The sequence below is a fragment of the Lissotriton helveticus genome, chromosome 4_1 (assembly GCF_964261635.1).
Source record: "Lissotriton helveticus chromosome 4_1, aLisHel1.1, whole genome shotgun sequence".
NCBI classification, from domain to species: Eukaryota; Metazoa; Chordata; class Amphibia; order Caudata; family Salamandridae; genus Lissotriton; species Lissotriton helveticus.
In genome coordinates, this window is record NC_136063.1 from 2,131,536,546 (window position 1) to 2,131,608,634 (window position 72,089).

Here is a 72,089-nt window from a genome sequence, read left to right on the forward strand (position 1 = left end):
ATTGCATTTAAGGAATCTCAAATCGAGATTCCTTAAATGCAATGCATTAAAGTAAAAAAATTAGCGATTTCGCTAATAGGGGGTGCAAATTACCATGAAGTTGAACTACATGGCAATTTGCAAAACTTTGAAAAATGCACTAAAGTGCATTTTTCAAAGTTCCATTTTACACACAAACATGCCCTTAGGGCATGTGTGTGTGCAAGATGTACCCATATGCAGATTTCAGGGGTGCAGCAGGGTGTCCTTTTGACACCCTGGCACCCTTGAAATTGCAATCTCAATTTGGGATTCTCTAATTGAGAATCGCAAATTGAGATTGTCTTCCCATTCATTCCTATGGGCCTCTAGGCCCATAGGAATGAATGGGGAGGTATTCCTAAATTGCGACTCGCAATTTGCAAGTCGCAATTAAGGAATTTTAAGAAATCGCTATTTTTTAAGCGAGTTCTTCATGCATAGCCTTTTGCTATTCCTTATTAGCGAATCCTTATTTTTTGCTAATAAGGAATCGCAAAGTGGATGCTTGATGAATCTATGGGTTAGTCTTACACAGTTAAGGAAAATGCTTTGGCCATATTGCTGTCTTAATGTCAACATGCTGCATGGCCTGCAGTTAAATGTCAATTTCCATTCCATTGTATTTTCCCACTTGCCATAACATTCAAATGGAAAGGTTACCGCTGTCCATTAAAGCCCTCCTATAGAAAATTAAATATAGATGCTCGACTCTACTGTATCTTGTGTGGGGGAGTTGTTGATTCAGCACCGAATCTGCAGTGAAGACCAACATAAGCATACAAATAGCGGCGGTAAAAAACACCCTTCACCTCGCGGCACTTTAATTAACAGTGATTGACGGACATGTTTCCGGATTTACACTGTTTCCAGCCTCTGGCTTAGTACAGCAAACAGCACGGCAAGGGAGGGGGCTGGGGCGCTCGGGCACTGAAAGTGGAAGAGCGCCAGCTAATGAGAAGCAGATGTTAAAACATCTGCACCTACATCATCTCCAAAGATGCCAAGCCCCGTCTCATGTTGCAGGGCAGTTTGTGGTACATATGGTGGCCGCTGCAAAAACAGAAAGCACTGGCAAAGCCAATAGGCATGATTTGTTTTAGGTGTAAGTGTTATTTGTTGTAATTGATCTGTGTTGTAATGTGATACGTTTGGGTGCACGAACTGAAAATATTCACAAAAGCACACATGTGACTACAGAAAGTGCCCAGACACACACGTAGGGTCACATGCAGACATGGGTGGATGAATGGATCAAGTCATGGCAGTGTGGGTGTATACAGGGATTAACAGATGTCGGGTGGTTAGCTGTGTTTATGGGTGTAATTGCATAGCTGGATTGATGCAGGTGTGGCTGAATAGACGAATATTGGTTATTGGCTAATGGATGATTGTGAGAGTGTGTTGACGTGCTTGTAGCAATTTGTCGGCCATTGAGGAAAGGTATAGCTTTAATAAAGGAAACAAACCAAAATAGAATTCTAAAGTTGTCATGATACAGTAGTCCCTGTGCCACAATAGTACACACATTGGCAAAGTCAGGTCCAACAATGGCAGGAAGGGGGCGTGGCAGGTGCCCATGCTCCAATGAGGAGAGAAACAGAGCAGAGGGAAAGATGGAGAGAGAGGAAAAGAGCCAGAGAGCAGGGGCTGGACGGTGACCCAAAGGGAGAGAAAGAGAGAAAGGACAACATATCAGAGGAAAGGAAGCATGGACATCCATTACGTGTCAAAAATCAACTGCCTCAAATGCCACAGAAAAATGCTAAAGGAAATACATTTCCTCAGTGTCTGAAATAGAAGACTGCATATTGCATTTCCACTCGAAAACCGTAATACACCAAGAGGGGCGGGATAGAAACAAGGAAACAGGAAGGGATTGAATGATGAGAAGGGAATTGGAATGGACAAAAACAACCTTCAGACATGAGCAGGGGGCAGGCCTGAAGCTCTCTCTAACGGTATGCTAATGTATTGGTTAAAATGCTGTCTGTGACAGGCAGCTAAGGCTGTTTGGAGCGAGACCACACAAACAACACTGAAAAGCCAATAATCTTAGTTTTTGTACATATATTTTGACAAGCAATTGAAAAGAGGAAGGACATATGTTTTATCCAACGGATTAGGTACTAGTAAAATCTAATACCTGGTATAAACTCTGTTTGTTGGTACAGTAAATAAAGATTTACGTGAATGGTATGTTACCTGTGAGTTAAAGGCCGTCTACACAAGTAAATCATTATACTTGGAGTGTCCTCATCTTAGAATCACTTCCCATGCAGTGGTGTCAGGCAGGGATGGGATGCTTTGTTGCTTATGTTTTTTTCTTCTTTTATTGTACAATGATTGCACCATATCAAAAACTGCAACAAAAAATGCAATGCAAAGGTAGCATTTTAATATAAACTACCATACATTATAAGTGTAATCCACCAAGATGCTTCCCTGTTGCAGGTTCATATATGGGAAAGAGGCTGAAGGCTGACATCCTATTATTTATTGAAGTTCAAATGAGCACCTCGCTTAGGCCAGTTGGTTTAAAAGGCTAAATCAAGCATTAGCAGTAAATAAATTATACAAATTCAATCCCTATTCTATCCAAAAATGCTTTAAAGCCATTTAGCAAAAAATAAGTTGTACAGCAACACGTTAAATCCTTGCATAGCAGTTACGGGATATGCAGGATTGTATAAGGAATTACCCTATAATAGTAAAATAACAGCATTTGTACTCATTAATTTGATTTCCTTTGATCAAATCTTTCATCTTTAATCTGGAAAACTCTCGGTAAATATATTACAGCTGAGACGCGTCGTGGAGTGTTTGGAGTGTTTGGGACAGTTGGGAGCACAAAGAACTACCGGCCCCAGGAGACACCAGCGGCAGCATCAGCCCTCCCTTTCAGCCCACAGCGTGTCATAAGCAGTCCATCATTCCCGCTCCGCGGGACACGCGCGGGCGTACGCTTGGCTAAGCCCGGCAAAGGGCGGGCCGTCTGTGACCGTCTGGGGCCGGAAGAGGCCGGGCTGGGTCCACCCCTTGGTGTTTCGCCCAAAGGACTAACAAACTCCTGATAATAAGGTAACTTGATTTCATTTGAAACATTGGGGTTTTCTACCGCTAGTTTATAAAGTCTGTCTAGCAATTTATTTCGACAATGAGTAAATGGAAGGGGGTAACCGGTACACTGGATGACTTTATCATAAGGGCGGAATCGGTGCTCATCCATGAGATCAAGGCAACCGAGAGACGATTATCCTTAGACCTCGCCATGCCCCAACCATGCTTGTCAATCGGGGGCACTAAGGATCCGCTCTTTTTAGATAATTTGAGACCTACCCCCGTGCCTTTGAGTCCAGACATAGAAGTAATAAATACTTTACCCGCCACCCCCCCAATTATTCAGGACTTACTTGCCCCAGCTTGTAACACACGAGGCAAGGCAACTAGACGGCGGACGCCCACCATATTAGTACCTGGAGGAAAGAAAAACGCAGTGAAGCCCAACCAGGCAGAATCCAGGCGCAATCCAAATGATCTTAATATAGACGCCCCGAGCAGCAAAGAAGAGAGGGCCAAGAAAGGAACAAAGGAGGCTAGGACGTCAAATACGATGTCTACTCTGACTGAAGTCCCCCTTGGCAATGGTATTAATACAACTGATATGGGCATTGAAATTCTGGACACTTTAATGGAAGGCTTTGAATCGAGACTAGATGACTTAATGAAGATTTTTGCTAAAAACTCCATGTTCTATGGAAGGATATGTCTAAGATTAATGATGCAGCCGTTAATATAAATAGGGTGGGGGAAGGCATTATTGCTCTGCAACCCATGTTGTCTGGCATATCCTGTGACGCGGAATCGCACTCCACACGTACAGCCGATTCTATGATGTCATCTCAAGTTTTGCAATGCAAGTGGGGTTGGGGGAGTTCCTTCATCCCCTAGAAAAAGCGCTGCTAATAGTGACAGAAATGGCAGGTTGCCAGCAGGGAATGTCATTACAAATAGTCATAAGGGAGGCACTAACCAAAGCAGGTCCCCTAAGCAGAGTATAAAATCTACTGATGGAAGTAATGAAGTGAATAGGGAACTCAGTACATCTAGTGCCATTAACAATTTGGATGTCTTACATCTTCCACTGGTATCTGCACCGTACGTGCTGGTCCTAAGTAGTGTCCCAGCACTCAAAGAGGGACAGAGGGAGTCCTGGCCTGATCTGCAAAGAAAGTCAGTAGACTGGCTTCATAAACACAAAAATGTTGATCCAAATAGAAGGGAGGATATAATTATGGCCAGGAGAGTTGGGTGGGTAGGTTCCTCACACAAATGTATACAGGGGGATTGTATTGTTCTAAATTTTAGAAGGTCCTATCAGGTTCGTCACCTTCTATCTGTCACTGATGCAACATTCAATCCTCCCACTGACATTTGTTCACTAACTTTGGGCTATTTTTATAAGCCACCACCCACTCCAGATAGAGATCTAAGTTCAGCTATGCCCTTGTCAAATGTTTACCAAGCCCTCTCCAGTCTAGACCAGCGAGATTGACCATCAAAAACGCTAGACACTGCACACTGCAGACGATAGAATCACGCCAGCCATAGATACACCGACCGGTCTCAATCGTGCCCAAGGGTAGATAGAACCAGTAAATAGTCATAATGGTGCTAGCTTGAGTGTATTGAGCTGGAACGTGGCAGGTCTTCGTTCAAAACTTGATAACATCGACTGGGTTAACTCGATAAGGGAATATGATATCCTCATGTTCCAGGAAACTTGGGCAACCGAAGATGTATATGTCGAAGGCTTCCATTGCTTTAGCGTGCCATCCAAAACATCTAGGACGGGAAGACCATTGGGGGTTCTATTGATGAAGCAAAGCTTCGCATATTTTGCGACCTTGCCGAAGTCATGAACCTCGTTTATGTGTAACAAGGTAATAAGTGTACGTCTTACTAACGTTTATATTTAGTTTGAATAAGGATTAAGAAGCTTGCCTATGTGTATTCCTAATGATTTTAATCTGTGTCTGTAAAATATGGCCGCCGCTTGTATTTAGTTACTGCGCATGCGTCAGCCACACTCACGTGTCCTGACGGGTCTGCAGAAGTGGAGGGAAATTTATGCGCATGCGTAATTCATAGCTTTGCCTGCAACGTGGTACTGCTCGTGCCACTGCTCTTGTGTATGTTATATGTAGCTAACATTTAGACTGCATAAGTATATTTTGTAGTGATAAGTTGCAAGTTCAAAACCAAATGATGTGTTTTCATAACGTTATTTCTATGTATTAATTTGTTTTCGCTTACTTTTCATGTACCGCGGGGAATGGGGGTCTGTTTGTACCGATGAGCCATCTTGGAGGTCCCTTCTGCGCATGATCGCCTTTCCAGGGACCTGACAACTTTGGCTGATGGAACTTAGCCAGCTGGCAGTGATGGGCAAGATGCTCCTGAGAACTGACCTGAAAAACCCAGGAAAACAGAGACAATTGTCCTAGCTCGGCAACAATGTAAATTGTCACTCATATTTCTGCACAATTTCTCATGGGAACCCCAATCTCGCTAGGCGGTACCCAAATATGTAAATGTAGCATCTAAATAGACTGATATGATTGGTGTGTTACCCAAAGCCTACCTTAGGACCAATCGAAATTGGGGATTCTGACACTTTGCAACATTTGGGGGGTGGTACACTGACCCAAAAGAGTATATCTACCCTGGGTTCACCTAGGGAATTGTCCGACTTGTCTGGTTTAGCTGACCTGTCACTGACCCATCGTACTCAATAGGTGACTGAAGATACAGAGCGCTGCGGAGCACTCTGTCCGAAATTGACCATAGACTAAGGTTTTACTGAACCTTAAAGTGCTGGCGAAGCACTTTGCTGGGAGTTCGCTGACCCAATCGGGGTCTTGATCGATAGCTGCAGAGAGGGTGGAACGCAGGCGTTGCTTCCAAACTGCGGGTGTGGTCCTGTCCTGAGCGGTCCTGTCCTGAGGGTTTGCTGTCCTGTCCTGAGGTCCTGTCCTGATTCCTAATCTGAGGGTATCCTGTCCTGTCCGGGGTGTCCATTCTGCACCTGCTGTCCTTTGAGGGGTATCCTTCCTTGAGGGTTTCCTGTCCTTAACTGACCCGTGGCCAGGGTTTGGTTTCCACACCAGTCTAGGTAAATACTGCTCTAAGTTCCTTAAAACTTGCACCTTTCTATATTTCTGTCTTTTGCTCAAATAAAGAGACATCTTGCATACGTTGATTTTTCCATGCTTTTGCCGCAAACTATTGAAACGTAAAGTCATTTTGCATAATTTTTCTTGATATGTTCTCATGTTACCCTACCTTTTAGAGATCATATTTTGCATTGCAGTTTGTCATTTTCTGATATGGTCTAGAACGACCTTACTTAGATTTTCTAAAGAATTCCTGCCTTGAATGCATAGTATATTTCCTTTGCATCTCATAATTGCATTTTAATGATTACCCTGACTTTATTTCTCTATAGTTATGTACTTTTCATTATCTTGATTATCGATTGCCTTATTCTTGTAAATCTCATGCTTTCAGAAAACGAACTTTAGATAAACATTTTAAAACTTCCAGTTGTCCGTGGTCATTTACAACAGTATTGAATGTCATTTTGAAATTGCATTTGCTGCCTTTCCTTTTACAGCTAGGCCCCTGATCCATTGAAGTCATAGGTACCCGTGTCGGTGGATGGTAAGTCGGGTACACTAAGTAATAACAGTAGGGAACACACACAATTGGTAGCAGCCCGTGAAGTCGCCTGGTCAATGAATAGTGTGGATTGAAAGTATATGGGCCCTGAAGCCGGAAACGGCGAAATCATTGGCTGGGTGACCTCGCGCGCTCTATCACTATTCATGGGAATTAATGTAGCAGCTGGGGGAAGCTTTAAATTATTCTTAACCCATAGCTCAGACTATCAGGCTGTCCAGTTTGATAGAGGTATTTATCTTCATTTAATACATTTTTATAACAATGATTTTCAGTCAGTTCCAAACAAAAGTTTTATAAAGCTTTTTGATTTTATTTCTGATTTGGATAACCAAGCCATCAATGGAGACCTTCTGGGTATATCAGTAGGCGGGGATTTTAATGCAAAAATTAATGATTTAAGTCCTAATAGGGGAAAGGCTCCCTATGCACAATCCTCGTTTAGTAGAGGTAGAGAACTTGAACGGCTTACCAATTCTTATAATCTGTCTAATGTTATGGATCTGGTCGCTGGGTCACATATGACTAATCACCCAAAGTATAGGGGAAGGGGGTGTAGCTCTACAATTGATTATATTTTTGTATGCCCCCTAATTGAAAAACAGTTGACCTCTGCCGAAGTTGTACTTTCTGACTTCGGAGACCACAACCCCATTAAGGTAACAATATGCACAGCCCGTCGGCCGATTTTTCAGACCGAACGTGGGGCAGTCAATTTAGTCGTATCAACTGATAACTTAAGATTGTGCTGGAAGGGGAACGATAATCTGGATATTTTTAAGAAATTGGTAAAGGGTAATATGCCACTTATCGATTCCTGTCTTTCATTGGAATCTCCACCTGCACAGGTTATTGAGGATTTTGGGAAGATTTGCCAAACGGTTAAAACTATCCTTTCCAAACCTCGCCAGAAGATAGTGCTTACCCCCAGATGGTTCAATCATGATTGTTCCTAAGCAAATAAGAACCTCCGCAGGGCATTAACTACCACACCTAGCTGCCCTGTGAGAGTAAAGCGGGCAAGAGAAGAATATAAGGAGACTATTAAACATAGGAAGAAGGACGTTTTAAGGGAACGTTGGGACAAATTGTCTGACGCAGCAAATTTAAAAAATGGAAACACCTTTCAGCTGTAATATAGCTAGCGACGCATGGGTGGATAATTTTTCAGCTATTTATTCTGCCCCACCCCCATGCGATTTAACCCGTATTCCAGGTAACCCAACCCCAATAGATATTAGCATTTCAGAAGTTGTAGAAGCAATTAATCAAAGTTTAGGAAATAAAGCGCCTGGCCCGGACGGGCTGCCTATAGATCTTATTAAATGGAATCCGGCCTTTTGGGCCCTGCTGCTTCTGAATATTTTTAACAACTTATCATTGGCAAAGATACCTAAGACTTGGGCCAGAAGTATAATAGTCCCGATCTTCAAGAAGGGAGATAGATCTCTTCCGTGCAACTACCGACCTATCTCCTTAATAGACAACACCCTCAAAATTTTAGGTACAGTCCTTTATAACAAAATTGTGGATGGGATTGAAACAAGCAACATCTTGGACCCTTACCAGCTGGGTTTTAGGGGTAAGGTAGGAACTAAGGAACAATGCTTCTACTTAAATCTAATTATCGGTAAATATGCTATTGGCAAAAGTCCCCTGTATATATGGCTTTTATGGATTTGTCCACAGCTTTTGACCTAGTGAATAGGTCAAGGCTGTGGGTCATCCTTTTGGAAGGAGGCCTGGATGAAAGCCTGGTAAATTTTTGGGAATTTTTGCACAAAGACCTTAAGGCCCAAGTAAGAAACGGGGTGGGCGGAGAGGTTTCGGGGCCCATTGATATTGGCAGGGGGGTCAGACAAGGTTGCGTGTTGGCCCCCCTGCTTTTTATCATATATATCAACGGCCTAAATGCCTATCTGAGATTGGCCACTCATGATGTCCCATATATCAATAAAGAACCGATTCCTGTGCTGCTTTTCGCAGACGACGCGGTTCTCATTGGCCTTACTCCAAATTCACTGCGTCTTCTTATTCAAAATGTTAACAGTTATATGAAAAATTTAGACCTGCAGGTACATTTTAAGAAATCATTTTTAATGAGCAGTGGTCCGGAGAAGCATGTTATACGCCCGATTATAATAGACGGTCACAAAATGACCTCGGTAAGAACTTTTTTTTATTTGGGATTGGCCTTTGCTGCGAACAGCTCCTGAAGTGAGCATTTAGCCCACGCCAGGAGCAAGTCCTCAAAGGCCACCAATTCGATCTTAAGCTTACCTCGACCGAAGACCACTGGCGCAATTTTAGCTGTACAGAAAATGTATAAACTTCAGTGCACCCCGGTGGCAACATAAGGTGCCGAGATCTGGGTAACGGCTAACTGCTAACTGCTCAGGAATCCAGCAGGAAGAAAATAGGTTTTGCAGGAAATTATTGCACACCCCAATTTCTACCCCTCAATACATTTGTCACAAAGAGCTTAACATTAATTTTATAACTGATTGCATTCGGGCACATCCAGTATTAATGTGGATTGCAGTATGGAAAAATGAAGCTGCCACCTTGACACAGCGGATTATTAAGGTTTGTCTACACTGTGATAAGGGTCTGGAAATCCCTTGGTTAAGCGGCGTGCTGAGTAGTTTGCGCAGCATAAACATGGAAAGTATTTTCTGGGACACCACATTAGCAGCCTCAGTCGCAAAAATGGAATTGCAAAACACCCTGTACTCCCTATATAAGGATGAGCTGGAGGTGAAGGATGCCAGGAAAATAACTGTGTGCAACTACATGGCCATTGAACGTTATAGTTACCCGCTTCATAGATATTTGACCTTACCTATGAGCCATTGGGAGATGAGCTTACTGTTTCGTTTAAGAGCTGGCACAATTCGATTTGCACTTTGCTTCCCACTAGATCATAACCCAAATATGAAGTTTAACTTGTGCTCTTGTGATGGGAGAAGTGAGCAAACTATTATGCACTATATATTTTTCCGTAAACACTATATCGAATATTTTAAACATTTTTATGTCCCTTTTTTAACAAAAGAAGACCAGTTAGCCTGGAGGCTGCATACCAATCAATGTTACATTTAGAGGACGTTGATCTTATATTTCACACCAGCACTTTTCTAAAAGCTGCAATAAGGGCACGGAGAACCATGATGGAGCCTTGACATTGTTTAATATAAATCGAGAAGTGTTTCTCCTTTTAATAATTATATACACTATGATGACGGACAGTTTTGCATAAATCACTTTTGAATTTGTACATTGTATTTTTAATTTTCTGTATTTATTATGTGATTTATTTGTTTTGTGTGCTTTTATGGGTACTGCTGTACCCGAATAAAGTTGAACTGAACTGATATTACAGCTGTCAATATATCCAAGCAAATATGATTTTATTAACTGATATTGCATAAGTAACCCTACCTATGCCTCACAATTTATTGTTTAATTTAGGTTCTTATTTTAAACATGTATTTTGTTATTTATTATCTTTCACTCGAAATGTAAGGTGATATTCTAGATGAACAAAATATGTAAGCTACTTTGTTATGTCTTCTTGTTACAGTAGTACGTAAAATTTCAGAAAATATTTTGAACAAGAAAAATAACAAATACTCTGAGATGAATTCATAGCACAACGAAAGAAAAAGTAAATAACTCTAAGATCACATTGCTTGATCTGCTTGTCTGCCACAGGCATGCCTTGCTTATTTCAAGTACCAAGAGGGAGAAAGAGAGAGAATGGAAGTGGAACCTGTCGTTTTGACGAATTCTGAATGCTACACAAAAATCCAGGATTCCTCAGTTTCTTAGGCAGAGGTTAACTATCGGTTACACTGCTTGCCACATCTAGGGCAGGAAAATAAACAAGCATTGGCAAAGTCAATAGATCCAGCCTTTTGGCTTTGCCAATACTTTTTTCTGACTGTTCAGCATTTTAACAAAAAACAGTGGTGTGCCACAGAGGGTGCAACTCATGGGCCACTGCAAGTTGGGACGGGGGGGTGGAAACAACAAAAAAAAGCAGACAAAGGGAGGGGCCTGGAGCATGTTTAAAACGGACAAGGGGAGGGGGTGAGAGAAAAGGGTATACGGACAACGGGACGGGGGCGGGAGCCTGGTGAACATGGACACCGGGATTGAGGAGGGTGGTTACCTCAGGAGTCACCCCAAGTGGGGAGGGGGCGGGAACAAAGGGAATGCGGACAACGGGAGGGGGCGGGAGCACAGAAAAAAAAAATATTTGCAATGCTATAGGTCTCGCATTTAAATGCGTGACCTATGGCATTGCAAACAAGCCATTGTCCTGGCTCAATAAAGAAAAAGTACACCTACCATGTAACAACCAAATAAAGGGGCCAGTAGCCATGGGAGTATACAAATGACGACATGGCTTTACTAAGGAGGGACTAACAAGCCTATTAACGAATCCAAAGGCAGCATTTATGAAGGGCAAAGACATAAGCCAATGAAAAATGTAGGCAGGGCTTCTCCTCCGCACTCTACCCACAACAGATCGCCAGAGCAGCGCTTGCGTGCTGGCTAGGCTCAACCTAAAAACGGACTTCTGTTTCATCAATCGCATTACAATTATAACAGTATTTAGAACAAACATCAGGCGGTTGCCTTTCATATGTAAACACAGCCAAAGACAAGTTTACAAACATAAACTTTAAGTACTATAATTTGTCAGCCTGTACGATGAGATATTTTTGATATATGGAAATGTCCCTCTCAATGTGCCCCCTCCTAAAAGATGAAAAACAAAATGATAATAAAAGCATTTTATCATAATTTAATTTTGGCCTGTCTGATAGCCGACAATGTGAGGCTTCAGCGGGGTGAGGTCAGGCATGGAAGGTGGAGGAGTGGTGAGCACTTTCAAGTGTGTATGTCAGTTGGCTGGCCGCTTAGGCCATTCAATATTCGGGGTCCTCATTTGTGGGTGCATGTCTTGCGCTGCTTCATGCTCTAAAAGTTTATCTTTCGACTTCCTTTTCCCTCCCACAAGGTCATGGTTCATGGTTCATGCGTTCATCATATGAAGACTGGACTATACCAGTATTCTGTGCCTAGCACTTCCTGAGTACCTGATTAGACAGCTGCAGGTCATCCAGATTGTAGCAGCACATCTGATCCTCAAACAACCCCAATGTCGGACTGTGTCTTCTCATCTAAAATCTTTACGTTGGTTGCCAGTAATGAAGAGAATTCTATTTAAATATTTAGCTGTGTCCACCTTAAAAAGTATAAAAACAATGTTGAAATAATTTAAACAAAGTACACAATAATTTGAATATGACAATTAAAAAACATATATATATATATATATATATATATATATATATATATATATATATATATATATATATTGTTAATTGTAATATTCAAATTATTGTGTAATTAAAAAATACACAATAAAGTGTATGTATATAAAAGGGAGAAAGGCCCCAGGGGGCACAGCTAAATATTTAAATAGAATTCTCTTCTTTACTGGCAACCAAGGTAAAGATATATGAGATGAGAAGATTAATAGTTTCATCATAAAACAGTACAAATATTTGTACACACAGTTACATCGATTCAAGGCATTGTGCAAAACATAATCCAGACAGTTAGGGGTTACCAACTTCCCAATGTCAAAATGAGACATATCTTGGGCAGAGCCAGCAGAGACCTCTTTACAATTTACCATTGTCTCACGCAAGTCCCCTCTGGTGGCTCCACCGTATATGTTATATACGGGATTCGAAACGACGTGAGGCAGAGTTGAGAGTACGGGCCCCTGTGCAAGGTACGGTGTGTGATGGGTCCGATGTAGATACAGACAGATAATTTGAGAGTGACTATCATATCACGATATTACATCTGGGAATAGAATCGTCTTTTGAATGAAAACGACAAGTTCAATTTGCAAGATATAGGAGCGCATCATTATAAATTTATTCAGGAGAAGGACTTGTATTGCATCAAGTATTACATACTTGTTCCGTGGAATTTAGAAATGCCCTGAAGAAGTCCTGTTTACAGAACAAAACGCATTGGCTGTGGTTCATTTAAAAAGAAGAATAAAAAGCAATAAAGAAGGAATCTCAATTATCAGATGGACTTAATATGAACTGATTGACTACTTATAATTGGAAAGTGGTGCAACTTTAATAGAATTCACGTACAAGAATAGGTATATTCTGAAAGAGAAAGAGGAATCGCGGTAGGATTACCATTTTCATAATCGTGATTCTTCCAAATAATGAGAGCGGGATCTGTACCCATTTATCTACATTGTCTTCCAGTCTTTGTGTGGCTTTGCCATAGTTTTCCTGAATCACAATCGCTGGATCAGTGTGAAACTGAACCCACAAGTACCGCACGGTCTCTTCGGTCCAGCGCAGCGGAAACTCCATATCGGGTTCCGTGGTGACGGGGGTGAGGGGGAATATGTAGTCCAGTTTACTCATAGACTGGAATGTCCACCAAACTGGACCACCTCCCTCAATATAGGAGACAAAGTTTCTTCTGGGTCGCGGACATATAGCAGTGTGTCATCCACATAGGCAGAAATGTTAAGAGTGTACCCTGGGAAACCCAAACCTCTCCGAGAGTGATAGTCACGAATGGCACAAGTCAAGGGCTCCGCAACTATTGCATTCAAAAGCGGAGAAAAGGGGCACCCCTGCTGTGTACCGCATGTAATCAAAAATGACAGCAGGACTACGTCTCCAATCCTCACCCTGGCTGTGGGTGATGCATACAGCACTGCAACCAAATGTAAAAATATATTCCCAACTCCCATCTTTTGCAGTACAGCAAACATAAAGCCCCACTCAACAGAGATGAAAGCTTTCTCGAGAAACACGGCCGAGGCTTTGACTTTGGGACTCAGTCTCTACACCACACCAAACAGAGTTCTCGGGTTGTGAGACGGGTTACAACTAGGGACAAACCCCGCCTGTTCAAGTTGTATAATACCCGGTAACAATGGGGCCAGCCTATTGGTGAGTATTTTTGCATAGATCTTTGCGTCCACGTTGAGCAGGGATAAGGGCCTATACGAGGAGCACGTGCTTGGCGATTGTCCCGGTTTTAATAAAGTGACAATGATAGCCTCCCGCATGGAAGGTGGCACGATACCTGCCTCATCCATTCTTCATATAGCATTTTGAGGTGCGGGATCAGTATATTCAGAAATTATTTATAGAAGAACACCGTAAGACCATCCGCCCCGCGGTCTTCCCTGCCGCCATCCCGCACAACGCGCCTCATATCTCATCGGTTGATAGCGGCGCCATTAAATATCTCTATGTTCGTTCACTAACCAGGGCATTTTGATGTATGGTAAATATTCCTCTAGGGTCTCACTATCTGTCGGAATGTTTTAAGTATATAAATTCCGATAATATGCGCGGAAATGGGTTACAATATCTTCCATGGTGTCAAGTGGACTCCCACTGTCGTCAGTCATACCTACCATTGTATCTGATTCCCTCTTGGGCCTCAACAATCCTGTCAACATTGGCACCCAGACGATCCCGCTCCCCGTAAACACGAGCCGCCGCATACTTCCCCATATGTTTAATTTCCTCTTTGGCGGAAACTCCACTAATTTGAATTTAAGGGTTGCAGCACTTTGTGCATTCCCGGTCTCAGTCAGAGCCCGTTCTAGCTGTCCAATTTCCTTTTCTAAAAGATCCAACCTACCCAGAACAGAGCCTAGTACTCCTGCATGCTTTGAAATCACCACCCCTTATATAGACCTTAAATGTTTCCCAGACTGTAGCAAATGATTGTATGTAGCCAATGTAATTGGAAAAGAACTCTTCTATTGACTTTGCCAGTTCCTCTTTAAACACAGTTTCCATTAGAGAAAAGGAGGAAAGCGCCACACGAATGCAGGGATTCGAGGAGCGCAGTAGCTTAGTATTAGTCGAACCGAGGAGTGGTCAGAATATATGAGTGGGAGGTGTTCGCAGATGAGTACTCTGGTCTCCAATCCACCAGAAATGTATCAAAAGTCTATACGGGTATGAGTGTCGTGAACAGAGGAGTAGTGTGTATAACCCCGCACTGAATGAGATCTGTATCTCCAAATATCCAGGAGGTCGTCTGCATTCAAAATGTCCTGTAAGGCCACTGCTGCGGCCGCTGTGTGTCTGGGAGGGCCCTGTGACCTATCTAAGTGCGGGTCTAAGATACAATTGAAGACCCCCCCAAATCTGTGGGATACCCCTCCATTGTACCGACTTGGCTGCTAGTGACGTGTAAAAGTGGGGATTGTCGTAATTCGGGCCATACACTCCCACTCAGGACCGACTTTAGCACTGGTGGTGCCCAGTGCGACAATGTTAGTTGGCGTCCCCAATGACCACCACAGATTCTCTCACTGGCATCCTTTAATAGTGACCAAGTCTCCATAACCACTCTCTCTCAGATGCATTAAATGTGTTATATAGCACCGCTCATACCAGTAAAGGATGTCAGAGCACTTTGCATCACACACATTACACAGACAATCAATTATACTTGTGTAAATCAGTGTATAGGAAATGTTACATAAACAAAAGGACTAAAAGTGTAGGAGTCACATGTCATCCATACTGATAGGCAGCATAGTTTAGGAGTGCTTGATGTGGAGATCCCCAAACTCAGAGTGGAAAAAGAAACACCATAGTTGTGAGTTTTCATTAATAATAAGAATCCATTTCTACCCAAATTAACACTTTTGCAACTTTAGTCAATTTTCTATACTTTGCAGAGTGTATGCAGTTCTATGATGAAAGTTAATTAATACCTCACTATTCTATATTAGGACTTTAAGTTATAAATCCCAAGTAACAAAAGGATGGCTCTTTTAAAAGCAGTAACCTGCTGATCTATTTACATCAAATGCACTCGCTAATCTACTTGGTACACATTCTTTGCAGTAGGCATATTAACCCTCTTTGCTTCCTTCACATACGTCAAAAACCTCAACTACACAAAACTATGATCTCTGTCCAGGAAGAACATTTATCTTGACATTTTTTGAGGCCCCGTAATTGCAGGAGGAAAGGAATGCGGCAGCAGGTGCTTTAAAAGCATAATAAAGTTGCAAACACGGCTTCCCCAGGAAGCCAGCACCCGGTGCGGTGGCACCAGTTGCACCGCCCTAGAGCCGGCCCTGCTCCTACTAGTCAGAACTTCAGGTCGCCCTTCTTACAAAGAGCTGCTGCTTACCTGCCTTATGGGTACCTCAACAAGCCCGTCATCTCCATACTTGCCCTTCTATCGACCCATAACAGAACACCTCTAGCATGGGATGTGAGATCAGAGGAAAAACAGGTCCCTTGTAATGTGCGTTGAACATCTTTGCTACGTTCTGAAATTACCAAATCTGTATTTTAACATGCTTCTACATCTCATTTTCCAAATACCGGTCGGTAACGGCCGAAATTACCGAATTTCGGCCGTTACCGACCGGTATTTGCCTACCTACATCTGGCCCTAAGTGTCTTCAACGGGTCAGTTCTTGCAGTCATTCCTCCTGTGCTCGATCTTCGGGAAGGCTTGCTGAATCCTATGAATGCAATTGTGAAGTTGTCAGTGAACCACGTAATTTCAAGCTCTGCTCTCTATCCTTAATGGTGCTCAAGACAGCTTTAGGGTCAGTGAAAAAGTGGACTTTGCCATCAAGTTTGACTCTGAACTTCGCGGGATATAGCATACTGTAGCCTAGGTTCAGGTCCCGAAGCTTCTTTTTTGTTGGGATGAAAAGTCATCATGCCTCTTGAACTTGTAATGTAAAGTCAGGAAACAGCGATATATGGGAACCCTCATGTTGTAGCGATGCCATCTCACGGGCCCTGCGCAGGGCAGAATCTCTGTCTCTATAGTTCTGGTATTGTGCAATTATGGGACGAGGGGGCGCCCCTAGAATCAGTCTGGGTGCCAGCGAGCGTGGTGCGCGTTCTGTTACTAAAATTTCAGAGACGGTGCTCCGGCCCAAAAGTGTAACAAGAGGCTGCTCCACATACTGCTCCATATTGCCAATATTAGATGACTCAGCCACTCCTAGGATACGAACATTGTTCTGCCTTGACCTCGCTTTAAGGTCCTCGGTTTTGCTTGGAGCACACATAGGATTTTGTCCCTCTCTTTGTCCATCTCTGCGTCTGCACGCATGACATCTTCCACGTCGGAGTCCCATTGTTCTGCAGTAAAAGTTGTTCCTCAGTGTAGTAGCACAAGGTACGTGAGATATGCTGGACTTCTCGTTCGCTTAATATCCCAGTCCCACAGGGACTTACTCTTAGCAGGGGCTCAGAGCTGTTACAGGCCATGGGATCAGGTGAGGCTTTAGCACCACGGGTCACTCAGTGCTCACGCCTCTTATTTGGTTTTGACTTTGATGTGGAGACCCACTGCACACTGCAGAGCCTATTGTCATATGCGTGTAATAATCAGCACAGTCTTCATGCACATCCCTCAGATTATGGGCACGCTCCGGAAGGCCACGTATGCTCTTGAGAGCCCCCCAGTAGCCGCCTCCCATGGGTAGCTCGTGCCCCTAGAAGCAGAAATCCATGCATGTTACGGGGCGGTGCACAACGCAGGGCCCCCACAAGTCTTCACCAGTCTATGCACAGGGCAGCAGACCACCGCCGTGTTGCCAGGAAGGCTTCCTCCACAGCGGGAGCGCAAGGTATATATATGGCAGCTCTGGGCCGTATCAAGCAGTCGCAAGTCCGTGCCCTGGGGTCTCCTACAGGAATGGCCCAAGCCCAGGCCTGTAACCCTGGCCCTCACCTCACGGTCGCAGCAGTTCGGAGCGATGCGGGTGGTCGTGCCGCAGGAGTCAAGCCAGTGATGTCGCCTCCGTGTTTCCAAGGGTGCAGCATGCTCCACGGAAGAGCCGTTCTCCCAGGGTCTCCTCTTCGAGGTGGGCAGCAGAGAAGGCCGGACCCGCAGCAAGGTCTCGTCTCTCCGGTGGCAGAGTGCTTCACCACCAGCGGTTCCCACTTATCTAGTGCCGAGCCCGCCACTTCTGGGTGCGCTGAAGAGCCCTGAACAGCAGGAAGACAATGCCACCTCTCAGGTAGGGCACGGCTTGATTGTCCTTCGGATATTTACGGATTTTTTGTGGTGACCAGTGCAAGCTGCAATAACTCGTGGCCATTTCGGAGAGCAGGATAGCTCCGCCCAATAACTAACTGTTAGTCCTAACATCCTTGGCCTGCCTCTCCCTCCAAACCTTTTGCCTTCACCCCTCCTGTTTGCTTAATTACTTTTTGTTGGTTTTAGGACTCTGTGCACTGTACCATTGCTAACCAGTACTAAAGTGCCAGGGCTCAGTACTCTAAATATGGTAAAATGGACCTACACCTAATTGACACATTTAATGTACTTGTAAGTCCGTAGTAAATGGTGCTACATGTACCTGGGGCCTGGAAATTAAATGCCACTAATGGACCTGCAGCTTTCATTGTGCCATTTCGGAGAGCAGGCTAGTTCTGCCCGATAACTAACTGTTAGTCCTAACATCCTTGGCCTGCCTCTCCCTCCAAACCTTTTGCCTTCACCCCTCCTGTTTGCTGAATTACTTTTTGACGGCTTTAGGACTCTGTGCACTGTACCATTGCTAACCAGTACTAAAGTGCCAGTGCTCAGTACTCTAAATATGGTAAAATGGACCTACACCTAATTGACACAATTAATGTACTTGTAAATCCGTAGTAAACGGTGCTACATGTACCTGGGGCCTGGAAATTAAATGCTACTAATGGACCTGCAGCTTTCATTGTGCCACTCACTAAAGCAGCCCCTTAAAAGCTCACAGGCGAGGGTACATTGTATTTAAACATATGTGTTTAAGTTATACATGTCATGACAGTAAAAAAGGCAATTTTTCGCTTCAGTATGACATATCTCTCCCATTGACTAACACCGGGTTACCTTATTACATTTATTACGTTCTAACTTTAGATTGGCAGAAGATAGAGTTCTGCTATTTAGACTCAAATACATTGTATTTTAAAATCCTTTTAATTGTAAAGTCAGATTTTAAGTCACAGTTCTGAAAATACCACCTTTAGAAAGTTGGGATTTTCTTGTTCCAACCATTTGTGCTTTGTGCCACTGTCCTGGGTCACAAGAGTGTAAATAACTCTGCTGTTGAGAGGACTTAGATGTGGACATTATAGAAGTCCTTGTAGGGTAACTGTTGAGGGGCTGTACCCAGCCCCACCTACATTTCAATGAGGATGGAGAAGGAGAAGATGTGGTCCAGCGGCTAGAATGGTCGACTTCAAAGCTGGGAAATTGGGTTCGAGTCCCATCAGGGACACTTAACATCTTGTAAATCACTTTATCTCCCTGTGCCTAACAAAATGAATGTGTCTGTCTGTAAAGCAACTGGTGCTTGTTGAAAGCACTCCAATACCTTTGAGTTGAGATTGCACTATATAAAACTCCCCCCAAAAAGTAAAAATAAAAAAGAAGGTATTTTCCACTTGTGCATACAAGGGAACCTGACACCAGGCTTCTCCTCCTTTTTGTCACCCGACAGTTTGGCACCTTGACAGGGAACTGGAAGGCGTGGGGGTAGGGCACAAATTCGCCTGACACAAAGGCTGGCACCAGGTATAAATATTGACCCTTTAGAGCCACTTATCATAACAGCCCAGACTTGTAGAAGATTCAGAAGCAGGATTGCCCTGCTGCCAGAGAACTGCCCTGCTGCTCGAAGGACTTCCTTGCTGTCTGAGAAGGAAGATTGGACTAGCTTGTCTTCATCTCAGGTTCCCCAAGTGACTCGAAGGGACAGTTGGCCGATCTCTAGAGTGAAACGCAGGGACACAACAAGCTTCAGAGACCTCCCTGCAACTGCCGAGTGGACCTACTGCAACTGGTCCTCCCTGAACTTGCAACTGGACCTGCCTGAAGCTTGCTGCGGCTTAAGGCACTGACCGCACACGGAGTACAACCTACTCTTTGCGATACACCGAAGACCATCCACGGCGCTCAGCCTCCTCCTTGCATCCTCCTCCAGCGTGGGTGGAACTTTCCATGCTAGAAGGCAACATTTCAGCTGGACTAACCTCATCCCTGTAACCGACCCATGCGCCATAGTGGTCAGCCTGACCTTGTGACTTTACCTCGGTCTAGCGCGACCAGCTGAACTCGAGGGGTGCTATGTGCTTTTAGGCACTATTTTCACTAACATTTTTAAATTGAACAACTCGGATTCTACTGATTAGATTTTTGTCATTCCGGAATTTTTTTATTTTTCATTCGTTGTATTTTCACTGTATTACTGCTTGTGTGCTGCATAAATATTTTACACATTGCCTCTACGTTTAGCCTGACTGCTAGTGTGTGAAGCTACCAAAGGATTAAGCACAGGTTAATTTAATGGCTTCTTTGGTTGACCCTGGCAAGGATTGTGGTTGTTGTCTGGATGGGGCCTCTAACCCCCAACCAAAAATCCAATTTCTTACACTAACTTTGATACTTTCTCATGCCTCCAAATGATTAAGCTGTAAGTAGCTTCAGTATGGGCTGATGATGAATACTTCAAGAACGGATGAGATAACATAGCTTCGGTATTTAACTGCCGGGTACATCACTGGCATGAGTGTTTGTTTTTTAAATTTACTTTGTTCATCAGCATTTGGGAGCAGATGTACTATTTTTTGGCGTGCAACACAGTGGAACAACTGAAGTAGCTGCTCTGTGATGCATCAAAAGGAAAAGACAAAAACAGCTCCATATCTTCCATGGTATAGTGCTATTTTTCTCTCCCCACTGCTGGCACACTTTTGGTTACTATCTGCCAAGACAGACACCCTTGCACTTAATTCAAGGGTGTATGCATTCTGTCAAGCATAGTTTTTGTACCGGAACTTGACTCTTCAAGTACAAAAACTATGCTTTAATACGTTCCCCTCTTTGTAGGAGTGGTATGCAATGCAGCATACATGCAAAGCTTGAAAAGTTGAGAAAACAAAACTGTTCACAGACCTTATGCCTCCCTTGATAAGGCATCCGTTTTTGATGCAAACCCATATCACCCAATTTAAGAAGTTTTGGATCGTTGTCAAAACACATGTGTGGTCGCATGGGAATGCTCATGTGCTCCCAAATGGAACACCCCCTTAATGTGAAGAAGCGAAATATTAGGCAACCTGTCCATGCAAAACTGGATTTATTCCCAACACAATGTTTTGCTTTTGGTTTGCGTCCCTTTTGCAACACAGACTGGGCACAATGTTTTGATAAATTTTGGCTTTGATGCAAGCAGTTATTCTTATATTGAAAGAATCACTGTATAATACGTTTTCAAGGGCAACTGCCTCCAGGAGTCCCTGACCTTAAAATGTCTTAATCGAGAGCCCTCTGGAATTGAAAAAAATTAGAAGAGCTTTAAATGAATGTGAATTTTGAGGGCCCTTTGGTGTAATAATGCATCAGCTGGGAACACTCAAAGCAGCATGGCTGAAAATTGGGCGCCCTGGGCCACCACCCACCTGAACTTCCTCTTAGAAGGAGTATGGGAATGCTTTTCCACACCTTCTTCTGGGACCTGTCTATGTCTCCCTCGACCTCCCCTTCCCTCTGCTGGGAGGAACCTAAACCTGAACCACCATTCATGGAATCACTCCCAGATATCTTCTTGTGGACCTTGGTGCTGAGCCAGTGGCCCGCCTCTTTAGCAAGCTCCCTGGGGTCAGTGGGCTTACCCAGCATCTGACTTGGCACCAACCCTGCTGGCCTGCCTTCTGACTTTGCCTATTGCACCAGAAGTCGACTTGTCTTGCAGCTGCTTAGTCCCCAAAACCCAGGAGACCTGCCAGCGTTTGCCCAGGAACCAAGAACTCCTGAGGGACACCATAACTGTCTCCTGCATTCTGAGGAACAGCCAAGACCAAGAGGCCTTCAGCGTTGCCAAAAACCAGATGCCGCCAAGCACCACTGCACCCAAGCCCCCCAGCCAAGCTGGTCCGATGGTGTCAGCATGTGCCTCACTCCCTCAAGGTACTTAACCAACTGTGAAGTGACTCCTCATCAACTCCCCAACGTCACCTTCAGCCTCTGTTGGCAGGCCCCCTCAAATATGAGTGTTACTGGACAGATGAACCGGACACCCCAAATACCCTCTGCACCCGGACCCCTGTCCCAAGGAGAAGAGGACCAATGGTGTCTCTACGTCCCCCAGCATTGCAAGAAGTGAAGCCACTTGTTGATTTCACTGGACTGATCGCACAGTCCCCTCCTGCAGCCTCTTTCTGACCATTCTCCCTTAGATAGCACTGGGCACCGGGCACTGTTTGGCACCTCTGCACCCTGCGGCCCTAGTGCCGCTGGTGGTGTACTTCTGGTGCCGCCATGGACCTTGCCCACCATTCACTGTATCTTCTGGAGAAGGGTCCCGTAAGTCACTGACAAGAACTGATAAACCGCATATGATTTTTCTCCCATTGGTTAACATTGCAGAACTCAGAAATGGCATAGTGTGGACTTTTTGAACTGAACATTTTTCAGATTTAAAAATGTACTTCCCTGAATGACTTTCTTCTGATGCCTAAATATTTAAAGATACTTGCTATTTTTATAAATTGGTGTGGATCTCCTTTTTGAGTTGGGTGCCTCGATTATTGACCATTTTGTGTATTTCTAGATGTCTTGAGCTCCTCTGTGTTAAGCCTAAGGTTGCTCGACCACACTATCCCCTAATAGAGCACGTTGGGATTGCCAAAGCAAGTCCATATCCACTCACAAGGGAATCCCTGGAATCTTTATATGGTATATCAGATTTTTGATACATCACATAAAGAGACAGCTTCCTACAGATGTACTGCATTGGGTCGGGGTGGGTACATCATCTTGCCCACCTTTGCTAGGGCCAGCAGGGCATCCATCCCCACCCTAGGTATGTGCCTTCAGAGACTGGCGCCCAATCCTCTTTGGGGACCCTGTGCATCTGTAGAGCAACCTCATAGGCTTCAAACCACTTATACATGTCATCCCCCACAACAAATGTGGACCTTCTTATTTATTTATTTTAGTTTTATATAGCGCTTGCTAGACCCTTGGGTATCAGAGCGCTTTACAACATGAATGGAGTAGTAAAAAACATGGCATAGGATACAAGATGAGGTATGCATAACAAAATAAACATTTTGAGACAATACATTGGAGGGGTTAATCAAAAGGTGGCTTAGGTAGGTGAAACTGTCTGACAAAACCACCAGTCCTTGATTGTCAAGGTTAATGTTAATTAAATTTGTAAAAGCGCAAATACCCGGAGGTGTCTTAGAGCTAGGGACAACAGTAAGCATGCTCAACGTCTAATCCTGAAACAGCCCAGTAAGGAGTTAGCCTTCCTAAGTTCCATTGGAAGAGAGTTCCAGAGTTTAGAGGTGCTGTAGTGAAAACTGCGGCCACCCCAGTGTGCAGTACGGATTCTGGGTGCCAAAACTAATCTTGTACCCGCCGATCGAAGATGTCTAGTCGGTTGGTTCCATATAAAAAGGTTCTGGAGAAAAGAGAGGCCTGTATGATTCAAGGCCTTGTAGGCGAGATACAATGCCTTGAATTTAATGTGCTGAGATACGGGGAGCCAGTGCAAATTGCGGATTTCCTTGGATACTGTTTTGTGCCTGGGGATGTTGAACAATAATCATGCGGCAGAGTTTTGGACCATCTGAAGCTTCTTTAGACACTGCTTCTGAATGTTCAGATATAGCCCGTTACAGTAATCTAATTTGGACTGGATGAGAGATGTGACAACCATTTTTCTGGTGTCCGCCGGGATGTACGGAAGTTATCTTCTTTATTTTCTTTATGAGAAAATATGAAGAAGAGACAATAGTATTGGTCTGTTGACAGAGTGTTAATTTATTGTCAATCCATACACCCAAATTCGTGACTTTGACTGGTGGTTTGGGAGGTATAACCATCCCAGCCGGCCACCACAGATTGCCCCAGATTGGTTGCATATTACCAAAAATAAAGTTTTTTGGAATTAAGTTTGAGGCAATGTGCACTCAACCATCTGTTGATTGTACCCATTCAATTTTGAAACTTCTGGAAAGGAGAGGTTTGATGTTTATATGCAACTACCACAATCCGGTAGTAAGGATAGTCAACTTGGTAGTCAGAGTCAGGTTCTGTTGGCTTTGTCGGAAAAGTATTTGTCGAGGAGATGGAGTTTCAGGTTCCTTTTGAAGCAGGAGAAGGTGGGGTTGCATCTGAGTTCAATAGGGAGAGTGTTCCACAGCCTGGGTACATTACCCAAAAAGGATCGCGACTGTGGATTTCTTTTTCAGTTTCTGAGGGATGAGAAGAAGTGGATTAGAGCTTCTCAGAGTTCTGGCGCATCCTACTTTCATGAGTCTGCTGTTTAGGTAGTTGTGGGGATAGGTGTGAAGGTTTTTGTGCGTGAGACAAGCCGACTTGGAGATGCATCTACCTTCAATAGGAAGCCAGCTGAGTAATTTAAGAGTGTGATGTGTTTAAACCATTTCATGCCTGTGACGAGTCGGGCTGCCATGTTGAGTACTGACTTTATTGGGGCTAGGTGGGATTTTGGTGCGTTCCCATAGTCCAGTCAAGAGAGGACTAGGGATTGAAATATTGTCTTGAAATCATCTCGGGGGATGAAAGGTTTAATCTTGAGGTGTTTTAGGGAGTACAGTGCACTTTTAGCAGATTGTTTGATGTGATCTTTCATTGGCTAGTTTTTGTCTAGGGTAATGCCTAGTGATTTTACCAAATCGGATAGGATGAGGGAGCAATTTAGAGCAATCAGGTTCTTGAGCCAATCTTGTATTGGTAGGTGGTTATTTTTCGATGAGAACAATATTAATTCAGTCATGTCCTGGTTCAATTTTAGGTGGTTTGAGCGAAAACATGATTGTATTTTGGTTAGAGTGTCATTGAGGTGTCGGATGTCACTAGGAGATTTGATTTTGTACTAGAGTTTGTGTGTCATCTGCATGCAGGTGATATTTAACTCAAGTTTGCTTTAGTATGCTTGGGATTGGTTCCATGAAGAGATTGAAGAGGGTTGGGGTGAAGATTGAGCCTTGGGGGACACCAAGTGTTAGTCGTGAAGGCTTAGATATGAGTTAATTTTAATTTGCTGTGACCTGTGTTGAAGGTAGGAAGGGAACCATTTTAGTACTGTACCGTTAATGCAAGAGCGTCATTTTAGAGTCTCAAGTAACGCTGTATGATTTATAGTGTTGAATGCTTCAGATAGGACACTAAGGATGAGAAGACACACTTCACCTTCATTTAAGGCTTTGTGGATATCATTGGAGATGTTGAGCATGGCTGTTTCAGTGCTACAGCCCTTTCTGAAACCCGATTGAAAGGAATCAAGGAGGCTGAAATCGTCAATATGTTTGTTGAGTTGTTGTAGTATGCATTTCTCCAGGGTTTTAGCTAGGAATGGGAGATTAGCGATAGGTCTGAGGTTGTTTAGATCGTTAGGGTCAGCTCTTGTTTTTTTTTTAGAATCTGTGTGATTTTTCCAAGTTTTGGGGGAGTCAGGTACACAGCCTGAGGTGAGAGATGAGTTAATGATTTTTGGCCAAAAAGGGGCGATGATGGAAGGGAGGGGGTCAGTGGTGTGGAAAGTGGGCTTCAGGCTCACAATTATGTTGAAGACTTCAATATTGGATATGCTTTTGAATTCCGACCAGTTGGCATAATTTTTCATATGGGTGTGTGTTGGGTAATCCTTGGCATGAGCTGGATCAGTTTGGGCAGAGTCATGCATGGAGGGGAAGGTTCGAGGGGGGGGAGGTAGGTTCGCGCTTTGGAAAAATCGATCTAAGAGATACCAGCTCATTTTTGGTGATGATCGCATCGAGAGTGGCTCCTTTGATGTGGGTTAGTTCATTGCAAAGTTGTTTAAGGTCATTGATTTTGAGCAAGTTAAGGAGGTTCAGGACTGCGGTGTCTTCTGGGTTATTCCAGTGAATATTGAAATCCCCCTGGAATACGTCTTTCAATCAATCAATCAATCAGAGTACTTGTAAAGTGCGCTACTTACCCATGAGGGTCCCAAGGCGCTGAGGGGAGAGGGGTGCTGCTACTGCTCGAAGAGCCAGGTCTTGAGGAGGCTTCTGAAGGCGAGTAGGTCTTGGGTCTGCTGTATGTGGGTAGGGAGGGTGTTCCAGGTCTTGGCGGCGAGGTAGGAGAAGGATCTGCCTCCAGAGGTCATCCATTTGATGCGGGGGACAGCGGAGAGGGCGAGGTTGGTGCAGCGTAGCTGGCGGGTGGGGGTGTGGAAGCTGAGTCTGCTGTTCAGGTAGGCAGGTCCGGCGTTGTGGAGTGCTTTGTGTGCAAGGGTGAGGAGCTTGAAGGTGATCCTCTTGTCGACGGGGAGCCAGTGTAGGTTTCTCAGGTGGGGGGTGATGTGGTTGCGGCGGGGACGTTGATGATCAGTCGGGCGGAGGCGTTTTGGATGTGTTGTAGTCATCGTGGGTGTTTGGCTGGGATTCCTGCGTAGAGTACCTTGCCGCAGTCCAGTCTGCTGCTGACGAGGGCCTGTGTCACCATTCTTCTTGTTTCGGTCGGGATCCACTTGTAGATCCTGCAGAGCATGTGGAGGGTGTTGTAGCAGGTGGAGGAAACAGCGTTGACCTGATTAGACATGGAGAGGGAGGAGTCGAGGATGAAACCTAGGTTGCGTGCATGGTTGGTGGGTGATGGTGCTGTTCCCAGTGTGGTCGGCCACCAGGAGTCGTCCCAGGCTGAGGGGGTGGGTCCGAGGATGAGGACCTCCGTCTTGTCTGAGTTCAGCTTCAGACGGCTGCTCCTCATCCAGTCGGTGATAGCCTTCATTCCCTTGTGGAGGTTGGTTTTGGCAGTGTGTGGGTCCTTGCTGAGGGAGAGGATGAGCTGGGTGTCGTCGCGTAGGAGATAATGTTGAGGTTGTGATGGCGGGCCACTTGTGCGAGGGGGGCCATGTAGACATTGAACAGCGTCAGGCTGAGGTGTGAGCCCTGGGGGACACCGCAGATGATGTCGGTGGCTTCGGATTGGAAGGGTGGGAGGCAGACTCTCTGGGTTCTGCCGGCGAGGAAGAAGTGGTCCAGTCGAGAGCCTTCTCTTGGATTCTGGCTTCTAGGAGGCGTGTCGTTAGAGTGCGATGGCAGACCGTGTCGCAGGCGGCTGACAGGTCCAGGAGGATGAGGGCTGATGTTTTGCCATTGTCTAGTTGGCACCTGATGTCGTCGGTGGCGGCAATGAGGGCTGTCTCGGTGCTGTGGTTTTACCTGAACCCGGACTGGGATGGGTCCAAGATGTTGTTGTCTTCCAGGTGGCGGGCCAGTTGCATGTTGACGATTTTCTCGATCACCTTTGCCGGGAAGTGTATCAGTTAGTGAGAAACGTGTTATAGGGTCTGTTAGTTCTTCAGCGAAGTGGGCACGCTCACTTGGAGGGTGGTAGATGGTGTGGAATGTGATGGGTGTGGAGCCTTTAGTAGTAAGTTCAACACCAAGGTATTCAAGTGTCAGGTATTCTGTATTTTTTAATGTGGCAAGTTGTATTCCTTCTTTGTAAATGATGGCTAGTCCCCCACCTGTTCTAATTTGTCTGTCCTGTCTGATGATCTTGTAGCCTGGCGGGGTGAGTATACCTAGTATGGAGGAAGAGTGGTCGTTGAGCCAGGATTCGGTGAGGAAAGCTATATCATTTTTTTCACTGAGTATAACTTCAGCACTATCTGTAGTGTATAGTACTGCTGATCTGCAGTTGAGAAGCATGCATGATAAAGTACAGGGAGACTCATTGCTGGAATTTACAGTAAGGATAGTAGTGTATTGAGCCGGTAGTCTGGGGGAATGGACAGTTCTGGGGGTTCTGTTTGTGCAGAGTATTACTGGGATTGAGGAGGGAGCTGTGTTCTGGTTCATTGGTAGGTACAAATTGTTGTATTATCTGTTTTCATCATAGAGCAGGGATGGAGAGCACAGGGGAGACATTGAGCTTGGTCCTCCAAGGACGTAGGGAGATATTTGGAGTCTTGTGGGGCCATAGGGGAGTCAGTGTATGGGGGCGGTATGTAGGTACCTTGAGTGTGTCACCTGGGTGGTTTAATCGGGCACGGAATGTCTTGTCTAAGAAGGAGGATGTTAGCAGCTAGAGAGTCGATTTTTTCTTCCATTTGAATTAGTTGTTGTATAGGAGAGTCAATTGAGCTACTAGCCTTAGGTGGGGGTATTGTATGTCCAGGATCAGTGGCAGGAGAGAGTACTGGGACTAAGAGTGGGTATTGGGTGCACTGGAGAGGTCAGGTCGCTGGTGTTTCCAGGCTTAGGATTAGGAGGGAGCGAGGGTGATCTTGGGTCAGAGTCAGGTGCATGTGTGGTGCTCAGAGGGTGGTCATTGTCCTTTGAGTTAGAAGTGGCTATGGTAGTGGGGAGGGTTAGGGCATGTGGAAAGGGAAGGGTTTTGGGGTTTGAGATAATTAGAGCACACAGAGTCTGGTCTGATGTGGTCTGGAAGGGAGTGCCTAAGACTGGTTCACTAGTGGCCCGACTGTGGTGGATGTCGGATCTGCCTATCACTGGAAGAGCTTTGGGGGATTTATTAACAGAGTATTTGTTGGTTTTCTTGTCTCCAGTTGGCACTCTATGTATGCTGCCACTGTTGTTGCTGGACTTTACTTGTTTGATTCTGATTTCCAGCTCTCTGAGACTTAGCTCATGGGCCATTCTCCTTTGCTTCAGGGCCCTCTAGGCAGACGCCTTCTCCACTGCCCTTTTGTAGCAGCCTCCTCCTTAGCTGCTTTCAATTTTAGCTTACCCATTTGCAGCTTGAACCCATTCTCTCTTCTTTCCATTCCACCATCCCCTCTGAGGACAGGGTGTGGGCTGAGACGCTGCTGCTGGTCCTGTATCTGGCAGGAAACCTCACTCCGATGGATCCTCCTCTCTCCTCTGGAGCCATCATCAGGGGCTGCCATCCATCCCCTCCATCTTGTCTTCCTACTCCTCCTCAACCTCCACCTCCTCATCCTCCTTCTCTGTAGTCTGTAACTGGTGGGCTTCCCACCAGGTCCTGAGGCCTTCTGGAGCACCTGCTTCCTAGAGCCCTTGGGTGCTGGCAGCCCTCTTTCTCTGCAGATTCCCTGGAGCTCAGCCACAGTGTTACTCCAGATTATTGAGCTCAAAATCCATGCTTCCACGTAGGGTCACAGATGCAGAAAGTCAGGTGAAATCGAAGTGAATTTGGAAAAAGCAAAGGAAGCCAATCAAGGAGAAATTGGTATCAAAATATTTATAATAGGATTTTTGAGTTATAGAAATCACTGTATGACACTACAAAAAAGCAACTAATGACCGCTGAACACCAATGTGAGAAAATGGGTTATTGGGTGGGGGATGAAAGCCTTCTCAAGCAACAGCCATAACCCTTGTCGGCTTGAATCACAAAAGTCACTAAACTAACCTGTGTTTAACCCTCTGGTAGCGTGGCACAAAAGCAGTCACGCTTAGAGACAATGTGTTAAAAATAGAGTAAAATGTAATATATTATTTTACACCAAAACATCAAAAATCCAAACAGTAGAACCAGAGATATGCAATTTTAAAGATTTAAGGTAAGTATAGTTCCTAAAAGCACAGAACGGTACTTGTGATTTTCTGGTCATGCGAGACCTGATTACAGTGACCAGGGTAAAAGAATGACCTACTATGTCTAGCACAAAGAGTACAGATTGCGGTTGAGTGGCCACGAGCAGTATGAAGAACATTGTGGATGGTCGTTGCTGTAGCACGTAGAGCAGGCTGGGCCTTGTGGGCGGTCATTACTGTAGCACCAAGATCCATTCGGGCGGCATTGGACAGTCGTTTCTGGAGGTTTGCTTTGGCGGTTTCTGCATGTTGTTGATGCTGTGGTACGAAGTGCAGAACTCATGTTGCCAGTCGTAGCCCGACAGGTGACAGGTTCAACTGAGCTTCGTGTTGGTGCTCGGTGCGCTGCAAGATTTTGGTGCTAATTGACTCATTTGCAGATGCGACGAGACCGAAACTTTAGGATTTCTCTTTTTCTTTCAGGAGAAGCTCAACTGATGCTGCCACAAATGGGTCCAGGACCTGAGGGGCACGTCTTGGGGATCGGGAACTCAGCAGGGCTTAGGTGGTTTGAGTTGCCGATTCAGGCAGCAGATCAGCTGGGCATATGCTTGGAGGCCTCTGGAACTTAATATGTCTCTGTAGCTCCGAACAGGGGGTCAGTCAGCTGAACCTTGAAGTCACTTTAGGCTGATATGAAGGGTACAGGTCCAGTCTTAAGAAATCATGGTAGGCCTCAAGCAGCAGGGTGTCCTTCTTCTGCAGAGGTCCAGGAGTGAACTGAAGAGTGGGTCCGAGGTTCCCCGTTTTATACCTTATGCCCACTTTGAAGTTTCCCCCTGCAGATGAGTCCAGAATTTCCTGCCTCCCTGCCCTGGTCCCAGTCTGTTTGAGGGCACAATAAGCTGGAGTGAAATCCTTTGTGTGCAAGCATGTTAGATGGCAGCTCTTTGTTTATAGGTTGTTTCTCAAAACAATTACTGGTTGCAAAAACAAGTTGTTGCTCAAGTTGAAACAGCTTTTTGTGAGCAGGACAGCTGTCCCTAAATTCCTAACCCAAACTTCCCCTGTTAAGTATATGGAAACAATATCACCACTCAATATGGTCAAAAGCCTTCTGCATGTTAGGTGAAAGAGCAAAGTCAGCCCACTGACGATACTTAACCTGCCAAAGCAGATGTGACAACGTTTGCATGTGGGTTCTGGAAAAACACTAACAGATAAAACCTACCTGTGGATCATGAATAAGGGATGGGATAACTTCAGAAAGTCTTGTGGAATGTATTTTGGCAAGAATTGTATTGTGCATTAATTAAGTTAATGGGACAATAGCTTGTCATATGTAAGGGATTACCCATGTAGGCCATAATCAAGATAAAGGCCATGTTCAATTCAGGTCTTTAGAAGCCTTTGACTTCTGCCTCTTCAAACATAGCATAAAGCATAATTGTCAAGAGAGATTTGTCAATTTCATCAAATATACTAGGCAACCCATCTCAAATTTTATACCTGGGTACAATGCGCGAGCAAGCGAGTGAAGCAACTGATCCTGAAGAGCAAAAGGAGGGGGTGGTTCTCCCCCACAAGAAGATTTTGAACAAAATTGATTCAAATAGTGGATTTTAGACACATATTTATTACAAATTGTTGAAAAAAGAGGATACAAATATAGCATTTTAAAGCACATGTGAAGAAAACATTAGAAACAAGTAAAAAAATTTGGCCAATCAAGCTTGCATTTGCTGTTTGTGGCCTGTCCACCTCCCGCCGGCAGCAGCTTGCACATTTGCACCGCTGAACTCTGTTGCCCAGATCCCCTCCTCCCCAGACTCTGCTTTAAACATTTTTTTGGTGCAGTTTTATATAGCGCCAACATCACTCGAAGATATGGAAGTGATTTACATTAGCACCAGTTATTTTTTTGTTCAGTTTTATATAGAGCCAATTCCACCCAAAAGGGATTGAAGTGCTTTACATTAGCACCTGCAACTTTACAGAAGGACACACTCATTTTTGTAGGCATAGGGAGATTACGTAATTTGCCCAGAATCAAGGATGTTAAGATGACTCAAAATTCGAACCCCGTTTACCAGCTCCATAGTTGGCAGCTGTGGCGCTTACGCCACATCCTCCCCCAAGAGGAGCTACATCGTCTCGGTAGCCTCGACCTCAGTTCCACATTTTGTGATTAGGGCCAAATCACTTACTGTCCCAGTGGTAGCCGTCATTTGTTGTTGGTTGCCTGTCCACCTACAGTCCGTCCCTGCTTGACCTGCTGAACTCTGTTGCACAGATCCCCTCCTCCCTGACTCTGCTTTTCACATTTGTTTTGGTGCAGTTCTAGTGCACCACCTGAAGGTATTAGAACGCTTTAACATTAGCACCAGTTACTTTTTTGGTGCAGTTTAATATAGCACCAACACCATCCAAAGGTATTGGAGCACTTTACATCAGAACCAGTTACTTTTATTTGTGCAGTTTTATACAGCGCCAACACCACCCAAAGGTATTGGAGTGCTTATATTAGCACCAGTTACCCTGTAGTTGCCAGCTTTGGCCCTTACGCCACACCGTCTTCTGAAAGGACACCATATCATCTCCCTAGCCTCGGCCTCAGTTCCACATTTTGTGATTACAGAAAAATTACTTAACCCCTTCAGTGCTGATGACAAAGCCAGCTCGTCATGGCCGTTACCTGCGCTACGCGGATGACGAGCTGGCTTTGTCATAAACAAGCCATTTTTTTTTCAGCGCACAGCGGGAAAACGCGGTAGCGCGGTAGGGGTTAATCTCCCTGTTTCTAAACACAAAAAGCATTGGCAAAGCAGTAGGAGAAGTAGACCAAGGCCTAGCTAACGTGCCAGGTTCTACAATAGCATGTTCTAGATATCAGTGTGCGGCTTCTGTGGGACTGAGAACAAGAGGGCTTCACATGAGGGTGAACTGTAGCAGGCCAAAACAAAACTTCACACAAAACTCACTCACCTATATACTTATTCTCCCTAGGACTGGTGACTGGACTGCTGTAGAATAAACTATTAACCTAACCTGTAGAAGTATCTTGGATGGAGGCTGCTTGGTTCCTCCCCTAGAACCCAGCTCATCCATAATAACAAAATCAACAGGAGTTGCTGGGATTCGGTGGAAGAGGCAGAGGTCACTGACACATCCACTTCTGCATTGTCTCAGACAGCCTGCCCTGCCCCCAGCCATTGAGATTAATGGAGGACTTCTGCCTGGGCCATGTGAATAATACCCAAAGTAAAAGTCTATTCTTGGCAGTAACACACACACGTCACCCACAAGTGTGTTGACACTGCCCTGACGTATGCCTTCAGGTCGAGGAAAACCTTTCCTAGCAATGCACAGATTTACACATCTTTGTCACCAAACAGCAGGCACAGTATACTGCTGGCTGCTCTGTGTTTCTTCTCACCCTTTTGTTACTCCCCAGGGTGGCAGGGTGGCACCCTTCTCACCCCTTAATACCACCTGCATAGTTATCAGAGAAATCAGACAGCAGAAGTCCTTGAACCAGGAAATCTAATCTACTGAGAACTTCTACCATGGTTACTGGATAAAAAGAGTAGTTGTCTGTTGAGTGCAAAGGATCCTAAATATCAACGTTGCCGTGGTCTGTCATGATCATGACATTCTGAAGCATGGCTCTTTCATTGGCATTCTGCATATCTAGTGGGCTTGACCTATTCAGAATAGAATCTACAACAAAATTATAGTCACTGCCTGCTACAGTGCACCTCAGACCAAGGGACAAATGTATGAAACTCTGGTTAGGACCAATAGTTTTGAGACTATTGCAGTCCACTTTTGGACTCGTCGTTAAAGATTCTGAGTCGCGTTCTCCTGGTGAGATTAGAAACCTGGGTAGAAGACAACAATATCCTCTCACCTATCCAGTATGGGTTTTGAAGGGGCCTAGGAACTATGGAGCAGTGCGTGAACTTGGAACTTATTATCGGCAAGTACACGAAAGCTAAGGAAGGGAATCTGTTTATGTGCTTTGCCGATTTAAGTTCCGCATTCGATCTGGTGGAACACGCGCTGCTCTGGCCAATACTTCTTGCCATGGGTGCACCTGTAGAAATCATTCACCTTCTGGCCAGAATGTATAGTAATCTTTCAAGTAAGGTTAGATTTGGTACAGATGGCGAATGTACCCCCTTTTTTAAAATTGGAAGAGGAATCCGACAAGGGTGTGTGCTAGCCCCACTTTTATTCTCCCTTTTTATTAATCATGTTGATCAATTTTTACGTGAATCTAATGCCGATGCCCCGATAATTAATGGAAAGCAAATACCCGTCCTTTTATACGCGGATGACGCGGTCCTGATTTCCAGGACCGCGAAAGGACTGCAAAAGTTAATTGATAGGTTCTATATTTTTACTCAGGGTAGAAAGCTTAAAATTAACAAAGGTAAGACGATGACTATGACCTGTGGAAAGAAAATGAGGAAAAATAAGGCATTCTTTCTAGATGGGGAAAAACTTGAGGCCGTTCGGAATTTTTGTTATTTAGGCATCACCTTTTCAGGAGATGGGAGATGGGCCAATGAACAATCGTGTGTGGATCTGAAAATGATCAGAAATGTAAATTGCATTTTCAGATTTGCATCAAAACTCGGGGGTCGCAGAATTTGCGAGATGATTTCCATCTACAATTCAAGGTGTATGGCCTCTGCCTTGTATGGAGCAGGGATATGGGGCCATAACCCCCAAATTGCACTGTCCATCCAGAGGGAGGAGAACAAGTACTTAAAACGATTATTATGCCTCCCTGCTGCGGCCTCTAGCGAGATTACACACAGAGAGCTTGGCCTAAACTACGTTACAGATTTGATTGCATTGCGTCCCCTCTCCCTATGGCGATCTATATGGGCCAAGGATGAAACAAGGTTCACAAAGGAAGTAATTGTGGATTGTATTAAACTTGATCGTCATTCCAATATTCCCTGGCTCAAACATATACAATTTTGGTACAAGACCCTCTTTTCCCAGGACATTTTTAAAGATACTTTAACAGAGTCAATTTTAACAAAGCGTGACCTTAAATCCACTTACCTGGTCCATGTAAAAGGGACTAGAATGAATAAGTATGCAATGCAAATTACGTTTAACTTATATATGGAATATAATCTTAGTACAGGTCTATCCTCTTATCTTATATTTGTTAGTATTAATTCCCACCGCTTTGTTCTTGCGCGTCTGAGGCTTGGAATAGTTCACCACTTAGTGGCTTTTCCTATTGCAAAAAAACCTGGGACATGGCCGTGTCCATGTGATGGAAAATCTAAACAGAGCACTTGCCACTTTTTACTATTCTGCAATTTTTATACTGGTTTTAGAAAGTTTTACTTGAAGCAACTGTTTCTTAATTATAATATGTGCAATACAAGAGCCGCGATGCAATTGATGTTTAATCTAGCTTCTCCAGACGTGTGTTATTATGTGGCCACCTACATTTTAAAATGTATGTCATCAAGGAAATCAATTATAATATGATTTTTTATAATATCAATGTGTACTACTTTATGTGTAATTTACCGCCTGAGCTAAACTGTTTACATATGTATTTATTTGCTATGCACTTTACATTGCATATTTGCACCTGCTGAAAGTACCATATGTATACGATAGGATTGGTATTTTGCACTTTACATTAGCATTTTTGCACAAACTTTTCTCCTTTTCTCCTTTACAATAGTTGCTGTTACAATGTTTATAGTGACTATATAGCCTTTTCTTGTACTCAAATGAGATATGTTGCATAACAATATAACGAAAATGGGTTTGGTGTATAGATATTGATATAATTTATCGTTTCATCATTTTTAAACCTACATAAATGTGAATCTGAAATTGTATTTATGTATGTTGCTATATGGTTGTACTTGTACAAACCGAATAAAGCATTTTGAAGTGAAGTGACTATTGCATAATTTTGTGAACCGAACTATGTCCTAATAGATCAGTTCACAAAATTCTGAATTGAAGTGGGTCGCAATCCGACCTACCTCATCAATACGTATGAAGTAGGTCACAAAGTGAGCCTCACTATGATTGGTAGAAATCACACGGATTATGGGCTGCTGGGACCAACAGGCCACCATGTCTGTGATCAATATATATATTTTAATATAGCCTTAAAGAAAATGGGGCTCTATGTTTTTTTAAGTTTCAATCTTTTTCAAAGTTTGGAGTGTAGACAGTGGTTCCATGGACCACTGCCTCCTCTTCAACAAACTTTTTTTTTACATCTACAAAGGGGAAGGAGTACCAAGGGTTAGCATCCCCTTTGAGGTGTTGGTAGCTCTTGCTTCGTGACTGGATTTCTGTTGCCAAACATTGATAGATACATACCAATTCGATGTCTGCAAGGGAAGTACACAAAATGCCCATTCCAGATACCGAATCAGTATCCATTTACAGCCACATGCATCAAGCTAAAAACCGGTCGCAAACGGGCAGATTCTCAGAATCTGCCCCTTTGCGACCGGTATTTTTGCATTTGGGAGGCATCATCCCAAATGCAAAAATCGCAATTTAAGGAATCTCTAAATTGAGATTCCTTAAATTGCGATTGCATTTAAGGAATCGCAAATTGAGATTCCTTAAATGCAATGCATCAAAATAAAGAAATTAGCGATTTTGCTAATAGGAGTAGCAAATTACCATGAAGTTGAACTTCATGGTAATTTGCAAAAACTTTGAAAAATGCTCTTTTGTGCATTTTTCAAAGTTTTATATTGGGCACACACATTGTCAGGCTCCACCGTTCGATCCTCAGGATGGTGCAGATGTAGTTTAAGAAGCCCACCTCTAGATTGCCCCAAATCTGGCTCGTGAACCAACACAGACTTAGAGGGAATCAAGCGAGGGGCGCGGGGAGGGAAGGGGACAGCGGGGAGGGAGATCTTGTGGGAGACAAAAGAATGAAACAAACCTAAATACCACTCCACTAAGTACAGTATATACAATTATATTGTTGCCACGATTTATTCCTTCCCCTCACCTGAAAAGCAAAATACGTTGTGCTTTAACCATAGAAGAGAGAAGAGGGCAGTATAAGGCCGCTACACACACTATGGAGGCAACACAAAAGACAAGGAACACAATGTTACCCTCAGCTAACTATAGATGCATCACGCTTCAAGAATATCATTAGGGGTGTGTGCATACCATAGTAACAGTGGTGCGGAGCTTAACCTTATCACTCCGTGAGTACTGGCCCCCCCTACTCTCTCCTGTAATATATAAACAAAGAAAATGTTGAAATCTTGTATCCCAAGAACACAAAGGTCAACACGAAGAAAGGAGTTCCAACACAAGTGCACATCCAGTTGTAATCACATAGGCACGTATTACAGTTTTTGTAAGTTGACACAGTTCGTAACCAAAATGACAACCAATAGTTATGGCCTTAGCCCAGTGTGAAAGATTTCACTGGAAAGCCTTTGAAGCAAATACCTCTTTGCTTAGTAACCTTTCAATCAGCTTCTCTGCACGAGACCGAGGTTCTGGTCTCATCCAACAGAAGAGTCTGATTCGTGAACAGAGTCCCAGACCCGGTTCAACTCTGCATGATACCGTTGGAAATCACGGTCTCCTCCAACAGAGGAAGTGGTCTGGACTCGAAGATAGCCACAGTCGCAAAACACCGCTCTCTGAATACTCAGAGCGGACAAGGAAACACCGAGTGATATCACCCGTCAGGAAGCGATCTTTTGGGTTGGTGCAGGTGCACCCTTACCGCCTCTCTGTGGTTCAACGATAGAGCCGCTGGCCGGAAACCGCCAGCAACACAGGTCTCCAGAGAATTATCGGCACTCTCCTCTCCGGTCACCGCCATGATATTGCGGCCACGGAGATGACGCCGCTCACGTGGTGCGTGCCCCGCAAGGAGCCTGGGAAATGTAGTTCTGCCTGTTCCTGTAATCCGACGGCAGACAGTGATTGCCGGTGACCGAAGCATGACACACATGCCCTTAGGGCACGTGTGTGCACAACATATGTGCACAGATCAATTTCAGGGGTGCAACAGGGTGTCATTTTGACACCCTGGCACCCTTGAAATTGCATTCTCAATTTGCGATTCGCTAATTGAGAATGTCTTCCCATTCATTCCTATGGGCCTAAGGGCCCATAGGAATGAATGGGGAGGTATTCCTTAATTGCAATTCGCAAATTGCGAGTCGCAATTAAGGAATGTTTAGAAATCGCTATTTTTTAAGCGATTTCTACATGCATAGGGTTTTGCGATTCCTTAATTGTGATTCCTTAAAAATCGCAATAAAGGAATTGCAAAAGCCAACAATGATGTATGTGCCTGTTAGACTCTCATTTTAGGAGTCACAAAAACTTTTCTGACTCCTAAAATGGAATGAGTGAATTGTGAAAAGCATTCTTGAGAAAAATGCTTTGATTATCGCTCCATTTTTTTTCTGCAAATGAATATTTGGGTCTAAATTTGCACTTAGATAAAATTGCATTTTATGCACCGTTGTTGAATAATAAAACAGATACATTCTTCTTATACTAATAAAATTATCATAATCATACTCACAACTCTCGGCCTTTAACATTTCCTTTATGCATGCTCTTAATTGAAGTCTAGAGGTTTTAGACATAACAAGAGAATCAGAACTTCTAGGTATATGTGAAGACTCTAATTTATTACATGAGAACTTATCATTTTATCTCCTACAGCAGAATGGACATAGGTATTTTCAGAACTCATTTTGTTACACACTTTAGCCTGCATATATTAAGGTCAAGTGTAGTGTTCTGATCGCTATATGTGTTACCAACGTGGATGATGAAAATACCTGGTACATTTTAAGTGCACTACTTTATTAATCAGTGGTCCGATGATAATTGGCCACATGACTACCCACAGAAGGGCCAGAACAGGAACTGACCTATTTTGCTAAAACCTTATAAGTTGAGTTAATCTAGTTTTGGTAATTTTGCGCCTCTTTTGAAACCTTTACCCTCATTTGCTAGATGAATGTGGCGGTAGCTAGGATTATTAAAATGGCTAGCAATGCCATGTAAAATCTGACTTATGCTTTGGCATCTATGAACCTCAGGCCCCACGATAACTAGAAATGCCAAATCTAACAAGAAGCATGGAGATATTTTCGAACGTTTGTAGCATTTTGTACTTCAATTTAATTGATAAATGAAGCTGATCAAAGATGCGCACTAAAGTGGCTTTGTGCTTTCTTCTCTTTCAAATAACTGAGAGCTAGAAATTTTAAAAATGTAATGAAATCCTAAGAGAAATGAAGATCCATACAGAAATGTACCAACATTTTTGTGTCATCTACTGCTAGGAAAGACTTAGGAGCAATAATCCATTTGATTTAGAGTCCTTGAAGGCTCATCGGGTTAGCCTGTTGTAGAGTTCCTTAACCTACTCCTGGACATGTTTAAGCCTTAGTGCCCCAAATTCCCAGTTCATAAAATGTGCTTTTGCTATTTATAATAAATTGTATGTTGTGAACAATTTTCTAAATTTTATGAGATTAACATAGCATCCCAGGACAACTCCTGGGAAACATTTCTGGGTTGGTTTTTAGATCAAGCATTCAAAACCTCTTGTTTATATTTTAGTATATACTTATATGTGTATGTACTTTGTGGGCTCTGGAGATTAGCCCTCGGACTTGTCTGCTTTTTTCTGTTCAACTGTCGCTATTTAATTGTCTTGATTGAAAACGACCAGTAGAGGTCAGTAACATACCAGAATTGCTTTCTGCTTTGTCAACTGCCTCTATTTAACTGCCTTGATAGAAAACGACCAGTAGAGGTCAGTAAAATATCAGAATTGCTTTCTGCTGAGGGACTTTATTTTTTTATTTTTTCTGGCAACTGCCTCTATTTAACTTTCTTGATAGAAAACGACCAGCAGAGGTCAGCAAAATGCCAGAATCACTTTAGCATTCTCTAGATTCCAGGCCATAATAATTGTATTCCACGAGCACCCGTACACAATAATATTTTTTTCAAATCTTGTATTTTCAGTGATATGACCACCGAAGGCCCTGATTATATATTAAAAACAGAGCTTTGGACTATACGATTTCCAGCTGAAAGGCAATATTTCTCTCCATGTGTTTCCTTACCTGGCGTGTCACGCAGTTTGGTGCTTACTTCCCCTACATGTTAAAGAACAGTAGATGTTTCGGGCACCCAGGCTGATGTGCTGCATAGCTAAATACATATAAGATCCCAAAGGCAAGACCGATTGCATTGCAAATGCTTTTTTTGAAGACTATTCACCAACAAAGAACACACAGTGGAAAATCATGCCTATGGCACTCTGACTTTTAATATCCCATGGCACATTTCCATCTTTTTTGCCCCTCTTCCTTCACCTTTCCCGCTGGTACACTACACTTCCATCTCCATATCCACCTTGGAAACAGAATTGTTCCAGATCTATGCGAAATTAATATTGCACTCATGACAATTATGAAATTCTCAAATTTTGCACTATGCAAAATTTGTAAAACTCACAGCATTTCATGTTACGCGAATCCACTTCATTAGGAGAAGACTCCGACAGAACAGGCGCTGCATGCTCTCCTGCTTGCGAGACATTATTGTTGTAGGCTGTCCATTGCTTACCATTTTTTGGCTTTGGTGTCTCTCTTCTTTGCTATCCTCAAATTGGCCAGCGCGGGCCAAGCGATACATCTGTTCCTTTCTGTAGAGCATGGACCATGCCAGATTGATAGAGGTTAATCGAGGCCCACTCACTGCTTGCGCTGTGATTGAGCTACTGTGTCTTCTTTTCTCTCCCACCCATCCCTTCTCTGTGTTGCTACCACTCACCGCCCCTGCGCCTACCTCATATTGTTCCCTCCACCCCCTTCTTTTTAGCATGGCTGCCACAGCACTTCTGCGAAACACTTTTCAGGCACTATTACATTTCTGGTCCCAATAGTTGGCACTGAGTGCCTTGATTCCACCCACTCCTCACCCCGCCCACCGCTCGGTTGCATGACTATGTCGATTATGTTTATTGATATCATACAATACTTGCTTCATATTATTTATGAGTGATTAGCTGCACAGTTGAAATAAAAGACTGTGTACCTCATAAACAATAACACTTTTGCAGGAGAGCTCTCTTGGTCTCCAAGTTTGGGCTTACCTTTATGATTCTTCTAAAGCGCTGCATGCAGCGAGGACATGGTTTCTTCAAGGCACCTGGCTCATGTTCTTTTGTATATTTTTGGTTTCTTTGAATGAGCCCAATTTTATTTTCAGGGCTCCCTCTCCGAGAGCACAGTACTGTTTATTGGGTGGACACAGGTAGGGCTTCATTAAACCGATAGAGCAAAGTATGCTTGTGAGTGTGCGCTGTTGATACGAGCCTCACGCCTCGGTGCCCTGCAGATCTCGCTGCAGCCGGCCAGTGTCTGGTGCCAGTGGCTTCCGGGTGTGCATTCATAGCTGCTTCTTAAATGGTTATGTGGCTGGAACTGGGCAACTGCGCCAACCTCACACGTTGTAAACACACAGCTAATCCCTGGTGTTCACCTGAACAATAATGTTTAAAGTCTCATCCAAAGACGTGACTGCCATATTTCCCTTTTTTAGTAAAATCTCAGCAGTTAGACTATTTGCTCTTTCCCTACAAACACTGTACCTCCGAGTGTCGATTTTGTTTGTTGGCAGCCCTGCTCTGAAGTAGCTCCTCTTAGAGCAGTTTGCCTCCAAAGAATGGGATGGCACCTCGGAAAAAGCTGTTTTTAGGATGCTTCTTGTGTACAGAGTATGAGCAGGTGAAAACCTGTTGGTCGTAGTATTAGTTTCAAAAACAGTGCAGGATCCATACTAAACATAATGCTTGAAAAGTTTTTTCCTACACAAAAAATAAAATTTGTTGCAGGTCTGCAAAAGGTGTTAAGGCCCAGGTATTGAGCATTAACTATCAGCCAAACACCAAAAGCATTGACAAATCCGAAATATCTTCCATGGGCAAGACCTATTGGATTTGACAATGCTTGTTTTTTTGTTGCTTGTGGTTAACTGGTTAGAGCAGAAAATGGCTCACCGACAGACATTTGCCCTCATATAAAAAATCATGCAAGATAGCAACAAGCAATATTTTTATCCACTCAAAAATGACACAGTTTCCATAAAATCCGGCCTGCCTATGATAGGAATACATTTGCAAGCCTGGGAAACTCCATGCATGCACATGTGAATATCTACAGACTTTCTGATTTGATGGTGTATATCTACATCTATAGGTAGGACGATCGAACAACAACCACAAGCCTGCTAAAATGTATGCACGTGCAGATCCCATTTGCCAGCCTAAATGCCCATTGATCACAATTTTAAATCACCCTTAGAGACTGAATGTATATATGTATGTACCTAAGTTGAATTGGGCCTTAAGAGATGAGTGTGCCGTTAGATGTGTGCAGCGCCACCTTATAACCCATAGTTTATCTGTCTAGAAGTCTCCAACCTTTTCTGTAATGAGAGTTACTCATGTTCAATGAAAATCCACCCGAGCTGCTAATATTATTCAAGATGTAATAATAAGGACAGGAGACAAGGTTATTTTAGTGACCACCATATGCAAGATTACCAGCAAGGATCACTTCAGATAATCAGGCATGGTTGCCGGCATTCATTTTAAACATGCTTTGTCATAGTGGCATGCCTTTACAAGCCTTTTACACATAACAGCCATTGCACAATGCCACTAGCACTAAGTTAATGATAATATTAATTATAAGTGCTCCACAACACCATTTGATTTTTATAACTCAAATATTTGCTTTAAATATACATTGGAAATTAGACATTTTTTCCTCAAACAACTACTTATTGTTTCTGAAAATACACACATTTCCGTCTCAAATATATGCTTTACAGTTTTAGTATACATATATTAATTCAACCAAGCAAAATATTCTAATTTAGCTCAGTGAGCTGCACACAGGAGAGCTACTTACTGGTAGCTGGAGAGCTCATAGTAGCTCACAAGCTACTCGTTGGAGAAGCCTGTGCAACATCAGAACTTTTACTGTCAGCTTGAGTACAAGGTGGACTAGCAAGAAAGTATATGTGGAGGTTCTAGGGAACAACAGTGACCTTGAAACTAAGGTGAACAGGATGCATGTCAGGTGTTATCTAACTTTGCCATGTGCATAGATGTGGATTCATTAAAATGCCAAGTGGAGTGCAATAGACATTGCAGACCCTGCTAGGTCCCAGTCACCATTAAGGTGATTACCCCATGTCCTACACATAGCACCTTACAAGACTCCTCAGGTGCTAGAGAAAGAGCATGATCTTTGATCCATTAACCTCAGTGGCGGCTGCTCGGGATCCGAAGGGGAGGGCAGCGGGGGAGGGGCAGGGAGAGGATAAAAAAATAAGTACAGACATATTTTAAAAATATAGAACTTACTTGCCACTGTGATTGCCTCATTGCTCCTCACCTGATCCTGATCCTGGTACAGTCCTGTACCAGTCACACTGTGCAGGTTCCCAGATGCCGATTTCTGACACTTTTCTCATGCTGGGAACTGTATTCCCAGCATGGTAAAAGTGCTGGGATTGGTTTGAGCACCCTGGTTCGGTGCTCAGTCAGAGACTGGGAGCCTGTGGCTTTTCTTCACCCGGCTGTACAACACAGCCGGGTGGAGAAAAGCTAAGTGCGCATGATGGTTTGGCAGGCCTAAGAAGGCCGGCCAAACCATCATGCCCACTTAGTAGTGCCCATCACCCCTCCTCCTCATGGTTGTTGCACATAGAGTGCATGGCCCCACCCATCCCTACGATCGCTGCCAGCCGCAGTAAGAAGAAAAATAAAATGATAATAAAATTGGTTTGTTATCATTTTATTTTTTAAGTGTTTAACCCTGCTGCCACCTAGTGGGGCGACGATCCTCTACCATAACGGTAGACCCGCCCCTGCTTAACCTTCCAATTCTGCTGCTGCTCATATGAGCACTGAGGCAGCAAGAAAGTAGCCAGCTGTACCAAAAGAGAAGTTAGCTTACCTGTCCCTTAAAGATGCCAAGGACATGATCCCCTTTCAGACCTTTGGATTGGTAGTCCATTCATGTGAAGCTTGTGCTGCAAAATTCACAGTTTGTCAATTTATTTTGAAAAGTTTATCAGAGGGGAATATTGTTTTTAACAATTCTAAAAAAAGTTGGTCTTTCTTTTTTTTTTTTTTTGCTCAAACAATTTAATTCAAGGCAGGTATTTACCCCCCAATATAAATGTTGACTACCGATCACTGCTTGCAGGAGGGCATGGTGCTAGCACCGCAAGCAGTGCCCATGATTGCTGTGGGTAGCAAAAGTGCTAGAAACGGGGAGCTGGAGCTGTGGGAAAGGCATAATCACAAATTAAGCACTGTATAGCCCACTAGTAATGTATCGCTAGGGGGCAGATTCTCCTGTAAAACTTGGAAATTGCAACAGTCAAAGTACCCTCAGAAGAAGTGGCACTATCTAGGGTATTGTTTTGGTGAAATAGGTCACTTAACCCCTCTAATGGCATTGTCCGCTAATACATCCTGCTTTCTATAATGCTGCTTCACCAGATGCTACCATCACAGGGTACCGTCCCAACCTGGGTGATAGACTTATTATGGAATAGACCCACACAGTTCTTTGAAACTAGAATAAAGCACATTAAAAGATCTCCATGCCCCAAAGAAAATGGAATATTCAATAAAAACAGCTACTATAATTTTTTAGCAAGGGGCAAAATCACTCAAGTATATCAGAAACATGATCTCTGGAATTATGCAGCTAAAACTACATAGCTAAACATTAAGAAAAAGAAAAAAGAAACCCAATCTCCCTGTAAAAAGATGGCTACTACAAGATCCACCTGTGCCAGTGGGGATCCCTTTTTCCATCTTTCAAGAAGCAGGGGTAACGCAGAGTAAGCAGATCTCATCAACGGCTAATGATGGGATAGATCGTCCTTTTGACCAATGAGCAGTAGGCTGGGGCAACCCCTCACTCATTCCGTAGCAATAGATTTACTTATTTATTTTATTTATTTAATGCATTTTTATAAAGCGCAGACTTTACCCGAAGGTGTCAGAGTGCAGTACAATAGAACCAGTTACGTTACATGAGAGAAATGGTACAAAATAGAACCTCACAAAAATCAACAGGAGAAGTAGAGTAAAACCACATAGACAATCACAAAATATCAGACACACCAATCAAGGGTGGGGAATAAATAAGAAGATGTTACAAATTTACAATGGTGAACTAACTTCCAGGAGGGGTCTGAGAATGAGGATATCAGTTTTGAAAGTGTCTTTGAAAGAGAAGATATTTGAGGTCAGCTTTGAAAATCTGGATGGAGGTGGTGGCACGGAACAATGGCGGAAGCGAGTTTCAGATTCTCTCCGCATTACCTGAGAACGATTGAGCCATCGATCCTTCCTTTTTGAAGGAGGGGGGCTCAAGCAGATACTTTTTTACATTCCGAGAGGGTCTCAAACCTCCTGACATTTTCAGTTTATTCGTCAGGTAACGAGGGGAGGAAGTGTGCAAGGCTTTATGGGTGATGCAGGCAGTTTTATAAATAGATCTTGATTCGATGGGAAGCCATCGAAGAGAAGACAGGGTAGGAGTAATGTGGTCACTTCGTTTGGATCCTGAAATAAAGCGAGCTGCTGAGTGGAGGACGGATTTGTATAGGACAGCGGGTGAGGTGCACTTTCGGAAGTGAGAAATCAGTAGCCTTAAGATTAGTCTCCTTATGACTGCGCAGTCTCCTCAGATAGAAATATAAGACTGTCCTATCTATTTACCTGCAGAGAATCCTCAGCCGTAAAGATACTATCCGTAAAATACATTTGTGAATAGTAAATAATTGTAAGCGTACAGAAAAGTGCAAGTTTTTCTTGGTGAATCAGGCCCTCTGTATCTATGTCAGAGTTATCTTGTATAATAAAAATTTCACACACCCCTAATTCAGGGTCAATGGTATTGACTCCGCAATATGGGCATGTCTCCCTACACAGGGTAATAGAGACTCTGAGACAGTGGCTCCAGACTCAGGAGGCCACCATAATGATGGAGATAAAGCACTGTCTGACCCAAAAAGGGGGTGGTAAGCCCAAAGGCACAAACAGCTTTGTTCAGAATGCAGAGACCTCTAACGATCCAGCTAGCTTGGAAAGTTAACTGGGTGCTAGACCAACGTAAAAGCACCCCAATACCATCATCTGCAGAGTACCACAAGGATCATTGCTCAGCCCCACCCTTTTCAACATCTACATGACCCCTTATGCAGACATCGTCACATCACACAACATCAACATCATCTCATAGGCTGATGACACCCAATTCGTCCTCTCTCTGTCCACAAACCCCACCCAAACCATGACCAGCTTCCACAACTGCATGAAGAGCGTAGCAACATGGTTGAGAGACAGCTGCCTCAAACTAACCGCTGACAAGACTGAAGTCCTGGTTTTCGGCAGAAACACTGCCCTCTGCAATGACTCCGCAAAGCTCACTGAGCTCGGACCCACCCCTGCACCGAAAGACCAAGCCTGCAGTCTCAGCATAGTACTCTTCAGCCAACACTCCATAAAACGACAGGTAAACACAGTCACCTCAGCGTGTTCCACACAATCCACATGCTCCGAAAGATCTTCAGGTGGCTCCGATCAGCATCAGAAAATCAGTGACACTGGCCATCATCACCAGCTGACTCATCTACTGCACTGCACTTTATGCCAGTACAACATCCAAACTTATGCAGACTCCGGACAATCCAGAACGCAGCAACCAGGCTGAACCTCAACCTCCCCAAGGACACATATCACCCAACAACTGAAGAACATCCCCTGGCTCCACGTCCTGAAGAGATGCCAGTTCAAGCTCCTGGTTCACACCTACAAAGCACTTCATTACATAGGACCACAATACATGAACCACCACCTGACGTTCCACCAACCAACCAGAAACCATCGCTCTGTACACCTCGCACTGGTTCAGAGACCATGCATCCTCTGCAACCGCACCAGAGGATGTTCCTTCGCTCCTGGATGCCAGAGCCTGGAACTCCCTCCCTCTCCACCTCCGCACCGCCCCCTCCCTGACCCATTTCAGGAGGGAGCTCAAGACCTGGCTCTTTCACTGAGACACGTAGTGCAGCGCCTGGATACTCTCTGAAGTGATGAACTCACTCTACAAGTACAGCTAGATTGATTGATAGGACACAAAGAGAAAAAAACAACAAAACGTGGTGAAGTGAGTGAGTGTGCATACCAAGCAGTCACCATTATATGCACCTGCACTTGTGGTATTATGTTTACCGGGCAGTTTCCCTTCAATTTCGGGTGGGGGTAGAAAGTGCGTCAAATTACTGTGACTGCACCTCTTTACTGATTGGGCTGGGTGCAAGCCATATGCACCCATCAGGCCCTGGTTTGAATCACCACTCTGGACTTAATATACACAGGCTGCATTAAAGGCATCTCCTCTTGGTGCAGCTGATACCCTCAACACCGTCATGATGCAATCACCAGCTAGGATGCGGCCACTGCTTTTGGCAACGTGGGGGGGGGGGGGCAAAATACAATCTCTCCTCTGTGATACACCAAAGGAGTGCCCCCAAAGAACACCAATTTGCATTTTGAGGGATTCCTCAGGCCCAAGGACCACACAATCTGTAACCAAAAAAAGGTGAATTTACTCGGGCAAAGGAAAAGTGATAGGAATTATTTAGTTTTCAAAGTTACAATACATTATGAGCGATGGTTTATAATAATGTAATGGAAATACACGTATAAATGGTTTGCCATAAAAATACATACTAGTGCCTGTCAAATTTGCATTGATGCAGCAGCGTCTTAATGGCTTTTTCAAAGTATTGGTTATCTCTAATTGATATTTAATCTAATTGCTTGCTTTTTCGCAGCGACTGTACTGCACCTGGATGCGTCACGTGACCCACCTCCCAGTGAGTCTCGTGCTGCCTCGTGCATGCCAGCCAGAGGTCTCCCTTCAGAAAGGTGAGGATGAAGAAAGACATATGGGCTGACGAAAAAAGGAAACCTCGCCACTTCCCAACAATAAATACGAAGAGTGGAAAAGAGTTGGAAAATTCCCTGTTGCAGGTTGGTGAGAGTAATTCTGGGAAGTCGTCCAGCTGTCATGTGGCTGGTGGCTTGGAATGCACAGCAGCCCACAGCCAGGCTTCCACTGAGCAGCGAGAGAGCAGCTAGACAGGCACGCCTCATAGCTACATGCACATATTTGAAGTATTAGGTACACCGATGACCCCATATGGCAAGCATGCCTACCTAGGGTGCACGCCATGGACCGGAAGGAGAGGGGGAGGGCCATGGGCCAGAGTGAAGGAGGAGGGGGAGGGTGCACACCATGGGCAAAAGTGAAGGGGAGAGGGTTCACGCCATGGACCAGAGGGGACGGGGAGGTTGCACACCATGGGCCAGAGTGAAAGGGGAGGGTGCACACCATGGGCCAGAGTGAAAGGGGAGGGTGCACACCATGGGCCAGAGTGAAGGGGGAGGGGTGCTCACCATGGGCCACAGTAAAGGGGGAGGGCACACACTATGAGCGGCGCCTCCTGCATCTAGGGGCGTGGCACCCTTAGTGTCATCTCGGGCAGGAACCGGTATTATTTCCGTCCTTTCCAGTAGGTGGGACATGAGGGGAGGCCGGAAGTGAAAAGTGTTGTGGGCGGCCACCCTTCAGCATCATCAAAGGGGGCAGGCAGGTGATCATTTCTGCCCCTCGACAAGGATAAAAGCAGTGCGGAGGGGGACGGAAGCCCTTCGCAGACATCTCTACCAACCCATTTGACAGCTACCCGTGGCCCATCGAACCGCTGTGAAACTGAAACAGCAACGCAGCATCCAAAAACTCATCACTGCCTGAAGGCAAACGCCCGGTGGGTACGCAAAACTCATCATTGCCTGATGGCATAATCGCCTCAGCAGGCAACTGAAACCCTTTCACTGTCTCACGGCATAATCGCCTCGGCAGGCACCCAAAACTCAACACTATCAGAAGGTACTAGATAGATAAAGACGAGACTCTTTGAGGAAACATGCTGACAATTCTGCAAACTTAATTGACCGCTATCCACGGCCCACCACTGAGCTGACCTTGTGAAACAACCTCAACTGTGACAAAGCGTCACACATCAATAAGACAAGCTAAACAGCGACTAAATATTTCAAAATGAATGTGGAGTATTGAGGCTACTGCCTCGGTATTCAAAAACTCACCACTGTCAGAAGGAATCTGACAGACGAAAACAAGACAGACGACGGAAGCCCTCTTTGTCCTTTCCAGGAGATCCTGAGGCGGCGGACCAGCAACAAGTTACAACGAGTAGGATCAGCGTCCTCGTTCAACCACGTGCTGCCACAATGATCGAGGGGTTTCTCGGTAGGTGGTGTACGAAGCTCTATCAGTGGTAAAAGGATGCAAGTAGGCTCGTTCGTGGCGCAGGAGAAAAGGAGAGGGCCTCACAGCGTAGTCAGGTATTTGGGAGGGATTTAAAAAAAAATATATATGTTCAAGGTTTTGTATAACGGGTTCTGTGATACGGGGTCATGGCTAAAAGTTTTGGTGTTGCATAACACAACGGATACGACGGCCCGTAACGTAATAAGGGCTCGAGTAAAGGGCTACTAGTGTCTGACCGGGCACATGGTTTAAGGGCCAGCGCGGCATATGAGGGATAGGGGCAAACCAGGTTCGAGGACCAACATGGGTACTAAGGGAGAAAGGTAAATGGAGGAGCGCGAAGGAAGGCACTTCTAGGAGCGAAGCCTTGAATGCTCTATCCAAACACTCACTGTGCAACTTTTTCTCCTCATTATATGCCGCCCGTCGAGGCTTGGTGGAACAGAGAGCCTGCCTGAGACGCAGGAAGGACAGGAGGTTGCGTTTCCTCACCCTCATCAAACACATGGCGGCACATCAGGAGGGTCAACCAGCCGGCGGCAGCGGCACGATGCAGATGGTGGTGAAATCCCGGCAAGAACATCGAAATTATGGTTAGTATGCAGATTGGTTGTAGTTTAGCAGGAGGCAGATAGGGCGGAATCACGCTAGTTATTGTTATTCTCTGCTCTTTGCTTAATAGATGTGTATGACGGTTATATCACAATTAGTATATATTTTAAGTATTGCCACTCAAAATGTTCATGAAAAGACGTTTTCAGAGCTACAAGGCCCATCAGAGCTTTCATGGCGGCCATTTTTGGATAATGCACTACAGATATCGACCATGTCTCCCACCCTGCTCGAGTCTTGCTCACTATTTAGAGTGTCAAGCATGGCGTTAGTGAACAAAGGAGCACCGTTCTTTTCTTCCTATAACATGCTATATGTTGTGGGATAAATGGTAGATGTGCGTAAAACTGAAACTTCCCTGCACTTGAAACCAAGCTTACAAGAGAGTACCAACGTCTCCACAACTGAGGATTTCGGCCTTCGGGTGAATTTAGTGAATACTGAATTCAGACATGCGCATTCGTACATTACTAAAAAGCGCTGTCATGTCCCTTACTCATTTGCTTGCAAGAACGTTTTCGGGTGGCTTGATGTCGAATTTTTAATACCTGAACTGTGACACTTTCTAGAACTAAGAACTTGAGGCTTAAAAAGAAGTGTATAGGGATTCCTTTACCAATTTTGAACCTTCTGGCACGTATGCATGATGGTACCTATGCCCGCATTAGATGGGGATCACAAGAGCAAAACACTGACAGAATTCCTGTGAATCGAGGGGTACGCCAGGGGTGCATGTTAGCCCCGACACTCTTCACGTTATTTGTGAATGGTGTAGTTTCTTTTTTGCTCGAAATAAACGCCGATGCCCCAGTCTTGGCGGGTGACAAATTGCCAGCACTTCTTTTTTTTTTATTTCAACATCTTTTTATTAAGTCTCATTCCGAGACACACATAATAAAAGGGCCACATTGACACAGCGATAAGCCTACAACCCTCACGGGGCCGGCCGCGTTATATAGCTCGTGGTGTGGACTCAGCGTGGGTCGGTACCTCCAATCATACTCGTCGACCCGCACCTCAAGATCAGTCCAGATCCCATTAAGTCGCTCAGAGGGGGGGTCCAAAAGCGCAGTCCAGCACTCCCCAGTGACGCCCCGCCTTAGATATCATCCCGCGAGGCGGGCAGGTACGAACAGTTCAAACAGAAACAAACAACTGGCCTTAGGGGCCCAACATTCAACCAGAAGCCTATCAGAAGGCAGCAAAAAGAGTAGAGACAGAGATTAGAGGGAGCAGAGAAGGAGAGCAGAGGAAGCTAGGGGGGACAGTCAGAGCAACGAGGGCGGGAGAGCCCGGGGAGAGGGGGGGTCGCAGCCATCGGAGCATCCTTCATAGGGCCCATTCCCGCGTTACAGGGTGCGAGGGGTAAAGGGGAGCACCGCATCCTTCACCAATTGCAATGCTCGCAGCGCCGGGGGCATATTCCTAGCATATTCGCTCCTGCAAAGATAAGTCACTAGTGGTCGCCAAACCTTTTCAAAGTGGGTCATGCAAAACTGTAGCCTAGCCGAGAGTAATTCCATAGTGATGACCTGCCACAATCTGCCGAACCATACAGCTAGGGGGGGAGCCTCCACCTTCTTCCAATACAGAGCGATAAGTTGTCTGGCGGCACCCACCATTTGCATCGCTATGGTCCAGTCACTGCGGGTCAGGGCCAGCAGGTCAACAGGTTTGATTCCCAGCAATATTGTGCTAGCAGCTTCAGGCAGAGGAAATCCCAGCACCCCCCGAATGTGGCTCAACACCTCCTTCCAAAAGATAGCGATCACAGGGCAAGTCCACCAGATGTGTAAGAAGTCACCAGGCACATGATGGCACCTCCAGCAACCGGGCGGCACAGAGGGGAACATCCTGTGCAGGCGCTGAGGCGTATAGTACCACTGCGTCATTACTTTATACGCGTTTTCTTGTTGCGGCACGCTGCGATATACCTTAGGAACATCCCTCCAGAGGCGGGTCCATTGTGCATGGTCGATATCAGCGCCCAGAGTCTCCTGCCATTGTCGCTGATACGGGTGAGCAGGGGGAGTATGGGGATGCTGCAGAATCTGGTAAATTTAGATATAAGGCCCTTCGTGCCCGCACCAGAGCGGGCCAGCCTCTCGAACGGGGTGAAGGCCCGAGTGGCCCCTGGGTATATCGCATCCGATAAGGCCCAATGACGCAACTGCAGAAACTGCAATTCGGCCTCTGGGGGAAGGCGGAACTCCTCCCGACAGTGGGCAAAGGACTTAACGGAGCTTCCGTCAAAGAGATCCGTAAGGACTTTGCAGTCCTCCCGTGTCCACCTACGAAAGGCGGGAGTGTGGTTGGCCGGCGGGAACCATGGATTATCCTCTATGGGGGTGTGTGGTGAGGGGAAAGTCGTCAGGCCCTTCCGCACCGCCACCTTGTCCCACACGTCCAGGACCGTCCTCGTGGGAACCGCCAAATAAGCACGAGGGGACCTTCCCGCCCTATGGGTCCAAGCCAGGTTCCAGATTGTGCGACCTGTGACCGCCCGATCCAGATGTAGCCACCCCTTCTCACTCCGCCTAATACCCCACTCTATTACAAATCGCAAGTGAGCGGCCCAGTAGTAGTCCACCAGATTCGGGCATCCCAGTCCTCCACGATCTCGCGGGGCCATAAGGAGTGCCTGAGAGAAGCGGGGTCTCTTGCCCCCCCCAAATGAATTTAGTACAGTCCCTTTGCAAGGCTCTAATCTTCGGCAGGGGGATAGGTGTAGGAAGGCATTGAAACAGGTAGAGTATTTTGGGTAGTATAGACATTTTGATCGCGTTCAATCGACCCAACCAAGAGGGGATAAGAGGCTTCCACCGCTGCAGATCAGTGAGGATAGATTTGCGGCATTCCGCCCAATTGAGTGCCGACCAGCCTCCCAAAGAGGGAGTCAGGGAGAGGCCGAGGTATCGGATATGTTGGTCCGGCCACCGGTAGGGGCACAGTCTCTCCAGGGGAGGAATATCGGCCTGAGGGATCGTAAGGTTAAGCACCCACGACTTATCGTGATTCATTTTCAAGCCAGAGGCGCCTTCGAAGGAGCAGAGCACTGCATGAAGCGCCGGTAAGGACTGTCGTGGCTCCGTGAGAGTGAGGATGAGGTCGTCCGCGTATAACGGCACCTTATGGGCTTGCCCCCCCATCTGAACGCCGCGAATGTCTGGGTTTCGCCTAATCAAGTCAGCCAGCGGTTCAATCGCCAGGGCGAACAGCAGTGGCGAAAGAGGGCAACCCTGCCTTGTCCCTCTGCCAATGGCGAACGGTTCTGTCAACCTCCCATTCACCCTGACCCTTGCCCGCGGCGCAACATAAGGTGCCATGATCCTGGCAATCATCTTTGGGCCGAGCCCCATCTTACAGAGGACCGCTTGGAGGAACCCCCAGTCCACGCGATCAAACGCTTTCTCAGCGTCCAACGACAGGAGGCATGCCGGAATGTGCCAGTGATGCACCTTCCCCACCAAATGTGCCAATCCCCGCACATTATCTGCCCCTTGACGGCCCCGGATGAAGCCCACTTGGTCAGGGTCAACAAGGTCCGGCATGTGGGGATCAAGTCTTTTAGCCAGCACTTTCGTGTAAATGTTAAAATCAGCATTAAGCAGCGCAATCGGGCGATATGTTGAGCAAAGCGCCGGATCTTTCCCAGGCTTAGGGACTAGAGCTATTTCCGCCATTCCCATGTCCGGAGAGGGACCCTGGCCATTATCGAAGGAGGCAAAGAGTCTGAGAAGATAAGGACCTAATTGCCCCTGAAAAAGGCGGTAAAAGGAGAGCGGTAAGCCGTCAGGGCCCGGTGTCTTCCCCAAATTCAGATCCTTGATGGCCTCAGTCACCTCAGCAAGCGAGAGCGGCTCCTCTAGCCTTCCCGCCGTTTCGGAATGCAAGCGCGTCCCGCCATAATTCTCCAGAACCTCCTCCGACAGGGTAGAGCCCGGTGGATCCGCCGTGTACAAGGAGGCGTAGTAGTCTCGGAACGCCTTCATTTTAGCCTCCATCGCCGTCGCCCGAGACCCGTCTGGGAGCATCACGTTCGTTATGTGGGATCTGGCCGCCTTGACCCTCAGTCGTCTCGCCAAGAGTTTCCCCACTTTGTCCCCCCCGTCGAAATGCAAGCGCTTTAGTGTCAAGAGAGATTTCTCCGCCCGATTCGCCTGTAGCATGCGCAATTGCCCCCGCAGATTCGCCAGGCGTCTCCGCGTCTTTAGAGTGGACTCCTCCTGATTCTGCGCCTCTGCCCCCCGCAAATCCGTCACCAGGCCCTCCTCCACTGCCCTCCTCTCACGCGCTCTCGCAATCTCAAGGGAGGTGATGTGTCCCCGGATTGTAGCCTTGAAGGCGTCCCACACCACCGGGAACGGCGTTTCCGGCAAATCGTTGAACTCAAAGTAGGAGGTAATGGCCATGCGGATGTCGTCAACCGACGCCGCATCTCTGAGGAGGTGTGGGGGCAGATGCCATTTCCGTTCCCTAGGAGGGCCGCTCCGCGGATCTCTAAGGAGCAACTCCACATGCGCATGGTCCGAGATGGATATGTCCGACATTTCCACATCCACCACGTCACAAAGCAGATCGTGAGATACGAACAGATGATCGATGCGGGAATAAGAGCGGTGAGCACTAGAATAAAAAGAGTATTCCCTTTTTTCGGGGGAGAAGTAGCGCCATGCATCGAAGAGACCCAGATCGCCTATCTGTTTGCGTAGCGCCGAGGACATCGCCCCCGCTCCATGAAAGGAGCCCGCACTCCGGTCCATCGTAGGGCACCATACCAAGTTAAGGTCGCCCCCCAGAACAATCGAGGGTCCACCCCGAAGGGCGTGAGCACGCAGAAGATCCCGAAGGAAGCGATCCTGTGCCAGGTTGGGCGCATACACATTGCACAACGTAAGACGGCAGGAACCCACCTCGACCGATACCTTGAGGAAGCGACCATCACCACCCCGGAAGAGCTTGTCAGAACCCCGCCTGATGCCAGCTTTGCACAAAATTGCCACCCCTGCCGTTTTCGTATCCGCTGTAGCCCAGTATTGGAGGGGGTATCTAGGGTGCGCCATGCGCTTTGTATCTGCCTGGAGAAGGTGGGTCTCTTGTATGAAAATAATGTCCGGGTCATGTTGCAGGAAATAATGCCAGAGCTGTTGGCGCTTATTAGGTGAATTAAGGCCTTTAACATTGAGTGATAAAATCTTAAGGGGTCTGGCTATATCACTCGTCATCTTGGGGGTCCCTAAGGTTAGTACGCAAAGCTACGCGCTGCAGAGCACCCGCCGGCCCAGAGCCCCACCCAGAGGGCCCACCTCCGCCCATCGCACCACCCCCCACCCCCAGCCCCACATAGTAGACAGAAAAAGGAAGGAAAGAGAGACAAAAGAGAAAAAAGAAAGGCAAACGAAGAAGCCAAACATTCAGCAGCCTGAAGGGCTGACGGCCTAGGCCGTTAAGACGTGGCCAACTGGGCCAAAGTACACTGTCTCCAGAGTAGGGCATCCTACACCCTCGGGTTTGAATGTCCATCGGGATGTCACTCCCCAGGAGACAGTTCCGGTGGGACATGACTGGCCAGAAACACTAGGAGGTATGAAGCCCCCACCTACCTAGGCCCAGCAGAAGGGGATCAGGAGTCCAAGCAACTTCCCTCCCGCCCCACAACCATCCCCGCCCTTCGGAGGGGGATAAGGGAACAGTACCTCAAGTAGAGTGTCATACATGCGCTGTCCATCTCACGGTGTGGAGGGCCGTCCCGCAGGGGAGCGGTCCGCATGGCCAATCTCCGCCTCCTCTAGCGCTCGAATGTGGGCGATGAAATCCTGCCTGGCTTGGCTAGTCGTCGGTGCGTCAACAGGCGACGCTCGCTGTCTCCTCGGCACTGTGGTCCAGTCCGGGGCAAGCGGTGTCCTCTTGCTTGGAGGGTGTCTAGAGGGGCTCCCCGGAGGAGAGCCTGCAATGTTGAGGAGTCGCGCCGCCTCGTCGTAGGACCGTAAGGATTTACGCTTGCCCTCCCATTGAAAGATAAGTGCAAAGGGATGGCCCCATTGATATGAGATGTTAATGGACCGCAGTTTCTCCGTTACTGGGCGGAAAGCGCGTCGTCGCTTCAGGGTGTTGGGCGCCAAATCTTGGAAGAGCTGAATCTTATGGCCCTTGTACTGCAGGTCCGGCTTGTCTCGAGCACGCTTCCAGATCTCCTCCTTCTCCACAAAGAAATGCACCCGCGTGATGATGTCCGGGAGAAGCCCCGATCTCCCTGCAGGCGCCGCCATTCGATGAGCCCGGTCTAGAGTGGGAGGTGATACATCCTCGTCGCCCCGCACCTCGTGGAGGAGTTGTGCCACAAAGTCTAGTACGTGATAACGGGGTAAACCCTTAACTAACCGACCTGGGTCAATACGTAGTTACAAAAGGGGTGGTCGGTTACATAACATATTCTAGACATTCATTTCATCAGTAGATTGTTAGAAGGTACACACATAAACAAAGTAAATATAAAACTGAATTTAATTCAGCTATAAGCAGTGATATCCAGTACTTTCACAGGTATTATATTTCAATTCATACAATACATGGCAGTTGATGAAATCATCTTACAAAGCAGTGCTCGGTGGGTGTCAAAAAGAAGAAGGGGTTTAAGATTCAGTAGGGTAGGGTGTGGTTGGGATAGAATGAGGGACAAAGAAAAGGGATTGTGTCCTGTAGACAATTCTAAATTAATCTTAGAACATTTCCAGTCTATAATAGATCACACGGTTCCCTATACAAACAATACACGGAAGCCATGTATGGCAAATCTGGTTGTGGCGTGTATGCTGAGAATAATGTTGTCGACGTTTCGACCCCAATATTAAGGGCGGGTGATTCCTCAGTTTAGGGTCTTCATCAGGACAGTAGAGATAGTGATAATGAGCACCTACGGAAATAGATACGAATATCACTCAGTAGAATGAATTAAAAATGATAAAAGGATGGCATCAGTCATTAGCTCGAAAGCTGGTGTACCTACATGTATTACGTGGTTTACTGGCGTCCCACCTCAGTTGGAGACTTGCACCTTTGGGGGTATTCTGTGGGAGAACAATTTGACATTAGGAAGGTTTACGTTAGGCAGGTAAGGGAAGAGTAAACTCAAGGTGGAAACCCACACACTTACTAGATTGTTCTATGGACGAAAACCATAGATGGATATGTGGAATCCCAGATGAGTTGAAAATTGGCGTGGCTCATAAGAATCTGTGGGTACAAAATATGTATCCATGTATATGTATACCATTGGAAGGGTTAAACTATAAGTGAGACGCTCGGAAAAAGGGAGTAGCGTTTGGCGGCATAGACTTACTTGGAAATCCCCTTCAATTATATCCATTAATTGGTGTGGTGTAAATCTTCCACCAGCTAGACGAAATCTGGGAGAAGGTCTTGGTGTGGATCAGTCACACCATCTGAAAGAACCAGAAGGAGGGTGTTAGCTAGACTTTCTGTGAACTGAGGTCAGCTAGACTGGACGGTGCTGATTATTAATGTCGAAGGCATCCGGTCGGCTTGCACAAAGTAGCAAGTCATAATAGTCCCTTGGAATCCATAGACAGATCGGGATCTAGAGTTACGATAAAGTTCTGAAACGCGATGTCACGTTACTAATATTGTTGTCAAGGGAAGAACAACACGCATGAGCAGCCTCACTGTCTGCCGTACCTGTAGCTCTGCTGGCGTTAGTCTTCAGCGCGAACCACCAGCACTTCCCCGACATCGCTAGAAATGCTCCGTGCATGGGAAGGGGGCGTGTCTCTAGGGGCGTGACAGAGCGCCTCGCGGTGCCGCCGCTAACTGCTAGTGCCGCTGGTGTTCCCTCATTGCGCATGCGTGCTAACAGAAACACTAACATGCCCGAGTGAGTGAATGTCAGGGGCGCAATAGCATGTAAGGCCACTTCATCATAGCGAAATAGTACAAAGCGTGGGCATCGACATGTGCAAATGGATCATCTATTATTAATATCGCACATACGTGCACACAAACCTCATCATTATTCAATAGCTTGAACAGAGACATGCTGCCCTTGTCATAGAGTAAGGGAATTCACCAGCATTTCCACACAGTGTCCGTGAATGGCATTCTTAGATTTTGACAGACTCGTCCAGCTTCGATATTGATGTACATTGTAACATATCCTTACAAACAAAAGGCATTATTAAAAATTAAGGATCAGATGTAAATCCTGCTGATTTCTACAGCATTCTAGCACGATGTTCATAAATAGTATTATTAGATGTTATCAAATTGTCAATTTGTCATACGTCCAGCTTACTCAGTGTTAGACATATATGTACTGTGGAAAAGTAAATTTTGCCATGTTCTGTGTCCCTACGTGTCCCCCATCTTATGTTGTATGTGCATGATTAATATGCATATGTATTCCCCATGATCGATTAAAGACGCAATTACAGTTGTGTCCATCTCTAGTATGCCAGCTTCCAGTTCTCGTGAAAGCTACGAGTATTAGGCCTATGTAAAGCTACGTTGCCACGTTTCTTAGTGTGCACGTTATTTCATTGTAAAGTCCCCGTTTCTAGGCCTCAAAAGGGCCCGGACTCAGATTCAGCTCCTGTCTCCTGAACCGTCGCTGAGGAGCGATACAGCCCCCACCTGTATCCCTGACCCTTCACTTACTTCCTGCCTCACAGTGCCCGGCTCGGCCTGGCTCTGCCTGCCAGTCTGCCAAGAGTATGTTATGATTCCAGTTATCAGTCCAGCTCTCCTTCTCTGCATTCCTAAGCTACTGAATCGCATCAATAGTTTCAGTCATCGTCTAGCCTTTACGTCTCCATGTAAGAGAAATACTGTATTAATGGTCATTTAATATTCCTCAACACACACTACATGTAGAATAATGCATGCACCAGTCTTAGTGTCTGTTAGCCTTTGCCCTGATAACTTTTGGATTCTATCAACATGTTCTCTAAACATCAGATACTAGATAGTGTTTAGGTACATGTCGCTCTGACTCTCCAGACTTTCGTCTCTGCTCCTAGCGCAGAAGTCATAGCCCCCAGCTTCTCCTGGTAACACGTCATTGTCAGTTTGCGCGCACCACTAGGTCAGAGGTTCCGGCTCCTTAGGTAGCCCCCTCCATGTTTCCGCCCCATTCATGACATATTCCGTTACGTTTACATCACATGTCTATGTTCACGCCTCTTGTTACACCTACTTTCTGCCTTATCTCTCGCGACTGTTACAGGCCCCACCCACTGTTACGCCTACTGTATGTATTGTAATGCAATTGTTTTAGTATATATACTTGTGTATTGTTATTAAAAGCCAGCGCGCTCATTCCAGCTCCTGCCCGACAGCTGTCGGGGCCCCCCTGTTGGCTAGCCATCCCAGATCTTGCCCGTGCAGGTTGTCCTGTTCCTGTCCTTTATGCTGTATTAAACCTGCAAACTCCTACTACCTCGAATCTTGACTCTTATTTATTGAGCTATCTGTTATTGTTATATCTAGTCAAAAATAGAGGTATTATTTATTTATTTACCACAGTACAATGAAACATATCAAAGCCTGTGTACAAAGCCTTATCAAAAAATATTTTTTAGGGGTCAGATGTGAGTCCCGCTAATTGTGAGTAGGTCGCATCAAGATCATTAAGACCATTGTCCACAGTGTCCAGTGTGTACATCCATTTACATTCCCGCAAATTAAGTAGCGAATTCAGATCGCCCCCTCTTGGTCCAATCACAATTTTCTCAATCACCAGCCATTTGAGAGATTCTGGAGTATGAGCTTTGGACATGAAATGTTCGACCAAGGGGGAGCCCGGTGTTTGACATCTTATACGGCTACAGTGTTGGAGAATTCGTTTCTTTACATGTTGTTTCGTTTGTCCAATATATACCAGGTCACAAGGGCATATAATAGCATATATCACATCACTTGTGTTGCAATTAGTCATGGACTTGAGAGTCACCTTGTGGTTCCGATAATTCCATACCTTGGTCTCTAAGGTGAGTGGACAGGCTTTACACTTAGTGCATTTAAAATGACCAACTACTTGGGGAAGGTTCCAGATACTTTGTAGGGTAGGAGGGGCTTGAGTTTCTAGAAGTGAACATACTACTTTGTCCCTGATATTTTTCGCCTTTTTGAAAGCGTGCATTGGAGGTTCTTTATGGTCGATGACATCTGATACCATATTCCAGTGTTTATTGACTGCCTTCTTGATCAGGTTGCTCTTTGTACAGAATGTAGTGACACAAACAATCCTGTCTGGATCGGCGAGGCGTTCTCTAGGTTTGAGCAGATCTTCCCTTGGGCTGAACCAGGCCCTCTTTCTCACCCTTGTCACCAGTCGTCTCGGATATCCCCTTTCCATCAATCTGCCAATCAGGAGGTCTGACTCCACAAAATAGTCTTCTTTGAGTGAGCAATTTCGCCTCACTCGGAGGAATTGGCCAAAAGGTAGGTTGTCACGCAGACTTCTTGTATGGTGGCTCGAGTACCGTAGCAGGCTATTTCTTTCCGTGGGTTTCCGGAAAAGGGTGGTGTGAAGATAGCCGTTTTGAGCTTTAATGCTGATATCCAAGAAGTCAATAGAGGTATCAGATGTCATCGACCATAAAGAACCTCCAATGCACGCTTTCAAAAAGGCGAAAAATATCAGGGACAAAGTAGTATGTTCGCTTCTAGAAACTCAAGCCCCTCCTACCCTACAAAGTATCTGGAACCTTCCCCAAGTAGTTGGTCATTTTAAATGCACTAAGTGTAAAGCCTGTCCACTCACCTTAGAGACCAAGGTATGGAATTATCGGAACCACAAGGTGACTCTCAAGTCCATGACTAATTGCAACACAAGTGATGTGATATATGCTATTATATGCCCTTGTGACCTGGTATATATTGGACAAACGAAACAACATGTAAAGAAACGAATTCTCCAACACTGTAGCCGTATAAGATGTCAAACACCGGGCTCCCCCTTGGTCGAACATTTCATGTCCAAAGCTCATACTCCAGAATCTCTCAAATGGCTGGTGATTGAGAAAATTGTGATTGGACCAAGAGGGGGCGATCTAAATTCGCTACTTAATTTGCGGGAATGTAAATGGATGTACATACACACTGGACACTGTGGACAATGGTCTTAATGAACTTGATGCGACCTACTCACAATTAGCGGGACTTACATCTGACCCCTAAAAAATATTTTTTGATAAGGCTTTGTACACAGGCTTTGATATGTTTCATTGTACATATATGTCTAACACTGAGTAAGCTGGACGTATGACAAATTGACAATTTGATAACATCTAATAATACTATTTATGAACATCGTGCTAGAATGCTGTAGAAATCAGCAGGATTTACATCTGATCCTTAATTTTTAATAATGCCTTTTGTTTGTAAGGATATGTTACAATGTACATCAATATCGAAGCTGGACGAGTCTGTCAAAATCTAAGAATGCCATTCACGGACACTGTGTGGAAATGCTGGTGAATTCCCTTACTCTATGACAAGGGCAGCATGTCTCTGTTCAAGCTATTGAATAATGATGAGGTTTGTGTGCACGTATGTGCGATATTAATAATAGATGATCCATTTGCACATGTCGATGCCCACGCTTTGTACTATTTCGCTATGATGAAGTGGCCTTACACGCTATTGCGCCCCTGACATTCACTCACTCGGGCATGTTAGTGTTTCTGTTAGCACGCATGCGCAATGAGGGAACACCAGCGGCACTAGCAGTTAGCGGCGGCACCGCGAGGCGCTCTGTCACGCCCCTAGAGACACGCCCCCTTCCCATGCACGGAGCATTTCTAGCGATGTCGGGGAAGTGCTGGTGGTTCGCGCTGAAGACTAACGCCAGCAGAGCTACAGGTACGGCAGACAGTGAGGCTGCTCATGCGTGTTGTTCTTCCCTTGACAACAATATTAGTAACGTGACATCGCGTTTCAGAACTTTATCGTAACTCTAGATCCCGATCTGTCTATGGATTCCAAGGGACTATTATGACTTGCTACTTTGTGCAAGCCGACCGGATGCCTTCGACATTAATAATCAGCACCGTCCAGTCTAGCTGACCTCAGTTCACAGAAAGTCTAGCTAACACCCTCCTTCTGGTTCTTTCAGATGGTGTGACTGATCCACACCAAGACCTTCTCCCAGATTTCGTCTAGCTGGTGGAAGATTTACACCACACCAATTAATGGATATAATTGAAGGGGATTTCCAAGTAAGTCTATGCCGCCAAACGCTACTCCCTTTTTCCGAGCGTCTCACTTATAGTTTAACCCTTCCAATGGTATACATATACATGGATACATATTTTGTACCCACAGATTCTTATGAGCCACGCCAATTTTCAACTCATCTGGGATTCCACATATCCATCTATGGTTTTCGTCCATAGAACAATCTAGTAAGTGTGTGGGTTTCCACCTTGAGTTTACTCTTCCCTTACCTGCCTAACGTAAACCTTCCTAATGTCAAATTGTTCTCCCACAGAATACCCCCAAAGGTGCAAGTCTCCAACTGAGGTGGGACGCCAGTAAACCACGTAATACATGTAGGTACACCAGCTTTCGAGCTAATGAGTGATGCCATCCTTTTATCATTTTTAATTCATTCTACTGAGTGATATTCGTATCTATTTCCGTAGGTGCTCATTATCACTATCTCTACTGTCCTGATGAAGACCCTAAACTGAGGAATCACCCGCCCTTAATATTGGGGTCGAAACGTCGACAACATTATTCTCAGCATACACGCCACAACCAGATTTGCCATACATGGCTTCCGTGTATTGTTTGTATAGGGAACCGTGTGATCTATTATAGACTGGAAATGTTCTAAGATTAATTTAGAATTGTCTACAGGACACAATCCCTTTTCTTTGTCCCTCATTCTATCCCAACCACACCCTACCCTACTGAATCTTAAACCCCTTCTTCTTTTTGACACCCACCGAGCACTGCTTTGTAAGATGATTTCATCAACTGCTATGTATTGTATGAATTGAAATATAATACCTGTGAAAGTACTGGATATCACTGCTTATAGCTGAATTAAATTCAGTTTTATATTTACTTTGTTTATGTGTGTACCTTCTAACAATCTACTGATGAAATGAATGTCTAGAATATGTTATGTAACCGACCACCCCTTTTGTAACTACAAAGTCTAGTACGTCCTCCCCTTTTTCTCCGAGTGGCACGCCGCGGATGCGGAGGTTGTTTCGTCGACCCCGATTCTCTAAGTCTTCCTGCTTGATTTGGAGTTCAATATTCTGCTGTTCCAGGGCCGTTAAGCGCTGCCATAGATGTTCCTGGTCCTCGGTGCACGTGTCCGCGGTTCTCTCCAGGCTGTCCACGCGGTCCCCCAGTTCCGTGACTTCTTTCCTGAGCTCCGTGACGCAAGAGTGGACCTCCGACCTCAGGGATCCGATCTCAGTCATGAAAGCGGCCATGAACGCTTGCGTGACCGGGGGGGAATCCGCCATCTCCGCAGGTGGGCCTCCACTGGCCGCCGGCACTCCCACCTTGCCCCACATGGCCGTCACCGGGTTCCCCTTGGGGGTCGTCGCTGGTTCCGCCTTGCTGTTCCTGTTCGTGCGCGTCATACTCCGTGCGGTCCACAGGGTGCCGCCTAGGCCGTATCAGGGCCCTCGCCCGATGTAGGCCGCTTGAAGGCAAAAGGGGGGGTGGGGAGCACCGGCGCGAAGTCTCAGCGCACTCAGGGGATCCGGGCTCCGTACCGTCACCCCCCGCAGCAATGAGCTCCCAGCACACACCCCTCGTGGCAGAGCAGGCAGCCCAGGGATCCCTAGACCACAACGCCTCGTGGCACAGTCCTTCTGTGTGCCTCAGGGGTAGGAGGCCAGCCAGGCCAATGAGCAGACCCGTTCGTCGTCAGAGGAGTCCACTATCTCCCTAGGGGGGGGGGCCAACACCAGATAGTGCCACTCACAACAGTCCCAGGCCTTCACTCACCCCCAGGGAGGAGCCGCTGTAATGCCGCGCTGCCACGGTGCTTCCCCGCAGGCCGTATCTCGGCTGGTGCCGTCCGCTCTTCAAGGTGCCCCAGGGGCACCGTCCGCATCAGAGCACCGCTCCGCTCTTCCCCGCCGCTCTCCGCCGCAGTCCCACAGTGCCGCTCTTCCTCAGCAGCCCGGCGGGGAGGTGAGACCAGAAGTGCCTCCGATCCTCACTGGGGCCAGGTAGCGGGCCCCGCCGCCTCCCAGCTCCGCCCTGAAGCACGGGAACCGGGGCGCTCCGGACCCAGAAGCCGCTCAGGGGCCTCAGCCCAGTCACCCCGCCTCACCGCAGCGGCCACAGGCAAGGGCGCGGTAGGTTCTCCGTGCGGGAAGGGTGGGGGTCGCTCCAGCCAGCAGTCGCCGACGGTCCCAGTGTCCACTAGGCTCCGCCGCAGGCCGCCTCCTCCAGGGTCGCAAGATGGGGGACGGACCGGGCGGTCCCTCCCGTAGTGAGCCGACCGCTCGCTTCTGCCGTCTACCAGGCAGAGCACGGAGGTTTTGTGCCTAGAAGCACTGCCCAGCTGGTCAGGGGCACCGGGGAGGTGTGTGGTGGGTCTGGACACCCGAATTCCGCTTTAATAGCCAAAGATGGGCCCAACGGCGGCGGGAGCTCCGCAGCCACGCGTCTGCTCACATCGCCAGTCAAGCCACGCCCCCCCAGCACTTCTTTTTGCGGACGATACGCTGTTGGTATCAAAAACTCCCGTAGGTTTGCAAAAGTTGTTGGACCGCTTTTGTCTGTTCTGTAAGCTAGGGGCCTTGTCATAAATACCTCGAAAACTAAACTCCTTTATCTTAACCCAAGTAAGTCTTCCAGGTCCACCCTTTCCCTTGATGGGGTGTCACTGGAGCACGTAAAAGAATCCGACTACTTGGGAATCAGAATTTCGCATAATTTAAAGTGGCAGCCTCACATTGATAAAATGGCACTAAACCATAAAAGGGTAGTCTGAGCAATAGGGCGAGAACATCGTATATCCATCTCCAAGCCCATTGCTCCTGCTTTGGATATTTACGCTGAAAAAGCTGTAGGCTGCGCCCTTTATGGCGCAGAGTTGTGGGGCTTTGATTGTGTTGACGCCCTGGTCACCTCAGAGAATAAGTTCTTTAGGGAGTTGGTATCGCTTCCGAGGGGTACTCCCATCAAACCATTATTGAGCGATCTGGGTCGCCGCTCCATTAAGGATCTAGCCAGGTTACGCCCTCTTTTATATTTGGCTCGGTTATGGCGGACCCCGGAGCTCTCAAGGTATTTAGATGGTTTGAGAGAAGTCATGAATCTCCATGGTGCTTACAAAATAATCTGGATTCGTAGTATAAATAAGCTTCTGCTCGAATCTGGCTTGCCAACTGACTGGGAGTCTGAGGTCTCTTTATCCAAGGCTGAAACTAAGCGAGCATACTGGACTTGGGTTGATGATCAAGAACTAAGGGACCCAAACCAAGGCAGGCTGACTGAGGCATTTAGACAGCATAAATTAAAGCCTCGCTTGGAGCCCTACTTGGATTTTATCAAGAAACCAAGAGACAGATCCCTTTTCATTCAGTTTAGGTTGGGAACTCTGCCCCTCCGTGATTACACCTGCAAGTGGAAGCCCCCGTACCAAACCTCTCCTGACTGCCCAATCTGTGAAGGTGTCACTGAAAACATCCCTCATGTCTTCTTTGTATGCCCAGCCTATGTAAAACCAAGGCAGAAATGGCTCAAACCTGTGTGTCTATTGCTTGGAACCAGGGATCATTCCTCTGCACTCAGAATACTTAAGACTGATACTAGTACAACCTTAGTCTGTGGGGTGGCCACATTTCTGAGCTGGGCCTGGCTGATTAGATTGAAGGCTACAAGATGACTATAGTTTTAGCTGAATCTTTTTAAATATTCACAAAGCTGCAAATGCTTAATATGTTTTTTAAAATTATTTATTGAAATATGATGGTTTTATATTGGAACCTATTTTAAAAAATGTAATCCTCAGGAATTGTGGTTTTATATTTTTAAGTGCTTTTATGATATTCTGTATATCGAAATAAAGCTCAGGGGTGCCAGTATACAGGGGCGAAAGGCTACTGGTTCAGGCTTGGTCTTCCGGTTGGTATTGGTAAGGCAACCTGAATTTCTACATAGTAAGAAGGTGTTTAGCAGGCCTTTGCACTTAAGTATGCATTTCTTGCACACCTGATGCAAAGACATGGTGTTGTACACAGCTACAGCCCCTAGTGGCCTTTGGACCAGTTGATTAATTTTAAGTGGTGTCGGCCTGCGTTAGTACTTGCACTTGCCGGTGCGGGTGAGCTGCGTGGACTTGCAGTTGAGATCCATAGGCAAGCGGGTAGAAACAATTGAGAGATCTACGCAGAGCCTACCATCATTTCTCTTGGCGGGCTGCCCTCACCTCCTCCAAATAGTGGAGGGGCACAGAGGTTCCCAGGTGTCGGCTATGTCTATGAAATATCGTATGGGGCACCCCCTCGAGACTACCGATCTATAACTTTTTCATGGGTGGCCGTCAGTTACATTAAGGCACCAAATCTATGTTTGGCCCCAGGCAAAATGCTCTCAGTATGCTAGCGACCAGTCATTTAATAGTGGTACCATAAGCAAGTTCCATAAATAGCGCTTTATAGGGATACCATCTAACTTGGAGAGCGTTCGAGATGCTGTGTGATGAGTATCACCCCATCGAGGGTATGCTTCCACTATTAATTCCTTGAGACACGGTGCAGGTCAGGGGGTACTTCAGATGTTTACGGTAAATCTTAGGTGGAGCAAGATATGTGTCAGGCATTATGCTGTACCAGTCAGTATAAGGTAAGACCACAGGGGTCCCCAAGGTATTTCACAATTTCAGGTGGGGTAGCATTTTCCTAATTCAGCCACTTCAGGCACAGGCCTCCCCATGACACCATCACAGGTGTATCGTCAGGTGCCCATGAAATCTGCTGCATGATGGAGGACTGTACAAGGAAGGTGGCTGTGGTTCCCAGATTGCCCGGGCTACGGTGAGTGCAATGTGGCTCGCAGATCGTGGGTGGGTTGTTTTTAGAGCACGTTCAGGTAAACCCTCCAGCAAGGAGGGCTATTGTCTCCAATAAACAAATAGTCATGGTAAGTGCATAGTTATGTCCAACATGGCCTGGTGCCCCAGCGACAATCCGATCACCTGTTATTCCCCCAAGAAGGAATAGACACAGTAAGTGCATAGTTATGTCCACAGGGCATGGGGCCCTAGCGATAATAAGGTCCCCTGTTACTAAGGGTGACATTCAGCAAATCCTCTCACCCATGGCCATGTCAGGAAGAGGTGGGTAATATTGCCAGCCACAAATTCTCCCCACAAGGCTAGGCGCCCAAGCGGCAATCCACGTATGGCAACCATTGTTACTTTTGACAAATTCAAGTTAGTTAGAAGCATCACATTTGGTTCAGCCCAGGGATCATCTTCCCGGTATCACTGGCACATCCACGTTGGCATGAATCTAACTACGGTACTGGGTGGTGCCAAGGAGTGGGAATAGCGTATGTAAGGAAGAGAGGGTCTCTTTAGGTTCCCACGGTTTTCTGAAGGTAGTAAGGTCTGGTGAGGGAGGCGCTGAACCAGTCAGTCCCTAAGTTATTGACTGGATCACCCCTGCGGATGTGCAAGCACATTGTATACAGGCATCCAAAACAGAGTTGTACCTACCAGATGGGGTGCATTTGTCTAACAAAGTGCTCAAACTGGTCATCCAGTCGGTTCTAGGGTCCATGGCAGGAGGGTTAGGTGAGCAAGCGATAGGTGGGGGGAGGGCGAGTGCGCCAGTAAGCTCCTCGACCTGTAGCCGGGTCCTGGGCATGAAAAATGGTGTGGACTCCTTTTTGGCATGGACTATCTGACCCTGGAACAGGGCGAGTATTCAATGGGGGCTCCGGACTAGCGGGAGGGGGGACTGACCTGCTGGTGGTCCTGGACTCTCCTGCCCTACCTGAGATGCCAGTGTTTTTGTGTTAAACTTTGGAGGGGGTGTCCGGTGTTCAGGAACCCCGTTGTGGCCAAGGCGTAAGCAGTGCCCTGGTGGTAGTGCCTCTGTCTGGGATGGAGGACTGAAAGTTACTACGGATAAAAACAGTGCAAGTTGGGGCCTGCTGGCACAGCAGGCACAGGGGGATTCATTCCTGACGCGCGTGTATTGATATCCGGTTGGCTAAGGCCATGCTTAGAATGTAAATTATATCTTTTACAAAAATGTATTCCTTGGAATGGAAATAACCTACCTCTTTTGGCTAACATGTGTGTTGATTGGTTTATCTATGCCTTGAAGAAATGGTCAAGCATTGCCGGGAAAGAACAATACAAAATTAATCTGCTTTAAGGTGTAATAAACGACTACGCAGTGATGACCAACTATCTGCCTTATGTCTTTCCATGGTGCCTAAGGGGTGGTAATGAGGATAAGTATGTTGTTTCACTGAAGGGCGACTCTCACGTTGTATGCACACTATGAGCAGCGCCACCCGCACCTAGGGGCGTGGCGCCCTTAGTGGTATCTCGGGCAGGAGCCGGTATTATTTCCGTCCTTTCCAGTAGGTGGGACATGAGGGGAGGCCGGAAGTGAAATGTGTTGTGGGCGGCCACCCTTCAGCCTCATCACGGGGGCAGGCAGGTGGTAGTTTCAGCCCCTCGACAAGGATAAAAGCCGTGCGGAGGGGGAAAGAAGCCCTCTTTGTCCTTTCCAGGAGCTCCTGAGGCGGCGGACCAGCAACAAGTTACCCACCCACCCATCCCTAAGAATAAGGACTAGATTATCGGGGTCCCGGGCACGGAAAATGGTGTGGACTCCTTTTTGGCATGGACTGTCTGACCCTGGAACAGGGCGAGTATTCAATGGGGGCTCCGGGCTCGCGGGAGGGGGTACTGACCTGCTGGTGGTCCTGGACTCTCCTGCCCTACCTGAGATGCCGGTGTGTTTGTGTTAAACTTTGGAGGGGGTGTCCGATGTTCAGGAACCCCGTTGGGGCCAAGGAGTAAGCAGTGCCCGGGTGGTAGTGCCTCTGTCTGGGATGGAGGACTGAAAGTTACTACGGATAAAAACATCGCAAGTTGGGGACTGCTGGCACAGCAAGCACAGGGGGATTCATTACCGAAGTGTGTGTATTGATATCTGGTTGGCTAAGGCCATGCTTAGAATGTAAATTATATCTTTTGCAAAAACATATTCCTTGGAATGGAAATAACCTACCTCTTTTAGCTAACATGTGTGTTGATTGGTTTATCTATGCCTTGAATAAATGGTCAAGCGTTCCAGTTAAGAACAATAAAAGATTACTCTGCTTTAAGGTGTAATAAACGACTACGCAATGATGACAAACTATCTGCCTTATGTCTTTCTATGGTGCCTAAGGGGTGGTAATGAGGATAAGTATGTTGTTTCACTGAAGGGCGACTCACACGTTGTATGCACACTATGGCAAAAGTGAAGAGGGGAGGTTTCACGCCATGGACCACAGGGGACGGGGAGGTTGCACACCAAGGGCCAGAGTGAAAGGGGAGGGGAGGCGGAGGGTGAACACCATGTGCCAGATAGAAGGGGCAGGGTGCACACCATGGGCCAGAATGAAGGGGGGTGGTTCTCACCATGGGCCAGAGTGAAGGGGAGGGTGCACACCATGGGCCAGAGTGAAGGGGGAGGGTTCATGGGCCAGAGTGAAGGGGGAGGGTGCACACCATGGGCCAGAGTGAAGGGGGAGGGTGCACACCATGGGTCAGAGTGAAGGGGGAGGGTGCACACCATGGGCCAGAGTGAAAGAGGAGGGTGCACACCATGGGCCAGAAGCGAGAGGGATGGTGCACACCATGGGCCAGAGGGGAGGGGGAGGGTGCACACCATGAGCCAGAGGGGAGAGGGAGGGTGCACACCATGGGCCAGAGGGGAGAGGGATGGTGCACACCATGGGCCAGAGGGGAGGGGGTAGGTGCACACCATGGGCCAGAGTGCATGCACACCATGGGACAGAGTGAAGGGGGAGGGTGCACACCATGGGCCAGAAGCGAGAGGGATGGTGCACACCATGGGCCATACTGGAGGGGGAGGGTGCACACCATGAGCCAGAGGGGAGAGGGATGGTGCACACCATGGGCCAGAGTGGAGGGGGAGGGTGCACGCCATGGGCCAGAGGGGAGAAGGATGGTGCACCCCATGGGCCAGAGGGGAGAGAGAGGGTGCACACCATGGGCCAGAGGGGAGAGGGATGGTGCACACCATGGGCTAGAGGGGAGGGGGAAGGTGCATACCATGGGTCAGAGTGCATGCACACCATGGGACAGAATGAAGGGGGAGAGTGCACACCATGGGCCAGAAGCGAGAGGGATGGTGCACACCATGGCCAGACGGGAGGGGGAGGGTGCACACCATGAGCCAGAGGGGAGAGGGATGGTGCACACCATGGGCCAGAGTGGAGGGGGAGGGTGCACACCATGGGCCAGAGGGGAGAAGGGTGGTGCACACCATGGGCCAGAGGGGAGGGGGAGGGTGCACACCATGGGCCAGAGGGGAGAGGGAAGGTGCACACCATGGGCCAGAGTGCATGCACACCATGGGACAGAGTGAAGGGGGAGGGTGCACACCATGGGCCAGAGTGAAGGGGAATGGTGGATGCACACCATGAGCCAGAGTGAAGAGAAGGGGAGGGTGCACAGCGTGGGCCAGAGTGAAGGGGGAGCAGGAGGGTGCACATTATGTGGCAGGGTGAAAGGAGAAGGTGTACACCATAGACGGAGCGAAGGGGTAGACAGGTAGAGAAGGAAGGTTGATTTTTAGATATGTTTTGCATCTCTCGTTGCCTGCATTCGTCACTTCAACGAAAATCATCAAATAGACATGAAATAAAGTGACAACCGCTTTGTAATAAAAAAATAAAAGGGACGACTAACACGGTGAACACATTGCCATGTAACTAAGTGTATTCTAGCAAAAATACCAATGCCTAAGGTGCAAGCCTCACCAATAAGGCAAAACAAGGGAGGCAATGGCAGTTTGCATTTTGGACAAAGGTATTTTATGGCAGAGAAACAAAATGGGACAGGGACCTCCAGTATCTGAATCCTGGCAAGAAAATTATCTAAGTCTGAATATTTTATAGTAAATATTAGCCTTCGGTGTCTCAAAGAAAATAGAACGAAGACCGATAGACAGGAAAAGGGAACTAAAGACGAACGAAAGGAAGACAGAACTAAAGAAAGCAAAACACATACCAGAAATAAAAAGATAGGAAGGAATGAAATGAAACAAAAAGAACAAAATATAAAGCAGTTCATAATAGAAGTAAAAGGAAATAAACAAAAAGGACGTAAAAGAACCAACCAAATATATTGAAGACGAAAGAAAAATGTAATGGAAAAACGTAAAATAAAAGGTGAGCAGAGTAAATAGAAACAAAGACTGAACTAAACAAGGAAACTAAGTAGGAAATTTATGCATGAATATATAGGAAGGCAACAAAGCAAATGAAGTATGACAACCGTAAAACGTAAAGCATAATAAAATGGCAGGAACTAGCAAAAAGAAAGGAAAAGGTGACAAGAAGAAGAGACAAAGTGAGTAAAAATGAAAAAGGAACATTGGACACAAAGACAGAAATTTGGTCCAGTTTTATATAAATACTATAGCTAGCATTTATGTTTTTAAATAATGTTAATGAATATATTCACAAATCCTTGAATTCGTCGTACCAACGTATTTTGAAAAGTGTGAAACAGCTGGTGCTACAAGTAAGCTGATATATTAGGCATGAAGGGGGTCATTTCATGGTCTGGCGACTTAACATAGGGACAGGAGTATTGCATGCCTAAAGTGTATACATTATGATTTTAGTGAAACTTGCAATCTGTAGTCCTCCTAAATCGCTTTACACTCCAAGCAGAAACTATGTCAATAACCAAATCGTAATCACTTTAGACAGTAATTTTTTACGTGCTTCCCAAAATAGATAAAGCTATGAATGAGTTGTCTCGAATGATAAAGTCTAAGAAATGGAGCTGTGTCAGCAGAGCCTTGAAGCAGAAATTACCATATGAGTATTTAAATTTAAGGCACTGTCCTAATCTAATTCATGAATTATTGAACCGTATTCGTTAAATCTGAAAGAGAGTAGGAGACTTCGCCAGATTTGACCTTGTCAAATCTTGGCTCTAAAGCCAGGTCCCTTCAGCAACCAATACCTTCAAGTGCATATTAAAGTTATTCTCTTTCCAAACCTTCATGTCAAAGAGAATTTAAAAACACAATTGCTGGTGTTAAAAGCTATCTTGAACTTGTCAGCCTTTACCGGTCTGATTTCCTGAAGCAACTGTACTTGAGAAACATTTGAAAACTTCCTTGCGTTCCACCTTCCACATTGAGCTGTAAGCAGCCTCAACCTTTGCACAGTGAATTATTTGCTCATTTATTCGTGGTTTTATGTAGCGCAGACTAAACCCATAAAGGTGACAAAGCACTTTATAGAGATTAAAGAAGACTATTTGGACTACAACATACACAATTACCTGCCTTCTCTCATTTCTTTTTAATATCTCTCAGTGACCTTCCTGCACCTCTACTGCATTTACCGCGCCTGTGACCTCTTGCCACAAGGCTGCCTTCTGATG